Raw genomic sequence first — 72,089 nt, forward strand, 5'->3', positions numbered from 1 at the left:
TAGTAGGTAGATCAAACATTAAACTTTTTGTATTGTGAAGATATGGATGCTTCTACAAGTTCCTCTTTATTAGGAGACATTCCCTGATGTTGAATTGACTGCATTAGTGACTTCTAGACCAGCTCTTTCAGATTCAAGCCTACAGAATCATATTGATAATAATATAATAAATACACATGCATCAACCAGAACCATATTAAAAGTGCTCTCAGCAAGTGTACAGTATAATAAATTTGGCTTACAGAAAATGTGGTATTTGTTAAAATCATCTTACTTCTATGAGGCTATCTTACTCATCTGATCAACACAAAAATTTGCTCTGGGTCATATTTTGTTTGGAAGAAACAAGAAATAATCAGGTGTTAAACGATGAATAAGCAATCTAGCCATATAACTAATGCTGATACTATTTTTGTGTCTTAAAGCGTACTCATATGGCTTGAACTAAAATGAGTATTGGCTAAGAAAAAGACATAACCACGCTGATATACTGCCACAATTTTATCTTTGGCCATTAAGCAGGCATTGTTAGTGCAATGGGCAATACAACAGTCATTGAAATATTTAACTAAATAAATATGTTAATGTAAGTGGTTAGCTCAACTCAGTTAATAAAGTAAGGTTTATAAGAATCTGTGCTTTAATGAGAAAGATAGCACTGTGCTTTTCTAGAGTCACTGGTGAAACCAAATGCACCTTGCACCTTTAACTGTTACTATATCTATGTTGGTAAGGCTTTAATCATTTGATACCACCATAGTGATATGTATTTGAAGGGGTATAAATAAGAATTATATTGTCTAAACTAAAGATGACAAGCTAATCCTCCATATGTACACTTTTCTCCTAGGAACCAACTAATAGTCTGTATTGGTGCCTAAAAAGTAAAAAAGTTCCATAGAGAAACTTGGAAGAAATTATGAAATGAATTTTTGGAGAAAATTGCATAGACTATCATTAATTGAGATAACAGCAAATAATTCAAAATTCGCTGCAGGTAAATGTGCTGGGAATATCTGTTGGTTTGGTTTTTGCCCCCATCCAGAATGTTTTCTGTCCACTTCTAGTAAATATGCCTTCTTTGTCTCTGATTAAAGCCAAATAGTTTCCCTTTGAACTGACTATTGAGTCTCAGGTGTAGAGACCGAACTAAGGAAAGCCAGTCACTCATCCATCCTCTGACTTCAGTGATTAGCCCAGAAATCATCACATCATTCACATCAGGTTACCCATAAACAAGGAGGCTCAATTTTAGAATTTTCAGTTTGAACCTTCCCTTCCATTAAACTAAATGCTGTGATGATAGAAAGTTGAAAAGTCCAAGGGATATCATTCTGAGCCTACAAATGAAACCATCTCAGAGCCAAGGAACGTCTCACAGTAGCATCATTTGAACTCTGAATCAAGCCTTACCTAAGGTCAAATCTAAGCCTAGAGTATTCATCTTATATGGTTTGACTTACGATTTTTTAACTCTACAATGATACAAAACTGATATGATTCAGTAAAAATTATACTTACAGTGCCAATTCAACCATTCTGCTTTTTACATTCAGTATAGTATTTAATAAATTAGATGAGATATTCCACATTTTTTCATAAAATGGGCTTTGTTTTAAACGACTTTGCCCAATTGCAGGTTAATGTAAGTATTCAGAGCACGTTTAAGATTGGCTAGGCTAAGGTATGATGTTCATTAGGACAGTTGTATTAAGTACATTTTTGACTTACAATATTTTCAATTTACAATGGGTTTATCAGGACCTCATGGTAAGTCGAGGAGCCCCTGTATTGAGTTACATGAACCAGCAAGATCTTTTTTCTTCTTTTTTCATCTGACTATAAGTTACATTGTCTTATGCTTTCTAGTGAAACAATTCTGACCTATACTAAACAAAACAAAACAAAGATCCCTCTGTATGTGTCCTCAGCCTAACCCTAGAATTCCTCCAAGATCAGTGTAGTAGGTACCTGAAGGGAAGGGAAGCCAAGAGTCAGTAGGAGCGAAGTACTGAAACCTACAAATGCTAGCTAGGAAGGCAGAGTGTGCCTGCACACCACAGGAAACTATAACACTCACCATCAGGATGGTTTATAAAGCAGTATAGTGGAAATGAGGACCCAGCAGCATGATCATGCTAATTAGTGAAGATCTTTTGTGCTCCAGTGATTTCAACCTCTTCCAAGGGGAAAGCTGTATACCAGATATTTATAATATTTCTATTGGAACAACAGGAATATAGAAAAGGCCTCTGCTCCTCACTATGTATTCTCCTCTAGTACTAATTCTCTTTTACTTCCTACAGGCAATTAGATCCCCAATATGGCAAAAATCAAACTACAGAAAGCCAAACTTTCATTTTTTTTCCATCTTGGAGTAAAAGTTCAGAGCACCATGTCTGAGGAAATCAAGTCAATGAAGAAAGCTTGAGTAACTCTGACCCGAAAGATTGCAGAAAACAGAGTCAGTTCATCATAAGCAAAACTCTGAAAATTCTCCCTGAACCCAGAAGTAAAAGAAAGAGATCAGTAAGACAAAGTAATGGGAGTATAGATTTATCAGTCAATAAACATAGAATAAGTATTCAATCAGGAGAACAAAGTAAATGGAAGAGAGAAGTAGAACACAGAGAAACAATGGAAGGAATATTTATCTAGCTAAAGAAAGAGGGATGTTTTCAGATTGAAAATGTATAGGGAGAAAAAAAAAAATCAAGAGACCCAACTAGATATTTAAAAGGGGATAAAGACCTGCAATCATTTAAAGGGAAAAGTTTATCAAATAAAAAAATAAACAAGGTTGTACAGTAGACTTTTAAAGTATTAAATGCAAGAGGATAGTAAATGGTTTACAGAGTTTGAGTTGGGGAGAAGGTTTATCCTAAAATTCTATATAAATTTAATTTTCACTGATGAAAGAGGAAAACATTTTCACACACGCCAAGACTAACTGGTATTTAATGATCCTCCCAGGGAAAATAATTATTCAAAAATACAAACAAACCTATAAACCTTTTTAAAAGTTTGAGTAAGAGACAGCAAAGTGTAAAAGAAGTAATAATTATAAAACTGGTAAAACGGAACAAATTTCCAAAACTGATATTAACATATCTTGATATCCAGTGAAAATGAAATAAACCTAATCTTAAAAATGTGTAAAATCTTATAAAGTCATGAATAATATCAATCTAAATCTTAAGAAGTTATAAACAAAACAGAGAAGGGATACAACAGAAAGAGGAAGTAAAAATTTTGATGTTCGATCTCAAGTTAGTTTACTTAATGTATAAAGGATAAATAATCCTTTAGGTTATGAAAAGAAACAAGATTAAATTATCCATAGCTTTCATAGATACATATATATGTATATACACATACATATACATGTGTTTTAATGAAAATAACACAAAAATAATATACACAAAGATCAGTAAAGACAAGAGAAAGGGAGTTTTGAAATGTATAGCAAACAATGGGGAAAATATATGTAAAAGTACAGAGCCATATAGAACAGTGATAATAAGCAAACTAGAGAGAAGAAAATTCAAATAAAAGTGAGGTTATATACAATGTAAGATTTGTTTCAATCTAAAAATCACATCTAAAATACAAGTACCACACTAGGCATAAAATTTTATGGAAATTATCAGTTCTAGAAAAGCCAAAAGCAACCTATAAACTAGCAGCAATAGTAATATTAATAATGTTATATATTGCTGTGAATATTACATATAAGCATGTATACACCACAGTCATATAATACTTTCTTCACAAAGAATATGCAATATTTCCATTGCTAGTTGCTGTATATAAAATTTATTCATATATATGCCATTAATGAATACTTTTTCCAATTTTAGAAATGAAAACTGTACAGCAAAACTTTTATAAATATTCAAAATAACTTTCAAAGTAATAGCAAAAGGATAAACAAAATATGGTCACTTACAAACTGATCCCCAAACTACTCACCTATATAGCTGAGGGAACTCATTTATTGTATATCTGCTATGTGTCAAGAATACACAACAAAGTCAAAATCAAAACTATAGATACCAGACTATTCATAAAATAATGACCATTATACACACACACACATAAACATAGATAGATAGATAGATAGATAGATAGATAGATAGATAGATAGATAGATGATAGATAGATACAGATCTTTGCAAAGAAGCCAAGGAAGTACAGGAAGTTCATATCTTTTGATGCTTTTGCTATGAAATGAAGGTAATTAAAATAAGTGACTACAAGTTCAACTTGTTAAGCTAGATGTAAGAGTTATACTTCTTGGGAACACAGGGGAATGGGATTAATGGCAATTTATGGAGAAGTAGAGAGTTACATATCCAAGAGGATCCTCTTTTATTGAGTAAAAGTTGTGAAGCATATTTATTTACTCAAACTAGAGACAGTACCACTAAAATCAGAAAAAAAAAAAAAAACACAAACTTTTCCATTTTTACTACTAACACATAAAATTATTCTGAAACCTTCCAGTATACATCATAAAATAGTATTTGACATCTGAAATTGTATTTTAATTTTTGCATATGATCTTAGTAAATTGCTGTGAAATCAAAGATACATAATTTTAAAACTCTAAACATAAACATATAATTCAGTAAAGTGACAGTACAAATAACTATATATATTACAAACCTACTGCTTTATAACAGCTAAAACCTGTAAGCATACATATGTATACACACATATATATATATTCACAGAGAGAGAGATGAGAGAGCCCAGTCAAAACACCTAATAAAAAATCAAAACCTAGAAATGCAGTTTAAAAAATTATATTAAGAAAGTTATAAACCTCCACTTACAAACATAAAAAACACTTCAAAAATGAGAGTGATATCGAGCTGTTTAATAGAAAGATATAACATAAAGATGTCAATTTTCCAAGATTCCACCCTCTACTTGCAAACATCTAACTAAGACTCTAAGAAGTGGCAGTTTAGTCAGATTTTTCTTCTTGTTGGATAAAATGCCTAAGTGTTAAAAGACAGATTCAATATTTAATCAGTAATGTGCTAGAGATAAGGAAAGTGAACAGGATGAGCATTCCAGACAGAGGAGAAGATTTCAGCAAGGTTCAATGAAGACCCTGGTGTCTCCTGGAAATCAGTGCAACTCAGTATTGCTGAGCACAAAGAAAGAGACCAGGAAGTAAGAAATGGAGCTGGTTTACTGCCAAAGAGCACCGGATGGTGACAAAGGAATGGGTTTGGAGATCCCAATGACATGGTGGTACTTAGACATCAGTGCTTATTGACTAATGGTGCTGGCCACACAACCTAAAGAGCCTGTGTAACAAGGAAAAGAGGGATGGTAAGCATCACCAGTGTCTAAGAACTGTCTAAACCAATCTGTGAGTATCTACTTTGCAGGCCCAGCCTCTGTAGAGGTACCTGAATCTAGTCAGAATAGGCTTTCCTTCTACAAGCGCTGCACCTTGTGTTATTTTCTACCTATTATTCTTGCAGGATTAAAACTGCCTTTTAGATTTCAGCTAAGGTATTTAACAATTTTTTTAATTCCTATATTTTTTCATATTTTAATTCTTTTTATTTCTGATCACACAGCAAAGCTTTTGGTAAATAATCTCTGAAGAATGTGACCTAAACCTTCAGTGTATGCTAAGGTCAGTCCTCGCATTCTTTTTTCCATGTACTGTACAATTCCATTTTAGGACATAAATGAAGCAAAAGCCAGCAGTTAAATGGGAATGAAGGCTGTCTGAACGTCTCTTCTGATGTTCCAGGAACTTTAGGACTTACTTTCTTTTGAAGAAAAAATACATCCTTTTAGAAAAGACCATTCAATTGTTGCAATAAAAAAATGCATACCTTTAATAATCCCTTCTTATCTTGTTCAGACTTGAGTTTTGCTTCTACATTTCTCTATGACCCAGAGTACCTTCATTTTATTATATTTATATCTGAAGCACAATTAAATGAGCTGATTATAGCAATAAATAATACAAATTTAGATCACTAGTTAAAAGATGATATCTGAAATCCTTTGTCACTATAAAAATATAAAACTTTATCCAAATATAGCTCATTCTTTGAGAAAAGATAGCTGGTATGAATTGAAAAACACACTGAGTCAGGCACTATGCTAGGCACTTTAATCCTCAAAATAGAAGTGCAAAGCCTTGCTTTGAACCTCCCTTTTACAGATCAGAAAATAAAAGCTATGGGAAGTTAAATAGCTACTAAGTGATGGATCTGTAATTCAAAGCCAGAGTTGTCTGAGTACACAATCCTTGTGGCTTCTATTCTGATACTCTCATTCAAATCCTAACTTCTTGATGCCTTCTTTGACTATGCTGGCCTCTATCAGTCTCTTTTATCTGAAATCCTACAAGCTTAGAGTTTATGTAGTTCAATTCACTGGAGTATGTATTCTTCTCTCATGGCCTAATTGTCTCATTTCAATCACGCAGGCTGCATGCCTACAGACATTAGACTAGGTACAAGTGATTGTCATTCAGGAAGGGCACAGACTGGTGCAGTGTTGCTAATTCTGGTCTGCAGAGCACTTGCATGAGAATCAACCAACAATCTACATTTTGAACAGGATGATTTTGTTGCATCTAAATCTAAAAATCACTGGCCTAGTTAGTTAAGCCTATCTCCTCCATCTAGATAGAAATTCTTTATAAGGCAGATACTGTGTCACAATTTCTTGGGTTTGCATTATACCAAAAGCAATTCTAGACATGAAATAGATATTTAGTATTGATCATGAGCAAACTGCCAGACACTGTTCTCAATATCTCAGTCATAGGAAATATAGTTTCTCGATGCAGCTACTTTTTAACTTTATTCCTTCACATGACTAGCAAGGTAATTCGTACTCAGTTTAGTTCAAAAACTATTTATCCATCTAGTCTGGCCTTGGCAGCACTGCAGAAGACTTCTTGGAAGAGATGCCCAAGCTAACTCTTGCAGAATGAATTTAAAAAGCCGAGCATATAAAAGTAAAATAATTTTCCAGGTAGCGCAATTAATATGATAGGAATGGTGTGAGATAATACACAATGAAGAGCTGTAAGAAATTCATAAGTAGTAGAAGGGGAACTATAAGGCACTTTTGGAGGAGGCAGGGCTTGTGCGTAAGTCTGGAGAGAGTTTTAGAGGGTATAACTGTGACATGTAACTGTTTATGTGACTACAGTTTCCCTTTTCTGTGTCTTCTTTCTCCTCAGAGAAAATTCTTCTCTGCCTGCATTAGTCACTGCAGGCTGCCATAACAAACAATGACATTTAAGTCCTGCAACATGTGAAAAGTTTACTTCTTGCTCACATCATAGTTCTGAGTGGGTTGATGTGGAGGAGGGAAAGGTAGATGGATTATGTTCCACGGAACCATCAAGGTACTCTGGTTTCTTCCACTTGTGGCTACTTATCCCTCTAGATTCCCAGAGACTTTTCCATTAAGCTTGCAGATGAAGCAGTAGAGTCATAATTATTGCAGAAGAATGTTATGGGCCTGGCCAGTTCTGTTCACATTCCTTTGGGTCATAATTCAGTCACATGGCCAAACCTACTACCAGACAGGACAGAAAATATAATCTTAGTATCCAGTGAAAAGAGAAAAACATAGGTTTTGATGAGCTTGATAGCCACTTTACATATATTGAAGTCCTTCACAATCCTTGCTCAGCCACAAAGGTTGCCCTTAGAAGAGCATCTTATATATTCATGGATAGTGAAAGATAAATGACACCCAAAAAAGTCTTGTGGAATTCTGGTTTCTGGACTGACAGCTAGAGCATGGAAGTTATCATTCCCATTCTCCCTGCAAGAAAAAAGCTGAACAAACACAAAATTCATAATTCTTCTTAGATCCATCAAAGAATTTAAGTCACAGGGCAAGCCCCCTTCCTAAAAATTGGATAGCCAAGTGAATACAGAGACTCATAGCTTATTGGAGCAGAAGCCAAGAGCATTAGCCCACTGCTGGAGCCAATCCTGACAGGAAAACTAAAAGTGTGATTAAGAAATTGCTGGAGGCTCAGTATAGATGAGCTTGAGTGTTCAGAATTCTGGAGTCTCATTCTTAGGGAGGCCAACAGATTTTCATTTTCATGAGTTTTACCTTCATGAGTTCCCCATCAGTTTCTCAGGTGAAGATCAGAGAAAACCCTCCTCATATTTCCTATCAAAGGAGGGGAAAATTTACTATTTTGAAATACCACTAGAGCATTCTATTCTCCTTTAAAAAAAACCTGCCCTCAGAGATAAAGACCATCCTGGCCAACATGGTGAAACCCCATCTCTACTTAAAAAAATACAAAAATTAGCTAGGTGTGGTGGTGCATGCCTGTAGTCCCAGCTACTCAGGAAGCTGAAGCAGGAGAATCACTTGAACCCGGGAGGTGGAGGTTGCAGTGAGCCGAGATCAAGATCAGGCCACTGCATTCCAGCCTGGCGACAGAGTGAGAACTCTGTCTCAAAAAAAAAAAAAAAAAAAAAAAGACTGTCTTTAAGGGCACTATTTTACTAGAGCCTAAACAACTTGTACTGGGTGAAACTGAATGGGTGGAAGGCAGATACCCAACTCCAGGGCCATCTAGCCTTCCTATCACCTGTTTATCTCCATTCCTGATTTGGCATGTCTTGACTACCAACAAAAATTTAAGAAATATGCTAAAAGGCAAAAAAATATTCAGAAGAGACAGAACAAGCATCGGACCCAAACTCTGATATGGCATTATCAGACAGGAAATTTAAGACAATTATGATTAATATACTAAGGGTCATAATGGAAAAAAGGAAACAACATGCAAAAACAGAGAGGAGTATAAAGATGGAAATCCTAGTGAACTTGCATTATAAAGATATTTCAAACATCTGTAGCCTTAAAATCAAGAAATGGGTCATTAATTATGGCATCTTATGCACTGAGATTGTGTTTGAATATTTTTTTTGTATTTATTGATATCCAGAACCAACTACTTTGCCTACTCTTGGGGCACTTTCACACAGAAGAGCACCACATACTTCCCAGAGAAGGATGTTATCTATTTTTACCTGCTAATAGTAATGACAAAGCAGAAATTGTGTTATAGTATAAAATCGTCATTCCTAGATGCATTAGGGAAATGAAGCATTTGATCTTGGGAACTGAGGTACAAGTGATCATGGCTAACTAAGCTAATGGCTCAGATTTGAGTCTTATATGGGCAACAACCATATCTGTTTTGATCACAACTGAAAGTCCTAGAAAACTTTATACAGTACTTTTTGTTTTATCCACTGTTTCATATTTTGTGCCAATCATCTCTTTAGGTTATTCTACAAGCCACCCCAAAATGCTTTAGTTTTCCCATGACACAAACTGAATCTTTTGGTTATATATTAATTTTGACTCAAACAAGGAATTATCTATTTCTCATGTCCTGATCCAATGAGCATAGAGTCCCCATTGTGTCCAAAGCATCATAGAGGAATACCAGCAACAACAAGAAAAAAAGCCTTGGCCCTCTATTCAAGGAGATCATAGTCTAGAAAAGTCTTGTCAATCTCTGCTGAGAAATCATTCAAAAGGATCCTATCATACAAGCTTTAAACTGGTGATAATGAGAAACTAGAGTTAACATGAGAAAAAACAATCACCCTTGAGCCACTATCACATTTGTGGTAAGTTGTGTACTACACAGTGATCAAATTCCAAAGAAATTAGAGGATATAGGAAAAAAGTAGGGGACTCATAAATACACATCTTTAGAAGTCTAACTACCCAGAAATTATCTAACAACGTTTCTTTCTTTAAATGCAATCTTTAACCCTCAGTTGTTAAATGACACTTCTCAAAGAAAGCCCCCAATTGATAAAAATTCTTCTTGAATATAATTAGGGACTTCCAAGTGTTTGCCATATGTGAATGTCCAAGGCCATGTGTCACACTCAGAAGCAAGAATATTGCTATATTCATTTAAAATAGGTTTTCTTTTTTTTTTTTTTTTTTGCGCTATGCCAGCTATGTGTGATTAACCGTATAAAACAAATTGCTGTCAGTTTTGCTCAATGCAGATTTGTATTTATGGCATTTAGCTAAAATTCCTCATCTAATTGATAATGATAACACTTACTGAGTGAAAACATTATGCCTGGCACTCTTCTAAGCATTTTACATATATTTATCTCATGCAATCTTTATGATGAATCTATGAGGTAGGATTTATTAGGGATATTACTTTTCTGGTTCTTTGTCTTTGGGGTAGATTGTTTCAGTGGAAAGATCTGGAACTCAAGGGCTGCTGTTCAGATTCTTATGTCCCACAGGGTGATCCCTTGATGTAGTGCTCTCCCCCTTCCCCTAAGAATGCAGCTTCCTGAGAGCCAGACTGCAGTGATTGTTATTGCTCTTCTGGGTCTAGCCAGCCAGTGCCAGCCAGTATAGCTACCAGGCTCAGGGCTGGTGCTGGAGAATGTCTGCGAAGAGTCCTGTGATGTGATACATCTTCAGATCTCCCAGCTGTGGATACCAGCATGTTTCTAGTGGAGATGGCAGGGGAGTAAAGTGGACTCTGTGGGGTCCTTGGTTGTAGTTTTGTTCAGTGTGCTGGTTTTCTTGAATGCTAGTTACGTTAGCAGTGAAGGAGCCATGTGGACAGACTCAGAATCTCTAGTTAGTCAGGATGTTGCAGGAGATGGAATTAGCTATTTTTCTCCTTCTTTGGAACCAGGTTGTTCTGTTATAAGTTGCTGTAACCACTTGAGTTGGTTGGCCTTCAGCCAGAAGGTGTTTCTCTCAAGACAGCACCAGGTGTGGTTGTAGAATGGGGATATAATGTTGCCCTACATTGGCCTGGAAAAGCATTCAGGCTTCTCATGCTGTGGGCAGGGATCCTAGAGCTCCCAAGAGTTCATGTCTTTTGTCTTCAGCTAACAGGTTAGGTAGAGAGAAACTATCAGGTGGGGGCAGTGTTAGGAGGGTCTGAGCTCAGGCTTTCCTTGGGTGGGGCATGCTATGACCAGTGTGGGGGCTGTGGGGGTGGTTCTCAGGCCACTGAGGGGGATCATGGCTCCCTCTTCTGCATCATACAGGTTGCCAGAGAAGTGGGGGAAAGTCAGCAGTGACAGGACTCACCCAACTCCCACACAGCCTGCAAGGCCAATCTCACTCCCACTGTGCCCCACCAACAGTACTGAGTATATATCCAGGCAGCCAGAGTGCAGGGCTCACATCTTTCCCCAGACTACACACCTCCCCACTGGGAAAGCAAGCAGGGCTCTCAGGCCTTGCTCTTCCCTGCCTGTCCACACCATCAGCTCATCAGCTGTGGCTTCTGTGTTCATATCTGCACTTCCTGTTTGTTCCCCTTCCCCAGATTCTGCGCAGGAAAATTCTCGTTCAGTCAAAATCATTGCAAACTTCAGGTAGAAGCTTGCTTCACCCTGTGGCCCCTCCCCAGTTCTGCTGGCTGCCTTCCCCCAGGACCCCTGTGAGATAAAGCCAGGGATGACTTGCCTGGGCCTGAGCTGGGGACTGGAAGTGCCTACAGGGATCTTTCCACTGTTTCTCCTAGTTTTATATTTCACTCAGCTCCCTAAATCTGTTTCAGCTCTGGGTAAGGTTAAATCCTTCTCCCATGTTCTGGAATTTCAGGTTCCCAGTGGCGATACGTGTTTGGAGGCAGACTTTCCCCTTTCTCAGACTTGGAGAACTTAGTTTTTCAGCTGTCTCATGGAGTTTGCAGCGGCAAGCCACTTCTTTCAAAGGGTCTGTGAATCCTTTCAGTTTACTTGGTATGTTTCTACAGTTGTTATTGGAGCAAAGTTCATGATGTGAGTCTCCATACCTCATGTTGTTTGTCCAAGTGGGAGCTGCATGTTAATCGTGTCTCCTATCTGTCATTTTCCCATTTTCCTAATATCTCTAATAAATCCTACCTCACAGATTCATCATAAAGATTGCATGAGATAAATTTATGTAAAATGCTTAGAAGAGTGCCAGGCATAATGTTTTCACTCAATAAGTGTTATTATCAATTAGATTAAGAATTACAGGTAAATGCAAAAAAATACAAAATTGCATTGAGCAAAATTGAGTCCCTAATTATATTCAAGAAGAATTTTTATCAATTGGGGGCTTTCTTTGAGAAGTGTCATTTAACAGTTGAGGGTTAAAGATTGCATTTAAAGAAAGAAACGTTGTTAGATAATTTCTGGGCAGTTAGACTTCTAAAGATGTGTATTTATGAGTCCCCTACTTTTTTCCCATATCCTCTAATTTCTTTGGCGTTTGGTAACTGTGTAGTACACAACTTACCACAAATGTGATAGTGGCTCAAAAGTGATTGTTTTTTCTCATATTAAATCACAGAGAGTTTGAGGAGCAATCATGAGGCATCCAGTTTTCCATCCTGTTTGACTCCTGCTGACTTATTTTTTTTCATAATCTTAAAAGAGTCTTTAAATGGGACCCATTTATCTTCAGTTAGTAATGTAGAAAAGACTACCTTAACATGGTTAAATTTCCATGACCTTCTCTTCTTTAGGGATACACTAAAGGGCCAGTATCATTGCTTAAAAAAAGTATCTTGAACTTGATGGAGTTTATGTTGAGAAATAAAGTTTATATTTTTATTTTTGTCTTTTAATTCCATTTTTCTACAATTTTCTGAAATTCCCTTATCTTTTTCTGAATCTCTATCTCCTTTGGTTTTATTTCTGAAAAATTCATTAGACCAATAATCCCAAAAATGTTGACACCTATAGCTAAAACTATTGACAGAATTAACAAATATGTGGATTATCAATTTATCTGTCTTTTTATCAACTGGGAAACATCAGTTTTTTTTAATTCTCTGTAAATTAAAAAAAAAAAGTACTTACATAGGTAACATATGTATGGAAAAATACAAATAAAAGATATAGATAAAATATCCATTATCTTTACAGCCAGAAATAGTCTCATGGGTATAACAAAATGCATATTACTTTCTATCATAAGTTATCATTCAACATAATAAACATCTTTCCACGTAAAACACAAAACAAAACATCTTCCCAGGTTAAAAAAAAATATTTATGATTGTATAATAACTTTTTTCTTGGATGCCATAATTTGTTTAATATTTGTGGAACATTTAATTTCAAATGTATGCTACAATATACAGGTGTAAAATAGAAATTCTTGGGTATATGTTTTATATACACATTTAAACTAAATTCAAATAGCAGAATTAGTAAATGAAAAATTATGGAACTCTTGACGTCTTTTGATAAATACTGCTAAATTGTCTTTCAAAAATGGTGCAGCAATATACGATATCTTATTTTCCCCATAACTTGTCAATCTCATAAAATAAAGTAGTATTTCATAATTATGTAACTTATATTATTTTGATTAGTCATAATTTTCAATACATTCCTCTCATTTAATGAGGGCAATTTTTATTATATATAGAAGAGGGTCCCAAAGATCTGAACTTTTAATAATTCCCTCATTTATTTCCTATGCATACTGAAGTATAGAAATTCTTCTTCAGGGAGACTTATAGGGTTTAGCCCTAGTATAGATTTTTATTTTGCATTTTTACATCAAATGCTCCCTCTACCAACCTATCAGTGACTTTCAATGTAAACCTTTACATTAGTAATTACATATAAGTGTCTGATTTCACATTTGTATTTATAACATCCAAAACAATTACCTCCCAAATAACATTTGTTTTTGTTGCTATTGCTTATCATCCACTTCAGGTGTTTTTCCTGTTATATTCCCAGGAATAGATGACATCCTGCCAGCAACTAGATATAAAAGCTTGAAATTAAGCAAACCATGTAAAATTGGTATGGGTTAGTAAAAGAGAATTTGAAGTGTGCCCTATTTTAAATAGTATATTTAGTTAATGGCCTGAATTATACCAAAAAAGTACTGGGGAATGACATAGACTGATATCCTAAAAATTTATTACATATGAAATGAATCTAGGACTCTATACAAGTTAGCGTAATTGCTTTTCTGACAATTTCTTGTTCTCTAGAAGTACATTTTAAAAGTACAGTTTCTGAATAACTGAAGTCAGCATCAGAGGTCAGCACACAAAAAGAAATGAGAAGCAGCAAAAGTGTAAGTCTACATTGCTAAGTCAGGTGCAGGTGGCAGGACATAATCCACTATGGAACTTATAGCGACCAGAGGAAAATTTAATTATAACCTGTTTTGGTCTGTCTGCTGCTGCTATAACATGATACCACAGTTTGGATAATTTATTAAAGAAAAAAAAGAAATGTATTTGGTTCGTGATTCTGTAATCTGTGAAATACAGGAAAATGTTGCCAGCATTTGGTGAGGGTGATTCCATGGCAAGGGAGGAAGCAAGTATGCAAGACAGAGAAGTATCAGGATCTGGACTTGCTTTGTAACAACCCACTCTCATGGTATTTAACCCACTCCTGCAATAATTTAGCACTGTATAAATATCCCAAGAGCTGATTAAAGAGAGGGGTAAACTTCAGTGTTTAAGACAGAGCAAGGTATTTTGACACTGTAACCTGTGAGAAATGTAATGAGGGCTTTCATTTGACCCACGTCCATGGGGAGTAAACAGTATTAGAATCAAAGAGCTCTTGTTGCTCTTTGTGAAGTGAGTTAGTCATTTCAAGCCAATTCCTCATGGACAGATGTCCAGACAACTGTTCCTGTGGTTACTGTTAACAAACAGGTTTTTGGAAAGTGAGTGAAATCTATATGCAATTGATAGTTATTGTGTTAGTACATACATGCACAGAATTATGAGAATAAACTTAATAATGAAGATTAGCATCTTGAGACTATAGCAGGTGATTCTTGGTCTCAGTGTATTCAGAACAATGGAAAGAACTACAGAATTTTAAAGTTATTGGGAAGCCAAAGGAAGCTTTGAATCTATTCACATTTTCCCTTACCAATGTGTTTTAGATCTCCAAGAAAGGGCATACATTTTCAAGGAAAAAAAAATAAAAATAGATTTCCTTGACAATGTGTTCCATAATTTTTAAAACTGGGTTAAGAAAATATTGTTTATGTAAATATTGTTTATCTCTATAGTGTAGATTTTCCCTCTTTTTTTCTGCTTGTTATAAACAGTTATAAATATGTGTCCTATTATTAAATAACTTTTTGTCCCCAAAATTCTACTTCAGATATTTTTCCAGTTATAATTTATAATTACTCAGATTTATAAACAAAGTTCAGTTGATTGCAGTGCTATGCCAAAAAATAACCACTTGCTTTAGTGTTATTTTTGCTTTAGGCTACTGTGCTATTAAGACAATTAATATGTATATCCAAATAAGCGTATAGACATGATTTGTTTTATGGGAATTAGCGATTAGATTTATAGGCTTTAAATATTGATGACAAAATTATTTAGAACATTTATCTTAATTGGTGGTGCTGGTTGAAAGGTATATGGAAACCTTCCATATTATTTTTGCCAATTTTCTGTAAGCCTAAAATTATTTCAAATACAAAATTTAATTTTAAAGTAATGTGGGAATCTATCTTAATAATTACCTTTAGATTTGTTGAATATTTAATATGTAAATAATTTTGCAGCTAATAATCATTATTTTAAAGAGGCAGTGATGATTGATAAAAGTTATGATGGTGACGATGACTAATAATGAGTTGAGATGTGTGTCCAGCACTAAGCAATACTTTTTTTGATGACTAATAATGAGTTGAGATGTGTGTCCAGCACTAAGCAATACTTTTTTTGATGACAAATAATGAGTTGAGATGTGTGTCCAGCACTAAGCAATACTTTTTTTGATGACTAATAATGAGTTGAGATGTGTGTCCAGCACTAAGCAATACTTTTTTAATGCACAATCTCATTTATATACATTATACTCTTTCTTGTTTATAACAACTGTCTCATTGAAGGGTATCAGGAAGTTGATGGCAGACTTGGATCCTTTAGTAATCAATAAAATATTTCAATGCAAGTCTAAATAATTATAAAATTTTGAGAAATTTAATGCATTCTTCTATTAAGGTAAACTATTGTTGGATAAATGTGAATGCCTAATTTGGCTTAATTAATAAAGTACTAGTTAAAGAAATGTGTCTTCTGCATATTAAAATTATGTGAAGGGTAGCAAGCATTTATTATTATGCAATGGGTGAAAAAAATAACACACTGAATGATGAAAGTTTAAAAATGTCATAAACTGTAGAATTATTTCAGTTACCACTGAATAACGCCATTTTTATTAAGGGGGGATTATAAATATACAGACACATGAGTCTGTAGTGTTGGGTGGAATTAGGCTGTTTAAAACAGAGTAATATAAATAAGCTTTAGTACTGCTGCTGCCTGCTTGATTTCAAGCATAAAAACATTCTCTAAACCAGTGACTTTCAAACGTATCCTACCCTCAGAACTCTTCCTTCAAAAGGAAGATTTGGAATGTCTCTAGTTAATCCAGCATAATATTGAGATTTGGAGTGTCTCTGGTTGATCCAGCATGATTTTGAGATTTGGAGTGGTGATTTGGAGTGTCTGTGGTTGATCCACCATAATACTAAGATTTGGAGTGGAGGTCTGGAGTGTCTCTGGTTGATCCAGCATAATTCTAAGATTTGGAGTGAAGGTCTGGAGTGACCCTTTTTGATCTAGCGTACTATTCTAGAGCTGTGTCTCTACTGTCCTCTCTTCTCTCAGGAGTACTTGAGTGACAGCATAGCTTAGGTACAGTTTAGTTGCCACTACTTAAACAGTTGAGATGTAAAATTCCATTTTATACTTGGACAAGAAGAGACAACAAAGGTGAGTTCGTGTGTGTTTTCTAAGGTGTTGTGTTAGTGATTTTCTCTTGATATCAGTGAAGAATCTATCAGTTGCAAAAAACATAAAGCTCAACTAAAAGTAATTTAAGGAAATAGAGAGTGTATTTTCTCATGTAGCTAAGAGGTCTCAGTATACAGCTGGCTCTAAAAGCTGAGGCAGACATTGTAATTGCATCCCTAGCACTTGATTATCTCCATCTCTCTGCTCTGCCTTTGGTTGTGCATCTCCATCCTCAGGTGCCAAGGGATCTCCCACCCATCCACTTGGGTCACAAAGATTACTACACCTTTTCCAAAGCCAATGTTTTCTCAGCTTCAGGTCCATGCATGATAACAAAAGTATCATCTTAAAGATTTCTGTTAGAAGATTTGTTCAGTCTTATGGTACCTATTTAAGTCAGAAACTCAATTGATTGATTGATGTATTGATTGACTTACATGTGGGTCACAGGCTCTATTTCTGACCCAGAGAAAAGCCTTTCATTCAGCAAGGGAGCTGAGTGTGAGGGTAAGTGTGGTCCCCGGGGCTAACCTAAAGTTAACAGAAAAGTAGAGGAATATGAGAAGCCAAAAAATAACAAGTGCTCACTATGTTTCCTAAAAATGATACAGTTTACTGATTAGCTAATTTTATTATAAAGGTGTTCTGAGTCTCTACTATGCTAGTTCTTTGTCCATTGAAAAACTGCATAAGGGAGTTTCTACATGCTGCCTACATCTTCGCAGAGCAAACTGTATGATACAACCACGTAAAATATCTATAAATTACCCTGTATGTGTGTGTATAGTCAATTCACTATGTGTGTTTTTAATAGAATATATGCCTTCCCTAAATATTTGAAGCAAAAGAAAAAATCCTCAATATCAACCCCTATTTCCATATATTCCAGTGTTATAGACACAATGCAGCAAATGACTTTGGATTTTTCAAAACACCCCCTGTGGTCTGTTAATCAGGTTCAGTAAGAAATAAAGGAAGATAAAGTTGTACATTCCATGTATTGAGCATTAGATTAGGAGTAAATTCTAACCAAGTACCTGCTGCCAGTTGAGCTGAAAGAAACCTCTGGGAAATTACATCAACTTTTTTCTTGCTCAATATTCAAATGTAAAAAGTGCATGGTGATAAATAACTTTTGTGTAAATAAAAACATAAATCATAAGATGTAAAGGCACTGAACAATTATATTCTAAGGAAAATAAATTACATCTTCTTATAAATCAAGGTAATATGAAACATAGATTATATGATAGATTGATAGAAAATTAAATGTGAACTTCAATTATGCTATATTAAAAGTCAGTGCTATTTTAAAAACAAATGAATATGTAACAGTTCTCTTCAGAATGCCATCTAACATCATTATTAGACTCAATTTGACTGTGTACAAAAAATTAACAGGAAGGGAATGTATTAAAAAGTATAATAATAAAAGCAATGAAATAATTGTCATAAGATTTACACACTTTAGCATGCAAAAATTTTTAAAGTTTAAGTCACTGTATACCTAAGAAATCATAGAGGAAAAACATAGAATTATATGATTTTATAAGCAATAAACAAGCCTAAATGGGAATCCCTCTTAGGTTTGTTTCTGTATAAAATCATTTACAAATAGACATGCAAAATGATTAAATGATTAGACATGAAAAAATGTCTATTTGCAAAGGATTTTATAGACTCTTCTTAGTGGGAACAAAATACTTAAACAGGAATCCTTCAAACAGTCTATGAGAAATAAATTGGAATAGCAATAAAAGAAATCATAGAAAATAACAAAAAAGAACAAGGATGCACATATAAATAGGAGATCCTGTTGAGTTTTCACTTGCCAAATAGGCTGGAACAGGGTATAAAATGTGATGCATTACCATGGCATGCTGCCAACTCACAGGGTGCCTAGAGGAGAGAGGCATTGTTGCACTGATAGAGACATGCCATGCTCAGGTAATACATAAAATGAAAACAAACATTTGGCACAGAGCATTGGAGACAGAATAACCTTCTTAGGTTGGTGCAACAAAATACATATTTTTAAGATTTTGAAATATGATATCTGAACTTTGCATAGTTACAGTATTATTGACAGTTCTCTACAGATGGCACAGCACATCCATCCTGGTAGGGTGTGGATATAGATTCTTCCAAGCATTGGTTGCATAAAGGGATGATCTATATATGTCCTCACCTATCCTCTGCATACTTAATGGCATCCTCCAATCTGTTGACTACTAGGACAAAGGCCTTAGTATCTACACACACTTATCCTTGATCCCCACTTTGGTCTATTACACAATCCATGGTCTCACAGCTTCTGATCTCTCTCCTTCCAACCTCTCTTTCTTTTCCCACTTATGGCTCTACATAGTCATAGACATAACTCTGAGAATTTTACCCTTCCTATTCCCAGGAACCTCTGCCTTGGCAGACATCCCAGATGAGGCATGGACTTCTTGAGCCTCTGCTATAAGGAAACTGGCATCTCAACCTTCATCTGTTTGATCGAAAAACACTATGGCACAGAGTGGACAAAGATTAACAGACAGAATCAAAAAACCCAATTCTTCAAACAGGGATGCCAATTCTTCAGTACCATCTAAGAACTTCTCCAATTTCCCAGGAGGAGGTAGGGAAAGGGAATTAACTAAGTGCCCTATTACACTGACTAGGGATAGGAAAGGACGGTGGGAAGAAAGAACCCAGGGCTAAGGAGTAGTGTCTTGTGGAGTGGCAGTGCTTAGAAAGGATACAGAAATTTTTCACTCAAGGCAGATAGGACTGTCAAAACCAAAACAGTGGGTAGGACAAGGAGCTTCTAGGAAACTGAAATCCAAAAAGCTGAGCCACAAGTCCAGAAGGTTGGACAATGAAAGAAGCTGCTACAACCTAAACATAACTCAAGGTGCCTGGTGGCATTATTCTTAGATACGGTTACATTCATTCATAGAAACATAGACCAGTAGCTAAAAGTAATTAACAAGGCAACTGGGTTTTTACCTACTATCTCTAAAGAGACAGTTAAAGGATATCCAGTTCATACTTAATAGCGACACTTTTCAAAATTGCCTTTATTCTCTCCCTAGATTATTTTTTCTCTCTCTAGTAGTCCGAAAGACTTTATTCAAGCCTAATCCTAACTATATCATCTCCTGCCTCTTCATCCAGCAAGGGTTTTCTTTTTCCTCTTGCCTTTCTTTATGAATTTTTTTATTTTGCCACCTGACAGCCTTTTCTATTTCTATTCCTTTAGTTTCAGCTTTGTTTACTATACATACTCTTGACAAACAGTAGCTCTCCTAGAAAAGTAAGCAATATTATTGTTATTATTAGTGTTGTTAATCTCCTTCCCACTATATTTCCTCTGCCTCACTCAATTTATTCTATTCTATGTCATAAAAACACCCAAACTAGGCTTGAATAGGCAATACTCCTTTAGAGCACATTGGAGGGTCAGAAGCTAAGTATGCAGACCAAATTATTTTAGGCGCTAGTGGTAGGGAGAGAAGAGGTTCCTCCACTTAATCTGCCATTCTGCTATTATAAAAAGTTCATGGAGTCTAAAACTTAGTACCAGGGGAACAATCATAAGCTAAAGAAGAAAATAAACACATAAGGAAGTGCCCACCGAGAATGGCTGATAGTTCAGATAATTTGTTTTAAGAGCCAACTTGTGTTTGAGGAAGGGAGGCAATCCATTCCAAAGGATCAGAAAAAGAGACTAGATTTACCACCTGAACAACCTTGCAAAGCAACATATCCCAGAGCAAATTCCCGAAACCACCAACACAATGAAACATTATGGGGGAAAGGGGTTGCATGGTCAATTATGAGAAACATTATGTTCATTTCTCTAGGCATAATTGCATTTTGAATGCTCTTAGAATATACCGAAATAAGAAAATCTGCTTAATTTTGTTTATTTGAATGCTTCTCAAGCTCATTGGGTCAAGATCCTATTTTCTCATACTGTATTTTTCTGTCAAACACACTGAATTGGGTTGATTTTCTAATGGCAAATAAGTGAATATGCACAGAGATACCTGACTCACTTGAACAACGTATACTGACATCTTAGCTCACTGATAAGCTGTGTTGTAGCTTCCAAAAAATATTCATTCATTGCTACATTTCACCCTCACTTGCTATCAAGTGATTTAATTACTGCAAACTCAATTGCAGTTCTCTCCTTTTAATGTAGAGCTGTTTCTAGTCAGACCTTTAATGACTCTCCAAACAATAATATTTGGCAAAGAGAAATGTTGTCAGTCAAGCAGAACCATAAACATCTGTGTTTGTTTAGAATAAACTTCCCTTTTAATTAAATATATAGATGTACCAGGAAAACTCCATGTCACTGGAAATTCCACTGAAAGAACGTCAAATCTTCCAGAAGCAGTGCATGCTATCTGAGAAACTCAAAGTTTCTCTTTCATCATTAGGTTTTTTTTTTTTCTGTAGTTGTTATTTTCAAAATGCATGTGACTTAACACTGCACCTTCAGATTTCAGAACAGTTTAAGCTGTCTCTTACTGTCAAGGGCATCAGAAAATACATTTTAAATGTGTGGGAGTAGGGTTATGAAAGACTTACTAACAAGTAGAGTGTCAAAGTTTGTATGTTATGCCAAATTCTGTCACTTAAGTCTGTCTTGAAAAAAAAAAAAAAAACTTTGCCTCTTTTTATAACACGATTCTGATAAAACAATGGCAATGTACTCTCAATTGTTCACTAATCTAAAAATAAGTTATTAGCATGAATATTAGACATGATTAAACACTGCGGCATAATTATTTTGTCCTAGGCCACATAATATCCATGTGTCTTTTCTTTTGAAATAATTCCAACCCCCTTTTTAAAAAATTCACTGAAATTTATAGAGCTGAAATATTGAGACAGTTAAAACATGTAGAAATATATTTCTGCACATATATGCAAATATTTCTTTAAAATATTCTGACTTATCAAAATGATCTGATTTTTTGTCAGGGGAACAGTTATCCTTACATTGTATTAAACTTTACATATATTAAAATTTATGAAACAACAATTTATAATTAATTCTAAAGAAAGAAGAAATACTCTGGTTTAGAAATATTCACTACATCCTTCATAACTCTCTTCTCAATATTGTTGAATGGTTAAACTATCTTAAGGTTATAGTAATTTAAATAGCATCAAATGAGTAGAATCTCATAGATTCAAAAGTAACATATCATTGATAATTGTTTGGGTTAGATGTCTGGGCAATTCTACCCTATTTCATTGCAAGTAAATATCACAACTATAACCGCAAACAATATAAACGTGATTCTTATTGTACATGTATATTTATTGATTTGTATAATACACATGACCAATAGAAAAAATTTTCTGAATATCATATAGATTTCCACTACATTTCCATTTTTCTTCACTACATGACACTTTATTATAAAAGTAAAATAAATTGGAAAGAAAATCTTAGAGTCAGAGTATAATTTGTAATTTTTTTCCTGCTTTCGTTGAGAAAAATACAGATGTCAAATATTTGTTATATGAATTAACATTCATTTGATTTTATTGGGTATTCCCTGTAAAATGGGATAGGAATCTTGGCTCTATGGTTCAGGCAGATCACCATAATGACCAGTTTTAATGGGAATATTTCTTTTTCTTTCCTAGGGCACATCATTGTCATGGTCTTTTGAGTGAATTTCCTGAATTTTCACCTGTGAAAATTTAATGATTCCAAAATAATCATTAAACACATAGGTAGAGGAGGAAGAATGTAGCTTTAAAAAGAAACCCTTCCTGGCCTTAGAGCTTATGTTCACCTTTCTGAAATATTTCAGAGAAAAACAGGTCAGACAGACCCCTGTAGGAGCATCAGTGGCCACGTCTATGTAGCAATTGAGCACTACTCTCTGCCAAAAACTAGCAATAAGCTAGAACAGTAGCTGAACAAATTAGTCCTGTACTGTGCTTATCCTGCTGCACTCAAATGACTACACATTTCTGGTGTCTGGTAGCCCCAGCTGAGTCTGGAATCATCATCTTAGTCGTTACTCAGGCTCAGAGTTTCTCATCTGCACCTTATCTGGTAGCACTGTCACTGCAAATGAGTGCACCTGAGGTAACCTCATTTCTCTAGGCGGTTTTTATCAGACCCTGCAAAGTTCCAAAGCTTCCTCTCAGATGGGCTTTCTTGATATTTCACCTGTGGTTTAAGCCAGTTCCAATTCCCAGAGCCAACAATAAATTCAAGCTAAGAGAATTAAAAAGTTTAAGGGACTCTGCATAAACATCTTTTTTCTTCTTCTTCTTTTTTTTTTTTTTTTTTTTGAGACGGAGTCTTGCTGTGTGGCCCAGGCTGGAGTGCAGTGGCCGGATCTCAGCTCACTGCAAGCTCCGCCTCCCGGGTTTGCGCCATTCTCCTGCCTCAGCCTCCCGAGTAGTTGGGACTACAGACGCCCGCCACCTCGCCCGGCTAGTTTTTTTGTATTTTTTAGTAGAGACGGGGTTTCACTGTGTTAGCCAGAGTGGTCTCGATCTCCTGACCTCGTGATCCGCCCGTCTCGGCCTCCCAAAGTGCTGGGATTACAGGCTTGTGCCACCGCGTCCGGCCACATCTTTTTTCTTGCCCTAACAGTCCCCCACTGGAAAATCGGCTTTTATTTAGATCTGTGTCATTAAACAAATTAGAGTCTCCTTTTGGAAAGTGAATTTCAAATGTGTTGCCTGTGTCATTCTCATTCATGGTGCCTCATCTACTACTTTAATCCTAAATCTAAATCCCTGTCTTGCTATTTTCATTCCTCCAAGCCCAAGTGCTGAAGGTTCATTTTCACAGTTAAGCCACTACTATTTTCCAACAGACTAACCTAATGCCTGTCTGGACTTCATGTTGTTCGCTTCTCGAATAGTCTTTGTTCTTGTGTTTGTTTAGAGTGCCCCCAGATAAATGGGCATTCCAGTACCGGAGCATCTAGCAACCCTGGTCTAATGGGAACTGAAGGGGAGATGGACGTGGTTGTTTACTGTGTGACTTTCATGGGATGCTTCTTTTGCCTGGAAGACAGTCTAATGCCTAACGGACCCGTGACAGGGGCATCCTTCACATGGGAAACTTGTTTATACTGGCAGACACTCTTGTGGAAAACCAGGCCTGGGAATCATCTGCTTCTTCAGATGGAAGGCACAAACCCAGTACACCACTACAGCAGGAACCAAGCCCAAAAATTTTACTTACAGATCCTGGGCAGGGAGGGTACCGTGAGTTGGAAGGGTAGTCCTTTGCCCCCAGGTCACAGAAGGCAGGACTGAGAAAGCAAAAGAGAGTGGCACTAGCAGTATATATAATGAAATAGGGTGTGGGTCACTTTAAGTTCATCAGCAAATGTCAAAAGGCTACATTTAAAGGGCACAGCAGGAAAGCGGGAAGCGCAGTCCACTAGGAGGGAGAGATCCTTCTAATCCCCGGCTACTGGCTAGAGCCAATTGGGTGTCATGCTCTACGGCTAATGCCCAAGCAGCAACCTTTACTGCGTTGTTCCTGTTACAATGTTTTACCTCTGTGTTGGAATAGACTCTTCCCCTTCATCTTGGAGACCTCCTCCAAGATGTATTAATGACTATATCTGCTAGATGCCATCTGTTACGTACTAGATTTCACTTCTGCCCTAACATTAATCTGTATCTGTGTACTCGGGCCCTTTGCTACCCCATCATGTTCAGAGAATTCCAGAGTTTGTTGATGTTGTGTTGAATGACTGGGATTAGAAGAGCTCTATAATCCAATTCAAAGTGAAGTGTATAAGATTTAGGATAACTGGTTCAATGAGCATAACCAGACCAAAATGCTTTCCTTCATATTTTACTACAATTAGCACAATTGGTGGTTGAAATTTCATTATACAACCCCTAACACCATCTGCTTTCCTGTCAAAAACCAACCAAATATGCCAAGACAAGATTGGAATTTGAGCTTTCCCATGACCATAGAATTATGTAATTGGAACGGACTAAGGTTCATTTGGTGTATTCACCTGCATACTTGGATATCAATTTTGAAATCACTACGTACCATCTGTTTTTAAAGGTTCCAAGAACAGAGATTCTGAGAAGTTTATAACATGTTTGAGAGAGTAATTACTCTTAAGGTTAATAATTCACCCTAAGAAATGGAGTAACAATTTATAATATTTGCTGACTTAGTGTTTGTTCATCTTCTGTAAGCATTGTCAGTCTTAAAGACTTAGTGTCATTACTCTGATTTCTTCTCGTATAGAGGTTACAACTTTTAGTTTTTCTTTGATCTTTCCCCTTGATTTTTTAAAATATAAGTATCTTTTTTTTTCCCCCCCTCTGGAAGCTAACATTGATGTGAAAGAGTAAATACACCTGAGGGAATCAGGAACTCTGCCTCCTCATCCCACTCTGCCCAATAGCATGGATCATGTCAAACTAGAACAGGTTTTGTTTGCTCCAATTAATATCCAAGAAAAATAAGGCAGTAGGAAAGTAACAGTAAATATATGCATTTTATAGAGCTGATACTATAATTTTACACTTGGATCAATACAAAAATAATTGTTTAGGGGTTTAATCCACAATAAAGTAAGAATAAAAAGTACATTGGTGATATAGCAGTGATGCTTACCAAAGTCATCTCATAAACAAGTGGCATTAGGCAGAAATTGCAATGTGTACCCCGAAAGCTGTTGAAAAATTAGTGCCAATAGGAAACAGCCTATGCAGGTATTTGACTTTTAACATGTAATACTAAATACATCATTTTGCTGTTGCAATTGTAGGGAACAAACCTGGAGACATTTCAGACGGTCTTATTTATTGAGTTGCTACTAGGAGACAGCACTTGGAAGCTAAAATAAATCATTACCACAATAAACTAATTTTCTTGATTGAATATCCACCCAGACTGCTGAGGCAAAAGTCAGTCACTTGTACTATTGCTGTTGCCATCTGTTTCACTACTTCTCAAAGCAAGAATGATTGTTGATTAATGTGCACTATGCAAATTCATCCACTTTACAAGTAGTAACTTACAATTACTCATGCAAAACTATCTGATGAAGCAATGAGACAGTCGATCAATGCCAATAAAGCACCATTAACGATTTGGCCAGCTTGGTGTTATAGAATAGGTAATACTTTTTATCTACGGGGGCTATATTAGTCAAGTAGACCTACCCTATTATAAATAGTTGAATTATGCTTCTTTAAAGACATTTTTTCTGACTTTCTTTACAGAATTCCTGATGCAAGAAGGACATTTAATCTCTTTAGAATAATTAACCAAATGATTTGCAATTGCTAGATAAAGGGTTTTTTTGTTTGTTTGTTTTCTGCTTCCTTAACTCTCTGCATTTTCCCTTAAAGAGTTTATAATTTTCTGCATATTTACTGGTTACAATACAAACACTGGAATCAAAATTGGAATTGTGGTTTCACAACTTCCTAACTTTGTAAACTTAAGCAAGTTTTTTTAATCATATGTCTTCTTGATTATCTCATTTGAAAAAATGGAATAATGTACTCTGTATCATGGTATTGCTGTGAAAGTTTTTAAAACTTTACTTATATAAAGTACTTATAATAGGGCTTGGCACATGGTATATACTACATAACTGATACCATTATTTTTATATATCAGTGTTATTATTTGCTTAATATCTGTTTTCCTAACTGGATTTTAAGATCTATAAGGATTAGGACTGTGTTTATGTTGTTTGTCCTTGTATCTTCAATAAAATAGTTCCTGACACAAGTGCCCAATCAATACTTTTTGAATGTATGAGTAATGAATTTGGCCAAATGTATTAAAAGCTTTTAAATATGCATACATTTTTACTCATATTTGCTATACTCATTTTTAGATTTTTACCATATCTAGGATATTTTTGTAAGAACAAAACATGGATGATTTCCCAAATATAAAAGTGTGTATGTGTTAATTATAACATTGATTATAAAAGAACAAACTAGATACAACTTAAATATCCAACAATTATAGTAGAATTATTGAGTATTATGTCATCATTAAAAGTGATATAGCTATATACTGAATGGTATGAAAAAGTGTTTGTAATTTACAGTTTCATGTTACAGCAAGTTATGAAAGTATTTATAGTACGAATCCCAATTCATAAAAATACTTATGTGTATATCTGAATATATCTATATGTAAATATATGTACCTATATATGGCTCAAAATAGTGGTTAAGCTCCTGGATGTACATTTTTTCTGCTTGCTTCTCTGAATTTTATAGTTTTTCTACATGTACAGATCATGTTGCATGTATAATGATTTTAAGTTTAAAAATAATTATCAAAATACATTTTTCAAAATTGAATAAGCCAAATATTGTGAATATTGGCTTGTACCAGAGATTCTCAGAAATGGAAATCAAACTTCCTATCTAATGAAAAATTCCTTTTCATCAATTTCCTGATTCTTCAGACAAGTTGTTTGGTATTTTCTTAAGTGTATCTAGTGATGGCAGCACATCTTATCACTGAACAACACCCATAAATCATTAAATTCAGATTAACTGATTTGTTACAATTTTCATCAATTATTTCTAGTTTCTTTTTGATAAATCAACTGAAAATTTTATCTGATGAGTTTATCAAGTACTTGAAAATAGCTATCATGATTTAATAAAATAAATTTCAGTTGGATTACAGACCTAAATATAAAATACATGTATAGATGCATGTATAGATACAGATATGTACATGCATACATAACCTTGACAGTTAAGAAAATTTAGGAAAAAATTGGTTATGGCAGTGAAGCCACGAAAGTCTTTTAAAAGTAGACATCAAAAGTGAAGGACATACAGTAATTAAGATTTTTGGTTACATAAATGATTTTAAAAGGACAAAAATAAAATCAATTAATATTCTGGAAGAAAATATTTCAAAATAGGTAATAGACATAATATACAAAAATAAAAGTTAAAATGAAGCCTATAAAAATGGTCAAGACCTATAAGCAGGCTATTTATAGAAGAGGCATAAAAATGCTGAATAAATGTATTAAAGATTGTTTTTCCTTTAAAAATGAGATATAGTTTTCTAGCAGATTTCAATCGTATCTGAAATAAAAAAATAAAATTTTGATCACATCAAATGTTGCCAACATTGTGGGAAAAGTATTTTCTCATACAGTGCTGAAGTAATTTTTAAATAGACACAGCTATTTCGGAAGGCAATTTGGCTGTATCACTTTAATGTAAAGTGTACATTCTTGATAATCCAGCAATTTGACTTTTGGATATATGCCCTCAAGGTGGAATCACACATATGCCAAAATCGGGTGTATTTATAAGGATATTCAATGCAGAATTGAACAGACGCATTGGAAAATAGAAGTTTATTAAAAACAAATATTGCTATTAGATTGTTATATTCATATTGTAGAACACTATGATGTAATCATAAAAGATGTACTACAATGAAGAGGGATGTTCTACAAATATTGTGAGGAAAAAACAAAAGTTGTAAAAAATACATATAGTAGGAACTATGCTCTCACTAGACCAGGGCAACAATAAATTAGGCAGCACAAAATATTAGTACTTGGGTTGAGAAACTCTGGTCTAGATGTAGCATTTGTGATGAAAGATAACTGTTGCGGGAAGTCAGGGACCCCGAACGGAGGGACCGGCTGAAGACTGCTTCCTAGTTCTAACAGGGGACACAAAAAAGACGACATTGTGTTGTGCTGGACTGAATGTTTGTCATTCCCAAATTCATATGTTGAAGTCCTAATGCAATGGCATTTGGACGTGGGGCCTTTGGTAGGTAATTAAGTTTGGATGAGATTATGAGTGGTGCCCCCAAAGGGGATTAGTTCCCTTATCAAAAGAAAAAGACTAGAGCACTCCCTCTTTCCACAATGTGGGAATAGAAGAAGGTAGCTATTTGCAAACTGGAAGAGGGTCTTCGCCAAACACACACTTTGCTGGGACCTGAATCAGAGACTTCCTAGCCTGTAGAACTTTGAAAATAATTTTTGTTACTTAAGCCACCCACTGTATGGTATTTTGTTATAGCAGTCCCAGTGGACTAAGATGCACACCTGTAGATGTGATATCCTGAAAAGGACACGACATCATCACCTAGGCAGTATTTTGGATGAGAATGGGTAAGTCGAAACTACACCCAATAAAATGTCAGAAAACAAAAATGAGAAATGTTCTATTAAGAAAAACAAAACAAAATGAAACAAAACACAATGAGAGGGACTGACTGTATTCTTCCAAAATATCCATGTCATAAAAGTCAAAGAAAGCATTGGAACTGTTCTGGACTAAAGGAGTATAAAGAGACATGAAAACCAAATGCAATTCCTAACCCTATCCTGTATCCCTTATTAGGGGAAGAAAATGTTATAGTTTTGAGTCAATCTTTGAAGTACAGTGGTAGACCTGATAAATGTATGATACATCAAGTTAAATGTACTGAAGTTGTGACTAAACTGTGGTAATATAAAATAATATACCTATTCTTGGATAATCGACAATAAATCATTTACAGGTATAGGGCTATTATATACCTAACTTACTCATAACCCGGAAAAAAATTATGTGTGTGTGTATGCATACATATTCATATAGAAAACAAAGAGCAAATGATAAACCAAATGTGATAAAATGTCAACGACAGACCAATCTGTGTACAAGTATATGAGTGTTCTTTATGCTTCTTTTCATTTTGTAAATTATCTATAAATTTAAAATTACTTCTGTATAAAATGTGAAAAAATATTTTATACGATCTAATTAGATTTTAAAAAATCAGCTTTATTGAAATATTATTTTTAAATGTAATTATATTTGTTTTTTACTTTTTACTTAATTGTGAATATTTCATAAGATTTTTTATACTTTTATACTAATGTATACATTTTATGAAAAAATTATATACTAAAAAGCAATCATAATACTTTAATAATTTGTATCATATGGTCAGAACAAAAAGTAAATGAAAATCACAATTATTAATCAATAGTGATTTTGCTAAAATGAAGTCAAGAAAACAATTTATGAGATAACTATGTGACAATTTGTGAATCATGCATCTTCATTTTATTACTTACCCAAAAGGTACTAGCCTCAGCAGCAATGTAGACACATAGAATCATAAATAAATTTAATAATGTTTGATATTTCCCAATTTTCAGTCATGTGAGAATGATTGTTTATCCATACTTTTATTTCATCATAATAAAGATATGATTTTTAAAGTTGTAAGATCAAATAATTTTGTATGTAACTGTTTCTTAGCTTGATTTGAAACTTTTATATATTTAGGAATATTTACTAAACACTTACTAATAATGTCAGTAAATACCTCACAAATGTTCAGCTATAATCAATCAGCTTCATAGTTTGTCAGGTAACCTATGAAATAGATATAGAAGGTCAATTTAAAATGTATATGTTCTATAAATATTCAATTGCTCTTGGTCATAACCATTTTTGTTAGTAAATGCTCACAGAGCGCGTATTTAATCCACTGCAGAATTTTGCTCTTGAGAGATATCAAGCTCATGGATCAATAATTATTGGAATCCATTGTCTTCTCTTTGGGACAAAAAAACAGTAAAATTATTTTTTCCTGTTTTTCATTTTCTAAGTTATTTTCTATTTTCAAGTGTCTCAGGACACTTTTTCAGATTTAAAACTTTTTTTGCAGATTTAGTTAATATTCACTGTGTTTCCCATGCCCCAGCAACACTGTAGACATTTCTATATTTAATTACTTAACAAATATTTAAGATGAGTGTCCTTTGCCCTATTTAACAAATGAGGAACCTGAGACTACAAAATTTAAATATATGTTCAAAGGCACTCATGCAATAAGTGCCATAGTTATGATTTCAATTGATACTCAAGTAGTAAAATGCATACTTTTAACAAGCATAAAATAATTTTGTTTTAACATTACCTTGTCACAATTTGAACACAAACCTCATAATTTCAAGTATTATATATTTTTCATTAAACCACCCATATCCTCCAAATTGGCATAGGACTTGAATATTTAAAAGCAATAACACTTATGTAAGCACACTTTCAAAGAGCTAGGAGAGAGGTAAAAACATGGGCATGCATAAATGAGAAGAGATGAACAGTACAAAGAATATGTTTTTTGTTTTCTGGATTTGTGTCCTTTTCTTTTGAACTCTACTGTCTATTATACAAAGGGCACATGCAAATTAGTTATTTGCCCACCATATTTTTGATAACATTCAAGTAAATTTTTCATTCATCCAACTAATTGGGTCCTTGCCTCTCTGCTATGGGTTGGCTTTGAAATAAAGAGGAAAAACTGTCTATCTTGTGTGAGTAATAGCTCTATTTTAATCTATTTTTCATCACATTTTCTGTTTGAGTGTCATTTATTTTAAATGGTAATTAAAGAATGATCAGACATTTCTTATTAACTCCCCTCCCCACTCACCCCATTCTTGGAGTATTGTCTTGGAAAGCAGTATTAGACAGAAATCTGAGATTTCCACATGAAAGCATCGATTAAACTGACATTAATAGCAAACGTGTGACTAATGTTTTGACAGAGGAGTCTAAATTAATTATTAATAATAGACCACTTCTGAACACTTCTTGGTATGAGACAAGACTTTTTTTTTCTTTTTTTAAACTACTTGTAGATATTTAGAATAATTTTCTTTGGAAGATTTAATCAATTTAGATTCCTTAATAGTTGTTTGAGGCCTTTAAATATAAGACTTTTTCTGTTAAATAAAAACAAACACAACTAAAAGATCCCTTTAGCATAAATATATGATTTGAGTTTTCATTGTTTCTGCAGTTTTTTCTTTTGAATACATGTTTTTCTCCTATCTCATGTATGTTAATTTCCCCAAAGAATTGGTTCATCTGGAAAACATCTATGAGATTCTAGTATTAACCAATAAAATGCCATAAGAAATTACAGCGCTATTAAAGATTATTTTATTAGTCAATCCCTTGTCAAATAAGTTATCTAAGACCACATCACAATATCTTAAACTTCTTGGCATTTATTAAATACAGTTAAAATGTGAAAATGAAAAAAGTGATATACGTATGGCCATTGCTAGTTGTCTGAAGATTTAAGGATATAATTTATCTTTGGGGTAAGCAGCTTCCTAAGATCACAAACATGGATGCTTTTATGAAAGAGTCGCAAATCTCAAATTACATTCTATATTTATCATGGGAATATGCTTGTGTAAAATATTTATATGTACCTTATGTTATTCAATCAAATAATCTTCCTATCTTTTCTTTCCCTTGGGTTATTCTTCAACACATCTTGTAATGGTTTCTATGAAATCATTTTCATTCATGGTGACATCATTCAGATTTTGCTTTATTGAGCTGTAGATAAAGAGATGACTTTTTTTGTGTGCCTTCTGAGGAAAGGGAATACAATCACAATTGAGTGATGATACTTTTTTAATCTCTCATCTATCTTATTGGGTTATCTCACTCTCTGCGCTCTTATGTGCTGTGACAATTGTGAATGAAATCAAACTACAGGCTTGTGTGATTTATGTGGTTTTTGTTCTCACTATGCTTTTCAAAGCATTGCTTTTCATGGGGCAGATAATTCAAGTTTGTAAATCAATTTATAAAACATGTGTGTCCATCCTGTGGATTTACATATCTTATATAGAAAAACATTATAAGCATTTTCTTGATCCAACTCAAAAGGATTTATTGAGAGCTAACGACCCCACTAAAATATTATTAATGATCTCAAAACAATTAAAAAGTTAAAATATTTATCAATATTATGAACCTTAAGTATTACTTTATAAATTATCACAGGGAAATTATTAATATTTAAAGGTATAGGTTTATTTCATAACTAAGAAAACAACCTGTTCCAGTTCTTGCTGCTTCTTTTGAAATTGCTTTCACTAATCACTTTCCATTTACTGTCTAGGGAAATGGTGTAGATAATAGTGAATAAATCAGCTCATCTTCTGGATATTTTTTCACAAATCAGTTTAATGCTTCATGGTTAGATAATTTTAGAACTACAGGAAAACAAGTCTTGAATAGTGTATACTCTGTCATAAGTTTTATTTAGTCTCCACTGGAACCACAATCACCACCACCACTTCAACAAACTACTTTTCAGTGTTGTGATGATTTACACACACTGGAATTTACCAATCATTTATTCATTCATGAATAAATATTTGTTTTCCATCTTCCCCATGGGCGAGGGACTTAACTCAGCACAGGGCCATTGCAGTATATCAAACATTATGTCCTTTCCCTCATAGAGTTTAATTTATATTCTACTGAGATGATAAATATTAAACAAACAAATAAATATTAAATATGTCATTAATAATAAATGTTATGAAGATAACTAAAATAAGGTAAGGGAATTGAAAAATGACAAAGGAGCAATATTGTAGTTAGGAAAGATTCTTTCAGGGGTTGACATTTAAGCTGAGGTTTGAAGGAAAAAATTGAGACAGGGGTTAAGATAACTAGGAGAAAAGTGACCCAGACAGAGGTAAGAGCAAATACAAGGATTAAGCTATGTATGAGGTAGGAACATAACTGGGCATGTTCTCAGAACATCAAGGTGTGACTAGAACCTAGAAAGGGAGAGGGAGAGTCAAAGGCAATGAAGTGAGAAGAACCTTGGGTTTATGTCAGTTAAGCACTCACAGGTTTAGATTTTATTTTAACTGCAATGGGAAATCATTGGAGGGATCTGAGCAGTGAAGTGACATTCTCTTTTTTTTTTTTTTTTGAGACGGAGTCTCGCTCTGTCACCCAGGCTGGAGTTCAGTGGCACGATCTCAACTCACTGCAAGCTCCGCCTCCCGGATTCATGCCATTCTCCTGCCTCAGCCTCCCTAGTAGTTGGGATTATAGGCGCCTGCCACCACGCCCAGCTAATTTTTTGTGTTTTTAGTAGAGACGGGGTTTCACCGTGTTAGCCAGGATGGTCTCAATCTGCTGACCTTGTGAACCGCCCATCTCAGCCTCCCAAAGTGCTGGGGTTACAGGCATGAGCCACTGCGCCCGGCCTTCTCTCTCTGTCCCTCTCTCTCTCTCTCTCTCTCTTATTTTATTTTTAAGATACTGTAGCTGTTTGTGGAGAGGAATCTGCAGGGTGAAGTGGAGACACAGTGACTATGCTCCCGTGGTTCCAGGTGTAAGGTGAAAGTGTTAGTGGCCTTGTACCCAAGTGGTAGCAAAAATGGATGAAATGCATGAAATGTCTATGTATAGTATATGGATGTAGAGCTAATTGGATCTCACCAATGGATTGACTGGATTTAGGATGCAAAAGAAAAGAGTCAATGATGAATACAGTTTGGAACCTTACCAACTTGATGGGTGGTCATGCCAATTAAAAAAGCAGAGAATACTAAAGAACAGGCTGTGGGGTACAGATAATCAATAGTTTTATTTAGGCATATTCATTTTGAGATGCCTATTAGACATTCAAGTGTAGATTTCAAATACACAGGTATCTAAATTTGCTGGGTAAATTGGCCCTGGTAATTTAAATTTTGCCATGATTAGTCAATATTTAAAATAATTAGCCTTAAAAGCAGGCTATGTTATTTCAACCTGCTAAAAACAACCAAATGGAAAGGGTAGGAGCAACTCTAATTATATTTAACAGAATTACATTGTATTTTCATAAATTGTTTTTTAAAAATCTAAAATTTCCAGATATATATGTATTATTCTCATCACACTGCTATTATTAAATAATAGTAGAAAGTAATTACTATGTGTCAGATAATGTGTTAAAATGTAAATGTATATATAATATTTTGTGCCTATATATGAATGTATATATTTTATACCTATCTATATACAGATATGAAATATCACATATAAGTGCATATATACATGTTAGATATATATATTACATACACAGTTCATAATGTTACATACATACATATATTTTTAAATAGCAAGTAATAATAGTAGCAAACACATGCCAGGCAATGATCTAAGATATATATAATGTTTATGTATATAATATTTTGTGTCTATATCTATATAGCAAGCGTTACTATTCAATTATTTACTATGTGCCAGAAAATGAAGATTTTATGTACATAATGTAAATACATATATATCTACATATAAATGTATACATGTATGCATATATACATATATACATATACGTGTGTACACATGTATATATTTATATGTAGATATATATGTCTATGGATATATAGACAAAATATTACATACATGCACACATACATAAACTTGTAAATCCTCATGCCAATATTACACCTTCCATTGTAGATGAGAAATTTAAGCCAGAAAGAAGTAAATTAATTCACTAAAATTAACACAGCTATTAACTCTCCACATGTAATTTGAAGTCAGAGAGTTGAGCTGCAGAGAAGACATTCTTATTCACTATGCTGTACTGACTTACTAATACTAAATAAGAATGGAAGCCATTGTATTGATGTCTATTTTTGTGTTTAGTGAAATATTTAAAATCCTTAAAATATTAATCTAAAATTATTTTTATTAACCTAAATTCATATTTATTCACAAATAAATAACATATAGATATTGATGAGATTATTAATAGGCCATTTCATAAAAACAGTCTAGTAGATTTTTAATTTATAAAGCTGAAAAATAATATGCACTTAACCTCATTAAAGTCATATATTTATGGAATGAGCTGTCACTATTATTTGGTACTGAGCAGTGACTACGTAGGTAAGAAAATAAAACCATTTTACCAAAACCATATTTCCTGTTACCTGTCTACTAAAAATTCCCATATTTTCTTTCCCCTCACTTCTTTCTTTGATCATGAATTCGTGCAGACTCATAGTGCCACCTCTCAGAGACTGTGGGTACAACTTCTAGTCCATTTCAGGGCTACTCTCTAGGACAGATGTGGTTTTTCCAAAAACCACACTTCAGAGACAGAGTTGTGAGGAAATAAGAATTTTCCTTTTATCTACTTTGAAAATAGCTTCTGAAAACCACCTTAAACCTCCAATGAATGAAAAGTTGGTCTTTTCTATGAAAGTTATAGGTGAGTGAATTGGAAAGGTCCTGACTGCAGTAACATGACATATTTTCTTATTCCATGGGGTTACTGTTTTCTCCTCTTGCACTGAAATATGCCCGTCAAGGACAGAGTCCATGTTCCATGCTTTTTTGTATCCTAGACATGATACTCAACAGGATGAATATATAGATACTTGACATATGTTTGAACTTAATTCTACACAGAACTGTTATATTCTTTCACTTATATTTTCTTTCTTTTGCTTAGATTTGAAATCATAGGTTATTACCAGCTCCTTTCTATTGTCATAATCATGGTTACCTAAATAATTGTATCTATTATCATTTACAAATTACTTCCTGAACCAACTAGTGCTGAAGCTAGAAGTCACCTCAATGATGACTGCAAGCAAATTCATCAACAACTGAGATGATGCTTCAGTGGTTGCTTCTGCAATGAGGTCCTCAGAATCATATAAAAACCAAGCTGGTATTTTTTTAATTGAAACATTGTAATTGTGCGTATTTATGGAATATACTTTGATGTTTTAATACATATATTGTATAATGATCAGAGTATTTATCATACTCATCACTTCATGCATTTATCACTTTTTTCAATGAGAACATTCAAAAACCTCCCTTCTAGCTATTTTGTAATATATAAAACACCTTACCTTTAATTAGCATCATGCTTCTGTGCAACAGAACACCAGATTTATTCCTCCTATCTAATTGTAACTTTGTACCCATTGGCCAAAGTCACCCTATCCTCCTCTTTCCCCCTCCTCCCCACATTCCTGGACTCTTAATTTCTGGTAATCACTGTTCTTTCTATTCTCTGGATGTCAACTCCATTTTTTCAATTCCATACGAGTGAGATCACGAAGTATTTGTATTTCTGTGTCTGGCTTATTTCACTTAACATTATGTCCTTCAGGTCCATGCATGTTTTTGCAAATGAAAGGACTTCATTCATTTTATGTCTTAACAACATTCCATTGTGTATACTTACTACGTTTTATTTATCCATTCATCTGTTGTTGGACACAAATTGATTCCATATCTTGGCTACTGTAAATAACACTGCAATAAACATGGGAGTGGAGACATTTTTGACATAATGACTTCATATTTTTAATATCTACTCAGCATTGGTATTGCTTAATCACATGGTATTTTATTTTTAATTTTTTGAGGAAGTGCAGTATTGTTTAAAACCAGTGTTTAGTAGAGAAACTATTACAAATAATCTTTCTAAGAAATCTGAGAAATATTTTGGAAGGTAGTCAGAAAGTCCTTCTACCTGTAGGTAAGAATTGTTGGAAAGGCATTAACACAACACATATGAGCAACGATTATTTCTCACATGGAACAGCACAATATGCAATCCAAACAATGATCAGGAGTTCTAGCCATAAAATCAAAACTGCTCTTTTAATTAAAAACTTCAGTTCTATTTTTCTAGAAATTCAGAAAAGATCATAGAGATTGGTAAGGCTGAATAGAAGGACACATTTGTTAAGAAAAAGTGACATATAGGCAAGTAAAAAAGTGAACAATGATGATCATAATGTAATTCTGCTTAACAAATAATTTGAGGGTACTAACTGTATATAAAACAGTGTGTTAAATGTTGCAAACAGAAAAATACATACAAATAACCCCTGGTCTCAAAATACTGTGGCCTACTAGCAGCATAAATATTAATATAACTAACTGTAGTCCAGAGCAGAGTGCTAAATAGCCATAGCAGTGATCGACTTATAAATAATTCACAATACAACAACATTGATTCATCATTTAGGTAACATATTTAAGCAATAAATATATAATGGAAAAAAGATTCAAGTAATTCTTGCCTAGCATCCTAATTCCCTATGCCTCATAGACATAGAGAAGAATATGGGACTAATTCTGTTTGAGAAAGTCAGGAGGGCTTCATTTTACAGAATTTATGCAAGAATTCCAATATTAGAGGACTTAAGCAAATTCTTATTTTTTCTAACGTTTTATTATGAAAATATTGAAACATATGGAAAAGTTGAAATACTTGTACAGTGAGCACATGTCTATCCATACATCCATCTCCCTATCATCCATCTTATTCCTTGATACAGTCCAAAGTAAGTTGCAAATATAAGTATACTTTGTCCCTATATATGTGGTTTGTATAATATTAAGTAGAGTTAAATATTTGCTTTTTTTTCTTTAGGTAATGTTTACCTACTGTATTAGTCTGTTCTTATGCTGCTAATAAAGACATACCTGAGACTGGGTAATTTACAAAAGAAAGAAAGTTAATGGACTCACAGTTCCACATGGCTGGGGAGGCCTCACAATCATGGTGAAAGGCAAAGGAGAAGCAAAGACATGCCAAGAGAGGCAGGCAAGAGAGACTGAGCAGAACTCTCATTTATAAAATTATAAATGAGACTTATTCACTACCAGAAGAACACTATGGGGGAAATAGCCCCCATGATTCAATTATCTCCACCTGGCCCTGCCCTTGACACATGGGGATTATTACAATTCAAGGTGAGATTTGGGTGGGGACGCAGCCAAACCATATCATTCCACTCCTGGCCCCTCCCAAATCTTGTGTCCTCACATTTCAAAATGAATCATGACTTTCCCACAGTCCCCCAAAGTCTTAATTCATTTTAGCATTAACTCAAAAGTCCACATTCCAAAGTCTCATTTGAGTCAAGGCAAGTCCCTTTTGCCTATGAGCCTGTAAAATAAAAAGCAAGTTAGTTACTTCCTACTTACAATGGAGGTACGGGCATTGGGTAAATACACCCATTCTAAATGGGACAAATTGGTCAAAACAAAGGTTCTATAGGCCCCCTGCTAGTCGGAAATTCAACAAGGCTGTCAAATCTTAAAACTGCAAAATGATTTTCTTTGACTCCATGTCTCACATCCAGGTCTTGCTGATGCAAGAGGTGAGCCCTCATGGCCTTGGGCAGCTCTACCCCTGTGGCTCTATCCCAGCTGCTTTCATTGGCTCATGTTGAGTGTCTGCAACTTTTCAAGATGCCTGGTAAAAGCTGTCTGTGGATCTACCATTCTGGAATCTGGAGGATGGTAGCCCTCTTCTCACAGCTCCACTAGGCAGTGCCCCAGTGGGAACTCTGTGGGGGGGCTGCAACCCCACATTTTCGTTCTGCACTGCCCTAGTAGATGTTCTCCATGAGGGCTCCACCCCTGTAACACACCTCTGCCTGGATATCCAGGTATTTCCTTTCATCCTCTGAAATCTAGGTGGAGGTTCCCAAACCTGAATTCTTGTATTCTGTACACCTGCAGGACCAACACCACGTGGAAGCTGCCAAGACTGGGGGCTCTGGGTCCTGCCAAGAAAACCTTTTTTTTTTTTTTTTCTTCTAGGCTCAGGACCTGTAATGGGAAGGGCTGCAGTGAAGGTCTCTGACATGTCCTGGAGATATTTTCCCCATTGCCTTGGTGATTAGCATTTGGCTCCCCATTACTCAGGCAAATTTTTGCTGTGGGCCTGAATTTCTCCCCAGAAATGGGTTTTTCTTTTCTATTGCATCGTTAGGCTGCAAATTTTTCAAACTTTTATGCCCCGCTTCGTCTTGCACACTTTGCCACTTAGAAATTTCTTCTGCCAGATAACCTAAATCATCTTTCTCAAGTTCAATGTTCCACATATCTCTAGGGCAGAGGCAAATGCTGCCAGTCTCTTTGCATAACAAATCTTTCCTTCAGTTCTCAACAAGTTCCTCATCACCATCTAGACCACCTCAGCCTATACTTTACTGTCCATATCTCTATCAGCATTTTGCTCAAAGCCATTCAGCAAATCTCTAGGAGGTTCCAAACTTTCTCATACTTTCTTATCTTCTTCTGAGCCCTCCAAGTCTCTGGGAAGTTCCAAACTTTCCCATATTTTCCTATCTTCTTCTGAGCCCTCCAAACTGCTCCAACTTCTGCCTGTTGTTACCCAGGTCCAAAGTCACTTCCACATTTTCTGACATCTTTACAGCAGCACCTCATTACCAAATACCAACTGTATCAGTCTGTTCTCATGCTGCTAATAAAGTATACCTGAGACTGAGTAATTTATAAAGGAAAGAGGTTTAATGTATTCACAGTTGCACATGGCTGGGGAGGCCTCACAATCATGGTGGAAGGAAAAGGAGAAGCAAAGGCATGTCTTACATGGTGGCAGGTAAGAGAAATTGTGCAAGGGAATTCTCATCTATAAAACTATCACATGTCCTGAGAATTATTCACTACCAGGAGAACAGTATGGGGGAAATGGCCCGCATGATTCAATTATCTCCACCTGGCCCCACTCTTGACACATCAGAATTATAACAATTCAAGGTGAGATGTGGGTGGGGACACAGCAAAAACATGTCACCTACACCGAAATCCACAAATTTTAAGTATACCATTTGAGGAATTTTGACAAGTATACACAACAATGTAACAAAAACAACTGTAGAGATAGAGAATATTATCCTTACTCTAGAGTCCGAGACAGACCTTAAGCTCTTTCTCCATCAATCCTCCCACTCAACCTTCCATAGAAATCACTGTTCTGACCATTTTTATGACAGATTAATATAGCCTGTTCTAGAACTTAATGGACATGTAATCAATCATATTGTTTGCAATATTTTGTGTCAGGCTGCTTTCTTTTAACATTAACATAATGTTTTTAAGATTCATCTTTTTATACTGGTGGTTCATTCCTTTTTATATTGTGTAGTATTCCATTGTATAAATATTCCAGTATGTTTGTCCATTCTCCTGGGCTCTTTCCAGGTTTCAGCTCCGATAAATAAAGCTTCTATGAACATTATTTCATATATCTTTTTGTAATCACATGACTGCATATATATTGAGTAAGCACCTACAAGTGGATTGCCGAATCATAGGATATGGTAGATTTGATTTTATAAGAAACTGTCAGAATGTTTTCCTAAATGTACCATTTTACATTGCTACTAACAATGTATGAGGGTTATTGTCATACCATAGCCTACCAATATTTTGGTGTTGTCTGTGTTATTGTCTTTTTAATTCACCATTATGGTGGTGTGCAGTGGTATCTCATTGTGACTTTAATTTACATTTCCTTGGAGACTAATGGTGTTGAGCACATTTTGATTGCATATTAATCACTTACATGTCTCCCTTCATAGAATATGCTTAATTCATACTATATTAACATAATATCTGATTAAACTTATTACCTGAAGAAATACATAAACCATCTGAAAGCAGTCATTATTTCAGAGTACTTGTCACTACTAAGCATTTCATGAAAACTTGTGGTATAAAAATTAAAAGGACTTTTTTTTTCACATTGAAAGTTCAAGTGGATAGTCATATTTTTACTTCATTACTTTTCTCAAAAACTAGAGTTTCCCAAGTTATCTCTTTTCATAGGTTTAAATTCCTTCTCTAGATTGAAGGTGGCTGGAAAATTCATGGGTTGAGAGTTAGTTCTGGGTTCCAGCATCTCAATTGTTTTGGAGACTTACTATGTGAGGATAAGCAAGTCACTTACATTATACGAAGCTCCATTATTTTCTCCTTTGAAAAAATTGAGATAATAATGCCTGTGTCTCAGAGTATATTTTAGGATTAATATGCAAAATTTAAAAATGTTCCTTTATTGAAGTCTTAACACAATGGCTAGCACATTGCATTGACCCAATACATCTTGATCTTTGTCATATAATCAAATGTTACCTAAAAGTGTTGATATATTAGCCACTAGAATTTCCATCAAAATCTGAATAAAATTGCACAGATACAGTTTACAAAATATACTATGTGTTCTATTGAAGTTCTCAAAACAAGGATTATATCCATTACGTCTGCCACCTTAAATACAATGCTAAACACAGTGCCTGTGAAGAATAAGGAATGAAAAAGAATTTATAGGCTGAAAAACAAAGAAGAAAGTGCAGGCTTTTCTTCCAAATTCCTAAGCAATATCTCAGAATGCAGACCTACATTAATTTATGGTCAATCACTTCTTTTGGGGATATGTCTTTATCAAACAAGCATTTATTGAGCACCAACGGTGTTCCATGCACTATTTCAGCAACTTCAAAAAGATAGAATAGATCCTTACACTCATAAAGTTTACATTAATGGAGCCAGAAATACAATAAACCCTTTTAACAAATAAATCTGAAAAACAGTAACTGCAAGTGATATAAAAGAAATAAAATAATAGAGCTCTGTTAGGGAAGAGTAATGTGTATTAACATTTCTTCTTTATGATTTGAAGAAAGTAAAAGTAAAAATCCCAATGCCTTGACACTTAAATATTAGAAAACGTATTTTTAACCAAAAGAAATAAAGCAGGCATTCTGCAAGAGGCATTGCAAAGGCCTAGCTGATGGTTTGATAGACCATCGGGGTCTACAAGATCACAGTCTCTTTTGTTTTGGTGGGGAAATTAGCATAGACCTGGCAGCTGGCACTCAGAATACAGTTTAAAAAGGGAAACCAAGAAAAAGTGTTCTGCTAATGAGATGAAATGTCGAAGTTTACTCCCTGAGCTAGAGTCTTTCTTTCTTTGTGATTATTCAGAACTTTTGCAGAATGAGAAGTTTGCCACTCAAAATGGCTTCTGGTCACAGAATCTATATTCAAAATATAGATTACCATTGTTCCTTTAACCATTAGTGACCAAAGCTTTTGGCAGGATATCAGGCCAAAGGGAAAATCTAGCTTGCTTGCATCACTGAAATGCTGGTCATCATTTTTTTTTCTATAAGAATCAGAGATATTAAGAAATTGTATTTATATAATGAGAGAGTAGTTAATGCAGTTACAAGTGTACTGCAGTCTTGGCAGCATTTGATTTCTGGTGCTGAAATTCTCTGCTGTGTGATCATGAAGTAGTTACTTGTCTTATGTCAAATTTCCTAGGAAACAGATTCTCAGACAGTTTAACATGCATGAGGATTTTTGGATTGTGCTCTCAGGAACAACTTCTGTAAGACAGTGAGCAAACTGCATAGAATAGAAGGAGAGGTTGAACTGGGAAGCCTCTGAAACAGAGGCTTTGGTCACCGATCCATAGGGAGCTCTGGAAGTGGGAGGCCACTTTAGCAAATCTAAGAGGGGCACGGTTGACTGCATGGGTGGGACAATTGGAGATGTAGGTGCAGGCAATAGAACTTGGTCCAACACAACAGGCTTTGGATAATGAGTATAATATCACTGACACTGATTAGAATTGCTGGTACATGAAGATAAAAAGAAGAGCAAACTGACTTTTAGTAAATTTTAATGTACCCCTTTACTGCCTGTACCTGGGGTGAACTATTTCCACCATGCTGGTACACCACAGCATAGTTCTTAGATTCACTGGAGGTAGCTCAGTTACATATACCTAATCATCATTGCAGTGATGATAAAACTGAGGTACAAAGGAGTTAAATAAGTTGCTTAGAATTCACACCTATTAAGTGGTAGTGCCCGGGTCTGAACACAGTTAACGTGTATTTTTGGTGGCTCAAGCTATAATGTCTCATCTCTTACAGAGTTGTCATGAAGGTTAAAAGCAATGGCTACATATAAAGCATCTGATAGTTTATAATAATGTTTCTTATATATTTTAGTATCAGGACCTCTTTTACTAGTAAAAATTCAGAGCACCATTGAATTTTTTTTTTTTTTAGACAGAGCCTTGCACTGTCACCCAGGCTGGAGTGCAGTGGCACTATCTCGGCTCATCGCAACCTCCACTATCTGGGTTCAAGCAATTCTCTTGCCTCAGCCTCCCAAGTAGCTGGAATTACAGGCATGCACCACCATGTCCAGCCAATTTGTGTATTTTCAGTAGAGATGGGGTTTCACCACGTTAGCCAGCTTGGTTTCGAACTTCTGACATCTAGTGATCCACCCGCCTCGACCGCCCAAAGTGCTGGGATTACAGGCGTGAGCTACCACACCCAGCCATCACTGAGCTTTTGTTTTCAAAGTTTACTGTATTTGCAATCGAAATTGAAAGTTTGTCAATTAATTACAAATAACATTAATAAACTAATTACATGTTTTCATAAAATAAGTATATTTTCAAAACATAGCATTTGGTGGAAACAGTGGCATTGCTTTAAATTATTTCAAGTCTCTTAATATCTATATTGATAGACAAATTCTTTTTTTCTGCCTCTGCACTCAATCTGCTATAATGTATTGTTTTGGTTGAAGTAAATGAAGAAATACACATATATCTGTATGTGTATGTGTACATATACTCACACATGCACATATAGACATATTATAGACACTGTTCTGTTACTTTATATTTACATACATACAAGAACCTTTCCAAAAAATTACTTTGTGTATTCTATGATACACTATTGCTATTACCAAAAAGAGTGTGAAAATTTCCTGTTTGTCTTTTTGTTCACAAGGTCACATAGTAAAGTGAAAAGACACGTAAATTAGAATTCAAAAGACTTAATGTTTTGGTGCAGCTTCACCATATACTTAGCTGTCTGTCCTTTTATAAATAATGCTATTTCTCTCACTCTTTGTTGACTGTTCTAAAATACTGGGATAATAACGTTTGGCTCAAAGCTCTTACAGAATTATTGTGAGAATTAAACAGAAATATGTAAAAAGCTATTTAAAATGTTATAAATTATGTAAATGCAAGGTATTTTGACAATGCTATTATAATTATAGTTAGTATTAGAAATTAAGTCTTCTAAAAATACTGGCATTATTAATAGTATCATCCCGTTTGGAATTCCTAAAAACAAGCAATGTAGAGCAAGTTTTCTACCAAGCATTTATATACACTGTCCTGCTGGCACCTGGCTAAAACTGAAGTCAGCATTTTTCCTTCCGCATTTTTGCTTCCTCTGTATTTTTTAGGTTTATTATGTCTCATTTTCTCATCTTTCTAGTAACCAAGGCTAAATCACTTATTTTCATGTTTAAATGAATCCTTCCATTCTTACCATCCATTCAATGGTTTGCCATTGTCTTAGAATCTCCAGTCTTTTTGTCTGATATAGTCACCTTTTCTTCATATTCTTAACTATAGGCCCTTAAATGAAGCCCTCAGCATCTCTTTTCTAAACCATTGGTAGTCTCCTAGATGATCAGTTCCCCTGCATACCGCCCAAGGTTATGTTTCTAAACAGAAGAAGGATTAGGTCACTCTTCTATTTGAAAAAAAATAATAATAATGTTTTCCCACTGCCTAGAGAATATCTGAAGTCTTGCAGAAGAAACAATCCAATATCAAATAACGTCTACCTATCATTAAGTCCGCATTTCCCAATATATGCTGATCCATACCTAGTTCCAGTAGGCTATTTGGCATTCTTGAAATATACAATTGATTTTTAACACTTTTATCATTTACATTTTTATGCTTTAAATGCCTTTTAAAAAGTTTCCAAACCCATCTCCCAATGATAAGATATTCAATTGTCAAGGTCATACTCATCTAAACTCAGTTCAAGCACCCATAATCTTTGATCCTTCAGGCAAAATTAATTGTCCCCTACTGTTCTTCCTAGAACAATTTATTTCCACCTTATTTTTCTATTTATAAATACTTTAGACAATCTACTAAATGCAAGCCACATGTTATACTTCTTAAATGATCATATATTAAATCTAAGTTCAAATGCCTCACCAACTAATACTATTTTGCTCTATCTTGTATATTGAATTTAGATTGTGGTAGCAAAGCTATGTGGTAGCAAAGGCTGAAGCTCAGCTATAGAATTTTTTTACTACTATACCTAGCATTATACTTTGCATAGATATCAGTGATTCCAAACAAATATTGATTTTATTTGAATTTAGAAAGAGGCAGGGGTTGAGGAACTTCACAAAGCCACTGGGCCTTTGGTGTTTCCTTTTAGCAAGAAGAAAATTGTCGTATAAATCTATATACCTCCTGACAAGGTTTTCTAACATTCTATTACAATTTCTTTTCTTTTCATTGAAAGAAGATCCAGTATACAATATTCTCTTCTATATTTTATTCTATGACAAAGTAAAAAAATCACTGAAATGTGGTTATTCAAACAAGACGATTTTACTTGAGTCATATTCTTCCTGTTTTCACTTCATTTACAACTAAAATTTCTAACCTAAGAAACATGCATACAGCTACATATTCAACAACTCATGAATGACAAGATTATGTGTGTATATATAGCATCTATTATAATACTAAAATTATATATATATTACACATATATATATGTCTGAAATGTATGAGGTCATGGTTTTCACCATTGGGTATGCTATTTTAAGAATCCATTTCGTATGACTCTATCTGAAGAAAGTGGTAAGTCAGTGACAGATTATGTTATGTCTGAGATGTCTTATTTTTCTCACATAATTAAAAAACCCAGAGATAGATAGGAACAGGTATGGTGATTTCATGATGCTATCAGGCATCAGGCAGTTTCTGCTCAGCCACTTGGTGTATGCTTATCACTTTCCAGTAAAAAGAGGACCATTCTACCTGCAGGTATCATGTCTATATGTGAATCACAAAAGTGAGGAAGAGAATAGATTAAAAGGCACATGCTGAGTCAGTCCCTTTTGGAGATCACTCAACAATGCCTTGTCTAAAAGGGACACATGGAAATACAATTTTTTGGTGGCAACACTGGTGATTTTTACCTTAAAAATCTTTCAGGTAGACAAGGCAAGCTAGAAAGTGATTAGCATGGATACTGTCAAACAAACCAAATCATTCCCAAAGGTAGTCAGAATAACAATCTCTCAAAAAATCTATTTGTTCTAAAAAAATCACTCTATGTTTTCATTTTTATGTAGTCTTTACAATAGTCAAATTCATAGAGTCGAAAAGTAGAATAGTAGCTGCTGAGGGTTAGGGGGATAGGAAAATAGAAAGTTGTTTAATGAGATTAGAATTTCAGTTTTGCTAGTTGAAAATAATTCCCAAGATTGATTGCACAATATTGTGAATGTACTTAATACTACTGAACTGTACACTTAAAAATAGCTAAGATACTAAATTTTATGTTTGTATGTATTTTACCACAGTTAAAAAAACTGAATTTGTTCTATTTCTCAATGAAAATGACATTACCAAAAAAATCGGTTAATTGATACATTCACTTCTTTTATTAGACATAAAAATCCCTTTGGTTTCTGGAAAGAAAGATGCATATTTTTTAAAAATTAGTAGCTAAATTTTATGTTATATAATTAAGCCAAATTGATCACATGCCTTCAAATCTTTGCTATAATCTCAAACATGGTAATTACATTTTGGATTTATAGCTGTATTTATTTTTTTCTAAACACTTTTGGCTGAAAGAAATTTTATACTTGATTTGGAAGATACGCAACGTAAAGCCACATGTTTTCAACATAAGTGATTATGACTAGCTGTGGTTTATATTTTGATCCCAATGCTATTAGCAATCTACTAAAAGCAGTTTAATGTTATTAAAGTTATTAATCATTCAGCATTTTATGGGCATAATCTTAATTGCAGATTTTGTCATTACAAACTTCATGAAAATAAGAAAAATTTACTCCAAGACTCGAAGCACAGGAAGAGTTTCCTTAGAAGATACAAATGTGTTTTCTTCCAGCAAATATTGAAAATTACAAGTGAAAATCAGTATAGTGCAATGAAGACATACTACTTCTCTATGACAAAGAAAGATCAGTTGGTTGATAGCTTAGCAAGCATTTATTGACTACCTGTTATTTACTCAGTGGTTTATTATGTGGATTAAAAAAACGAATGAAATGCAATACTTACCCATGAAGTATATACAGTCTTGTTTCAGAGACTCAACAAAATATAAACTAAGAAAGAACTTGACCATATTTATATTCAAATGCTAAATTTGAATCATAGCATTTTCCAAATGGAAAAGGGTAGAGGATAAACTAATCTATTCCTATAAATTAACCTAAGTAGTTAATGCTGGCTCCTGTAGCAACCAACCACAAAATGCAGTGCCTGATAAAATACAAATGTATCTGACTTATTACAAAGACTGATGTAGTTGGAGGGTGGGTAGTGGGATTTGTTCTATGAAGTTATACAGGAATCTAGATGCTCATTTATCCCTTAGGGCCACAGAGTATCTTATCAATGACTTTGCTTCTAGATGGTCAAACAATAAGTGCAGAGGATTAGGTCTGCCTGGAAAGGGTGTATATCACTGTACACTCAATGCATTGACCATTTGTCCAGTCCCATCTATTTCCTCTGCCTAAAAATCTTTTGCATCCCCTTGTGGCCTGGTTAACTTCATCTCATTTTCAAGATCTCAGGTCAACCTTTCCTTACTCAAGAAACCCTTCCCTCACAGCTCTAACTAGGACAAATATCTCTGTTTTAGACACTCGTAATAAAGAATACACTTTTTTTGTAGCACTGTCCCATATATAATTTTAGAATTTATAGTTTGATTATCTGATTAATGCCTGTATCCCTTACCTTATTCTAAAATAATTTGAATAAGGATATGAATGTTTTAACATATTTTCTCCAGAGCCTAACACCTCACCTGGTTCAGGTAAGGTGTTTGATAAGTATTTGCTGAGTGAATATGGACATGCATGCATGACTACACATATGAAGTCAATTGCATTTGTGTACATGTTTATCAAAGAGTAAAACTAGAGTCCTGTAATACTCAGTTTCAGTTTAATTCTCTTTCCCTTTTTCCATATGCTTTTGTTGAGTTCTGTTTATAGACTGAAATCTACCTTCATGGCCTTGTGAACTTTAAGCGTGATGAGCCATTGAACCCATATAGATATTAATTTACATATTACATAGTTAAACTGTGTGACCGCATTGAGTGGACTGTTGGTTACATGTCTTGCAACTACCACTATTATAGAAGATAATTATATATATGTATGAATGATAGAAATGATTTAGTACCTTAAGTAATGATATTATGTTAAATCTATCTTTGGTCAGGGATGAGCTATAGATGTTGAGTTAGGTAAAAAACAGTAAGTAATTTCAGGCATCAATTTATAAGAGCATGGATTTCTTGGAAGAACTGGGGAAAGAGATGGTAGCAAATGTTGAACAAAATCATTCTTGGGATCCAAACTTTTATCAGTATGTCTGGTGAATGAGAAACAGTCGGAATGAGAAAAAACAGGTATCGATGAGGGCCTCAATTATCCTATGGAGTGCATTAATCACAAGAAAAGAGTCTAACCCAAAACAAGTCTCAATCAGCACAAGGCAAGAGAGAGTAGCAATGCTGGATATAGGTCACAACCACTACTTTTATTTTTAACAGTTTTATTGAGGTATAACTGACACAGAATAAAACTTTAATTTTACAGTACAAAATTTGGTTAATTTTGAATTATATATATACCCATGAAATCATTACCAAATCAAAATAATAAACACACATATCATACTGCAAAGCTTCCTTATGCCCCTTTGTTGTTTTTCCATCTCATAAACCCAAGCGACCATAAGCAACAGGTAACCACGGTCTTCTTTCTATCACTATACATTGGTTTGCATTCCCTAGACTTTTATATAAGGAGAATCATATAGTCCACACTCTTTCCCTTTTTTTTTTTTTTGGTGGGGAGGGAGGATATGGCTTAACTGACAATAATTGTTTTAAGATCCATCCATGATGTTGCATTAATCCATAACTTGTTCCTTTTTAGTTTTTGAATAGTATTTCATGGTATGAATATATCAAAATATGGGTATATATTTACTTATTGTGGGACACTGGAGTTCATTGCTATTTTTTTGCTATTAGAATAAAGCTGCTGTGGACATTGGTTTACAGATCTTTGTATCTTCGAGTAAAATGTCTGGATCATATAGTAAGTGGATATTTAACTTTTAAGAAAAGCCCAAATTGATTTCCAACGCACTCACACCATTTTGCATGTATGTGAGAGTTACATTCTTCTTAACACTGGGTATAGTCAGGCTTTAATTTTAGTCATTTTAGTAGATATGTAGATATGACTAATGATGTTAGCATCTTTGTCCATCAGTGGGCCTACTATACTCAGCAGTGCAACTTGTTTGATGAAGTGTTTAAATCTTTTGCCCAATTTTAAAATATTTCTGTTTGCATTATTGAGTCTTGAGAGCATTTAAAATATGTTCTAGATACACAGTCTTTTATGAGATACATGATTTGCAAATATTTTCTCTCAGTTTTTCTTAAAAACTTTATTCTTTTTAAGATCAGAAGTTTTCAATTTTGATGAAGTCCAGTCTATGAATTTTCTCTTTTGTGAACTGCACTTTTGGAATTTTATCTAATAAATCTTTGCCTAACATGAGGTCACAAAGGTTACCTCCATAAGTCTGACAGTTTTAGATTTTATAGTTTTAGATTTTAGATAGTTATATATAGTTTTAGATTTTACATGAAGGTTTATGATCGATTTTGAGTTGATTTTTGTATATGATGAAAGTATGGATTGTAATTCTAATGTTCATATGGATATACTGAAGAGTTAGAATACCTAAACAACTTTGAGAAATTTTGAAATCAGGTACTGTTGGTCCTCTAACTCTGTCCTTTTCCAAAGCTGTTTTACATAGTTTAGATCTTTTGCCTATCAATATGTATTTTAGAATCAGTATTCCATTTTCTACAAAAAAGAATGTTGGGATTTTAATTGGCTATTTTATCCTCTTTGGTACTCTCTGCATTTTAAACAGTGTGTTTAGACCATTTATGTCTAATCTGATTATTCATATGGTTAGGTTGAAATGTACCATTTATTTGTTTTATATTAGCCCTATCTGTTTTTTGTTCTCTTGTTCATCTCTCTGCCTTATTTTCCTCAACTGAGTGTGTTTTACTTTTTAAATCTCCTTTGTTGGCTTATTTCTGTATCTGTGTGTTTTGTTATTTTATGGTGGCTTTAGGATTTATAATATAAATACTTACAATAGTCTACCTTCGAGTATTATTATACCATTCCATGTATTCTGTAAGACCCTTGCAACAGTATACATTCATTTCACACTACACTGTTAATCTTTTGCATATAAATTCAATTATATTTAAACTATCTTTAAATAATAAGAAAAAGGGCTTAATTTCCATTTTCAGTGTTCTTCATATCTTGGTATAGATTCACATTTCCATCTTGTGTCATTCTCTTCTTCCTGAAGAGTTTCTTTTGACATTTCTGCAAGTGTGAGTCTGCTGGTGATAAATTTTTTTCAGACTTAAATGTCTTTAAAAGTCTTAATTTTATCTTCATTTTTGAAAGATCTTTTACTGGATATGTGTCTAGGTAGACACTTGCATTTTCTTTACTTTAAAAGTGTTGATCTATCTCTACCAGTTGCATCTTTTTTTTTTTAACAAGAAATCTGTTATGATCCTGATCTTTGGTCCTCTCTACATAACCTGACTCGTTTCTTGACTGCCTTTAAGATTTTCTCTTTATTGCTAGCTTTCAGAAATGTGATTATGATGCATCTTGATACAGTTTTCTTTAAATATCTTGAGGCATCTCAGATTTATTATTTAATCTTGTTCATCACATTTGGAAACATTTAGCCATTATATCTTCAAATATTTTCTCTCTCCCCTTACTTTCTAGAACACCAACTACATTTATATTAAGCTACCTGAATTTATTCTGCAGCTCACTTCTAAGTAAGGGACAAATAATGAATTCTATATCCATTCTGGTAGAATAAAAAAGTAATCTCTGTATTTTTGGAGCTACGTGGAGTTTAAGTAGTAGCCAAAAGATACACAGTAATGGGCATCTTAATCATCACAGGTGAGATACTATGGGCTCCCAAAGATATTAAAGAAAAAAGAAATTTGGGACTGGGACTGAGAGCTCATTTTTTATCTGTTGGAAAGAGCTATTGAACTACTGAAATTCACATTTACGAATTAAACTGAGATAGTTGGTACGAACAGAATGGCAATGCCTGGGACATAATGTGTTTTTACAATACAGCAGATAATTACAGCTATAAAGAATATCAAGTATTCTTCTCTAATTAAATATAATATTTAACAGTGTTAAATTCAAACAGTAGCATAGTCTCCCCTCAACTTTCCAGTATTTGTTGCATCGTTTAATATTGTATAATACTATAAATGTCCTACTAGTAGGGACCAGGTCTTCAATTTCTATTGTGTGTGGTGGGGGAGGGGAGGTGGGTGTCTGTATATGTTTGTGTGTGTGTAAGAATCTACACACAGTGAGTAGATACCTAATTATAGTGCCTTTGGCTGTCTGACTAAACATAAATGTGCAAAAGTGAATTTATACAAAGAATTACAGTATTAAAACATAACTCAAAAATAAGGCAGAATTCAAAATTATATAAACAGTTTGAATTTAATTGTGAAAGAAAAGTATCCAAAATCCAATGCACAGAATAAAATAATAAAACAGTTTTACTTCTATGGAAGAGTTTATAGAGAAGGCAACATTCTTTTCCACTTTACCAAAGGGTCTCTCAGCCCACTGGTTGTAACTGCAATTAGCCAATTGTAGCTGCAGTTTCAAATCATGTATTTAACAATAATTAAATTTTAAAAACCTTTAAAATTTTGAGCTTTTAAAATTCAAAATATTGTATGGCTAATAGCTCTTCTGCAGAAAGACTAGAGTATGATTTTTTAAATCAAACTTTTAATATGAAAGCATACAATTAGGACTGATAATGTTCATGATAAAACTGTTGCTTTTTACCAAATTGGAATTCCAAGAATGTCATAATGGTATACATTTTTGGATTAGAACATCTGGGAAGGCTTTCCCCCAACTTTGTTACGATTTGTAGTCAGATGCCTTCTTTTCACTAGCCTTAGGAAAGGGGATTGCTTCCATCAACACGCTATGTAAGTAACATAGCACTCACATTACTGAGAACTAAACAACTCTATTTTTTGAGTCAGGAAAAAAGTAATAAGATAAATTAAATGCTCTGATTTGTAGTAGGAAGGTAGAAAAAAACCCAAATATTCCCTAAATCTCAAAGTAAAATGTAGGTTCACAAAATGTATTTTGAAAATGAAATATCTAAGGGGAATGAAATTATACAGCAAATATTTTTCCAACCAATTTTCCAACCTAACCTAATAACTCAGGGAGTCAGACATTAAACAAAAATGTTCTGTGAACAACAAGTTATATTGAACTGATATGATTTTTTTTTATGTCAGAATGTTAATCTTTGTATTAAGGCAAAATCAAGCAATGCCATCTATCCTAATTTACATTAGATTTCCATGTTTTTTTCACATGACATGATTGTTTATGACTAGCTTGGAATATGTACTATCTTGAGATGAGTGAACACCTGACTAATGAAATATCAACATTAATCACCAGGGGCTATGTACAAGCTTAACTAGACAGAGGTTGAGCTGGGTTCTGTATGAATAGAATTGATGCAGTGCAACTTCTCATCCTCTCAGCCTTGCTCTAACATTCATACAGCAACCAGTTCCATAAAGACTTGGAAAGCTTTGTGCAGCTGGAACCTGGAAGTTCATCAACCATATCCCTTCTCTACGTGCATCTCGCATTGCCTTTTCATGTCAATGATCACCTTGTTAGAACTTTCTCATGAGCAACCTGGAAGTGCAGAGTTAATGCCTGCAGAGCCAACCTTGGTCTATGGGGGTCAATAGTAAATGATTAAATGCTGCGCCTTTTGTTCCTAGGCTGGACAAGTTTGAGCTACACCTCTTAATACTTTATTTGAAAAGTAGAATGTGAAACCAGTCATTATTGCAGTGAAAAAAACTGATAATTTTACACCATTTCTGCTTGTATTAGTCAGGGTTCTCCAGAGGGACAGTACCAATAGGATATGTATATATATAAAAGGTAGTTTATTAGGGAGAATTGGCTCACGTGATTACACAGCAAAGTCCCACAATAGGCTGTCTGTAAGCTGGGGAAGACAGAAGTCAATAGTGACTCAGTCCAAGTCTGAAAGCCTCAAAACCTGGGAAGCCAGCAGTGCAGCTCTCAGTCTGTGGTCAAAGGCCTGAGAGCCCATGGGAGGCCACTGGTACTAGTCCCAGAGTTCGAAGACTGATGAACCTAGAGTCTGAGGCCCAAGGGCAGGAAAGGAGGAAGTAAGCATTGGTCATGGAAAGAAAGAGACAGCCAGAAGCCTCAGCAAGCAAACTTACCTCCTTCTTCTGCCTACTTTGTTCCAGCCACACTGGCAGCTGATTTGATTGCACCCACTCATATTGTGGGTGACTCTTCCTCTCCTAGTCCACTGAATGAAATGTCAATCTCTTCTGGCAACACCCTCACAGACAAACACAGAAACAATACTTCACCAGTCGTCTAGACATCCCTCAGTCAAGTTGATCTCTAATATTAACCATCGCAAGTCCATCCCTCGTCACCTCAGCACCCATACATATCTCCTTAAACCATACTTAATCTCCAAATAAAAACAATAATAAAGTCACAGTTTCACCTCACACAATACAAGTATCCTTCATGCAACCAAAAATACACTAATCCCTAACTTAATAAATTCTGTTACATAAAATTAATGCTCAGATGCTGACATGAAGTCAGTAAATGTTATGTTACATGATAAAGGAATAATAAAGGAAATAAAACAGAGATATTTTCTTAGTACAGGTGTATATATGCACAAACATATACTTTAAAAAATGAGGAAATATTCATAACAATTGCAGTCCTTGTTTCTGTAACTGGTCCTGTGGTCATAGCTGATACTGATAACTACCTTTTTCTACTACTGATTCTGTATCTCCTTTGCTTTCAACAAGCACTTCAGTTGGTCATGGATTTTTATTTGATACAATTCCTGAAGGGTCTGGGTCATTTGTAGTCAGGGCAAGATAACACAAAGTAAGAGATCACCCATATCCAGATATATTCTTCCTTACTTCCCTTGTGGAGTAGTAGTCTGATTTCATCTTGATAGTTCAGATAAATCATTCCAGCCAACACTGTGACTCCCTTCTTAGCCTGTTGACATAGAGGCAGGAAAAGCCCAAAGTGGCCAAGTGGCAATCATAACTTCCAGTTCAATAGAATCATTGTTGTGTCTCCTGGTGGCAGCATTCTTCCCTTTGGTACAAAGATCTCTAGGCCAGCAGAACAGAATGTCATGGGAACAGGAACCAAAGTTTTGCTAGTAGGTCACTAGGGGTGATGATGAGTGGTGCCACTTCTACTTCCATCCCTTGATTCTTGGACTCATGAATATTGGCCATGGGAGAAACAGCACCATATATTGGCTGCTGATTCATAGCATATGGAGCCTTCTGGAGAACTTTGCCCCAGCCTGCAAAGTATTGTCACCTCGTTGGAATTGCAGCTGTAACTTCAAAAGGCCATTTCACCCTTCTATAAAGCCAGCTGCTTCACAATGATGGGGAACATAATTAGACCAGTGAATGCCATGAGCATGAGCCCATTGCTGTAATTTTTTGGCTGTGAGGTGAGTTTCTTGATCAGAAGTAATGCTGTGTGGAATACTATGGGGGAAGACAAGGCATTTTTTGAGTCCATAGATGGTACTCTTCGTAGAAGCATAGCATGCAGGAAAGGCAAATCCAAATCTGGAGAAAGTAAGTATCTATTCCAGTAAGCCAAACCACTACCCCTTCCGTGAAGGAAGTGGTCCAATGAAATCAACCTGACACTAGGTAGCTGACTGATTAATCCAGAAATGGTGTCATATTGAGAACTCAGTGTTGGTCTCTGCTGCTGGCAGATTGGATACACTCAACGATAGCCATAATCAGGTCAGCCTTGGTGAATGGAAGTCCATGTTACTGAGCCCATGCATAACCTTCATCCCTGCCACCATGTTTACTTTGTTCATAAGCTCATTGGGTGATGATGGCGTGGCTGAGAAAGGAGGAGGAATAGTATCCACAGGTCATCCTATACACTTGATTATTAAAATCCTCCTCTGCTGAGGTCACTCTTTGGTGAGCATTCACGTGGGACACAAATATCTTCACATTTTTTGACAACTCAGAGACGTCACCATACTCTCTCATATATAATAATGAAGTTAGCTAGGTGGGAACAAATTTATTAGAGAAAGGTCTAGGCAGCTAATGAAAAAGTAGTGAACTTAATTAGGAAAAGTGATTTATAAACTATTCTGTTCCATCCTAAAAGTACCTTTCTAAAATATCCATTTTTGAAACAATATGTCATTATAATGATTTTTATTATTTATAATCATCAATTTGTAGAATACTTAGTATAAATCTTTACTCTTAATTTTTATGGTCACTCTTATTATTCCAATTTTTCAGATGTAGAAGATGAGGCTTAGAGAGGTTGCATAAATACTTTAAATAAATTGCTTAAGTTCACAATTTATCTGACTGACATTAAATATTTTCCTCATACGTAAATCAGGGTCTAATAAGGAAATCCACTGGTCAACAGGTGACCATAATACAGAAGGATATATAGCATGAGTGTGAGGCACGTGCAAAGCAGTAGCCCTAAGTAGTGGTGGCAAGGTGAGGGACTCCCAAGAGAGCACCTGAACCAGTTGTGGTGGTTTATGACACCATCCTTGGATGCTCAACATTCTCTTGAGACAAGATATGAAACCAAGTACTTTCTCATTTTGGCTTTTTGGCTGAGTTCTTCAGAATCTTCCAAATATGCTCATCCAGCTCTGGCTCAGTGATGCCCACAGATTCCCTGGCTTGCCTTTTTGTCTGTTTTAGCACTTGGCCACTCCAAGCCCTCAGACAGACAGTCTACCACCTTCATCCCTGCCACCATGTTTACTTTATGAAACTCAGGCAGATGAGTAATGGACACTGACGCTCTCCATTCACTGACAAGAGCTTATTTCCCTGTTTTCTGTGGTCAGGTAAATGGAAAAGTGGTGCTTTGTGTTCTACTCCTGTGAGTGATTGGTCAATGGCCAAGATTTGCTTTGCTGAGCTGTTGGTCAGGCCCCATTGAACAGCTAGCTGGATTGAGAGGGAAGGCAGCATCTGTGGGAAAGAAACCCTGGGATCTTCTTTATGTCTCATATCTTTCTATCCAATTCCCCCAGACCATGAAATGGCCACTGTAAATGAATCAGACACGAACGACTGTATTCTTTGCAATTCCAGCAGATAAACTTCTTGTTCCACTCTGCACCCTGAGGCAGGTTAAGCATCCTGAAGTCTTAGCCCTGAGGCTCTGGCCATAGTGTCCTCTGCGTCCTTATTATTTCACCTCTTCTTCACTGTTTTGCCTTTATCAAGGACTTTGACCCATGCTTCCATGTCTTCCCCAAGCCCCACCTTCAGCATGGTGAGATCAGCCAAATAGCCATCCAGGATCCTAGGGATCAGAGACCAAGCAGGTCTAGGAAGTTCAGAATTCTTACCATCACATGGGAATGAGTGAGTGTGGCATCACAGGTGAAGAGTCTATAATTTGTATAAGATGATCAAAGTGTTACAAGATGTCTACCTTTCCTAAAAATGAATCACTCGCTGCTCTAGGCCCAATGACCTTCCCTTTCTTCAGTGACATTCACCTCTACTTGACCTTCATTATGAACTTTTGTGTCATCATCCCCATCTACCCCTGAAATGATCGTATCTGAATTCCCCAAAGACAAACTTTAGTGCAAATTTCTTTCTTTTTTTTCTAAATGTTTTATTGTAGCATAACATTTAACATGAGGTCTATCCTCTAAACACATTTTTAAATGTACTATATTGTTAGCTGTAGGTACAGTGTTGTACAACAGATCTCTAGAACTTAGTTTTCTTCCATATTTGAAACTTTATGCCCACTGATTAGCAATTTTCCACTTTCTCTTCCCCCACTGCCAGTCTCTGACAATCACCAGTCTACTCGCTGATTCTATGAGTTTGGCTATTTTAGAAATATCATATAAGTAAGTGGAATCCGGTAGTATTTATCCTTTTGTGAGTGGTTTATTTTGTTTAGTATAATGTTCTCCAGGTTCATTCATGTTGTTGCATATTGCAGGATTTCCTTATTTTCTAAGGCAGAATAATGTACCATTGTATGTATATATCACATTTTCCTTAACCATTCATACATTGATGGACATTTATGTTGTTTTTACATCTGGGCTATTCTGAATAGTGCTTCATTGAATATAACAGTGCTAAACTCTTCAAGATCCTCATTTCAGTTCTTTTGGATAAATACCCAGAAGAAAGAATCCTGGGTCTTATGCTAAAGGTCTGACTGACTTTAAATCCATGCTCCTTTCTCTGTAGAAAACAGAAATACTGAAAAGGAATCAGAGGAAATTGTATAAGAAATTTTCAGTCTTTTATTAAGAAGTAATGGCTTCTGTATCCCCAAGCTTGTGTGGATAAGGCTAAGTTGGGAAGAGTGGTTAATTTACAGAATTACAATATATGGATTAATATATGGAATTATTATATGGAATATATCTTATTAATATATGGAATCTTATTAAATGTTGGACACTGTTCAGGGTAAGGCACATGGTTCAGTCATTCTACAAATACTTATTGAGCAGATAATATGACATGTACATATTAATACTATGCCTGGCAGTTTCAGCAGTGAAACAAATGAAAAAGATCTTTGCTGTCACAGAGTTTTCACGGATGTATATATGGTAACAATAAGTAAATCAATAGGAAACATCAGGTAATGATAAGTCCCATTAAGACTCTAAAATATGTTGATATGTAGAAAGTAACAAGGGGCACTTTAAATTGGGTGTTAAGGGAAAGTTTGTATTTAAAAGTGACATTTAAGGCTGGGCGCAGTAGCTCACGCCTGTAATCCCAGCACTTTGGGAGGCCGAGGCGGGCGGATTGCAAGGTCAGGAGATCAAGACCATCCTGGCTAACACGATGAAACCCCATCTCTACTAAAAATACAAAAATTAGGCGGCCATGGTGGTGGGTGCCTGTAGTCCCAGCTACTTGGGAGGCTGAGGCAGGAGAATGGCATGAACCTGGGAGGCGGAGCTTGCAGTGAGCCAAGATGGCACAACTGCACTCCGGCCTGGGCGACAGAGCGAGACTCTCATCTCAAAAAAAAAAAAAAGTGACATTTAAACTGAGACACAAATGACAGGAAGGAACTAGACTTCATGTAAATGCCAATAATAATAATAGTAGTAGTAAGAACAATCATAAAAATAGTGACAGCTATCATTTATCAAATTGTTAATATGTGTTGGTTACTGTTCCAAGTATATTATACATAGTCATCAAATTAGCCTCCCCATAGCCCAGTAATCCTATGAAGTAGGAATTACTTACAGAAAAATTTAAAGCTTAAATAGATTCAATAAACCACCAAATTATGGTAAAAAGTGAGCAGCTGAGGCAGGATACGAACCCAGATTCCCTGCCTCAATAACACATGCTCTTGTCTACCACACTCTTTTGCCTCTTAAGGCCAAAGGGAAGAGAACCCCAGTGCAGAAGCCCTAAAGCAAGAATGTGAGTAGTGCGATTGAGGAAAAAAAAGGCAATTATGTGAATTACCATGAACAATTTGGCAGAGTGGTAATGGGATGAGGTGAAAGAAGTAGGCATGGATCTACCAATCATACAGGGCCTTATCAGCTAGGGTAAGGCATATGACTTTTATATTGAATGAGACCAAAGACATGGGGTGAGATGGGATTGAACAGAATGGGGAAATGTTTTAGAACTTATGTTTATGTATATTTTAGTGGAAAGTGAAAATGGGTTGAAAAACCTGAGGAATTACAATGCCTTTTAATGTTCTGAAGAGACTGGCCACCTAATATCAACCAATCTTGGAAATAAAAGAGAAAAACAGACTCTCAATGGAATATGGAAAATGGAGATTCCTCTTTCTTCGGATAGACAAGTATAAATCCTATGATTTACTTGATTTAATTGGAAATCATGGCAGAGTATATGCCATTTTAGTCCCTAAAACTATTTTAGAATCACTACCCTATTTCCATGAGTGCATTCATGATTGATTCTAGAGAAAGCTCACTCTGGAGAAAGCTTCACCTATCTCTTGACCTTTTATCTCTTAACCCTTAACAACTCTCAAAATACTTAGGAGTCCCTAAAATGACGAGGCTTTTTCTAACATTTACATAGTTACAGATTTTTTTTTTTTTTTTTTTTTTTTTTTTTTTTTTTACTACAACACATCTTTTCCAAATACCAACCCCTGAGGTCACTTTACCCAACATTTCCTATAGCTAATATTGATCTGTATTAATCCCTATGTATGAGCAAACTAGTTAATAATATATATATTTTTTTTGTTGTTATTTTGAGACAGGATTGCTCTTTGTTGAACAGGGTGCACTTGAACTTCTAGGCTCAAGCAATCCTTATTTGTCAGCCTCCCAAGCAGCTGGGATTACAGGTGTGCACCACCATGTGCAGATCAATAGTAACCTCAGATTTTAAACTTTGTATTATGAGATGTGTTTTCTGATTACAATGTCTTATCCTAAAAAGGAAGTATAATAATAAGAATTCTCAGACTTTGGCAGAAATATGTTGAGGTTAACAACTGGCCCTCAAACTGTCATACATTTTTCTTCCACAGCAAAATATTTTTGAAGTCCTATTTGGAACTTATATTTTATCACTCTCACCTTTAGCTTTCATATTCTCCTATGATTTTTTGACAGTATGATAATATAAAATGTACATATAAAATTCCTAAATCTCATGACAACAAGAGTTAATGTTGAACCCAGAAAATCTCCAGAAGAAATCACAGGTGTTGTACAGCCCTGGGGTGCTACCAGGGAATCCCATTCATAGTATTTCCTGACAGATCATTGAAATCCAACAATAAATCTGTGCAAAGACTAAAACTAATTGAAGAAAACCTCAAAAAGTTCTTCTGATATTCTATAATGTACAGGCACATTAGAAACATTCCTCTGTGTCTTTCATAAGTTTTGTAAAGGTAAATGCATGATTTAGAAGGATATTAGCTAAGAATCCAGACTGTGGGATTTTTATTATGAGACTTTGGACAAACAATTCTTCCCAGATTTCAACTTTTACTCATGTGTAAAATCAAAAGTATAACACATAAATGTTCAGCAAAGGTCAGTTTAATTGAAGTGTTTGAAATAACCTTAAAAATTGCTTTTAGATCAAAACATTTCTGTTTAAAAATCAGTAGTGATATTCTGGCGTGACCAAAAGCTGGGATGCTTAACTTCTTGAATCATTCTGCTTGGCTGGAAATAGGTTGAGATGAATCTGATCTGTGTTTGGCTTAATAAAACTCCATTTCACTTAGAATGTCTTTAAAATTAATACTCTAGATCCCTTTGCATACTTTAGAACTGAAGTTAATTGGAGAGAAAGGGATGGTGTTAGAAACTTCCTGAACTCCCTACTGACCTTTAAGGCTTGATGAGTATTAGGAGAGAAACAGCCAGATTTCTTTGTATTAACATATGATCTGTGCACTGCAGTTTTCAGACAATAGGCTAATTTACATTCAGTTGAGCACTTCTAGATGCAATTGCCTCTAAGGGCTCAGTCAGTTGAAGCTGAAGTTAGCTGATGCAAACAATCACAGGTGTGAAAATTAATAATTATAATAATAGTAAAACCAGCATGGGAGGAGCCTTTTATTAAATTCGGTGATAGCAGACCTCTTCTTGTCTATTAAAATCAAATATGACTCCAAAAGGAATGATTAATCAATGCTTACAATTTCATTAATGTTAACTGTTTATTTTTCCACTGCCCGTGCAGATGTGCTAACGGATAATTGCTTTGTAGATTTCATTATGGAAGGGTTTATAAAATGTTGGATAATTCTGTGTAATTCTCACAATTGAGTTCCTCCCACCCAATGAGGTGACAAAGACTTTCACTGCCATAAGATAGATAGATATTAACTACTCCAGATGACACTTCTGTTATATTGATGCCCCTGGGTCTCACAAAAGAGCTGTCTAAAATATTTAGCAGACATTATTTGAAGAGTTTGTACTTTACAGTACCTGGACCAGTTGTACAGGGTATATAGGCTAAAAGTACACCTTGGAAACACAAATTACAAGCCAAAAACCTCTAACAAAGTTTTCTTTTTCTTGAAGTTTAACTCAGGTATATTATAGGCTACTATATTAAATCACCTTATAATAAATTTTTAAAATTATTTATCATTATATATAGGTGCACACAGTGCAATTTATTAGCACAGAAAAGGTTAGTCTACAGTACGTTTTCCTGAACACATAAATGACTATATTAATTAGAATATTGTGAGGCTATATAAAATGGTAGGCATAATCTCACAAAAGTAAGGAGAAAGTTCAGATACTATGTGGTATGCTTGTGACCAAATATATTCTATTTATCTTATCAAAACTGAGTTGCATTTTTCAGTTGTAGTATCTAAGGCTCAGATATAACATAAATAAAAATCATTCAAGATCTTTCCTAATAATTCAAAGTCCTAGGTCTAACTTCCTAAAACTGACTTGGGATCTTTGTGTTGTGACTCACGAATATTTTTTTAAAGATCACTAAGCTATTGTATTGCAGGTAGCCTAGTAATACACACTTAATAAATACTGCTTAAAGATTTCAATAAAAATAATAGCTGCTATATAAGAAGCCTATATTCCAGGCACTGAATAAGGGCTTCATATATTATAATTTATGCTAACATCCAATTGCACAGTATTATTTTCTCCTTTTTATCCAAGAAAACCAATGTTCAAACCTAACAAAGGACTAAACTTCCATGACTTGAATGTTGATTTTCTATTACCTAAAGAAAAGTTGCCTTTTTTTGTTCAATATCTGATATACTATCCCAATCCATTATTACTGTACTACTTGAGTAATCTCTATCAAAGTCATATAGCATCATTTTACATTACATTTCACAAGTCATGACCCCTATAAATGACAAAATCCCTGCATCTTTTTTATGTGAAAAAGTAACCCTTAAATTGAGTCTCGATGATTCACATGAAAATTAGAATCAGACAGTAGTGCTTACTTACTTGTGATTTTTTATACTTATAATTATTCTTATAATTATTTTTAAATAATCATTTTCTCAAACTTGTGCAGAAACTCAGAATAGTGCTTAGTTTTACTGAACTGAAACCGTTTAGTCTTACCAACTTCTCCTTTGATTCAATTAATAAGTAGCAATTAGAAAACTAGAAAAGACGAATCAACCACAAGGGTAAAAAGAGAAAAAAAATGGTTGAGAAACTACAATAAAAGTCTAATTTAGTAAATGTTAACTGTTGCCAAGATGCAGAAATTTACTATTTTTCTATCAAATATAGTAGTTCAGTTATTGAATGTTGAAGAGGACTGGGAAGTAGAATCAGCACTAGCTTTTCTTGGGCAATTTAAATAAAGTCAGCCTGGAGGGAGGAGGATAGAGTGAACACACATTTGATGTCTTGCATGCGCATGCAGTTTTCCATGTTTGTTCTACCCTCTTGCCGCTGAGCTAAGCTATGCTGTGAGATTTTGAGTCTGAAAATGATCTTGTGTGTTAAAGTGGATGACTAAATGGACTTGAACTGCAAGTTCTGCCCAAACTAGATGCCCCCTAGTTGTTCTCCAAATCAAAATTTTAGGATTCTAGGTAGAATCTATTGTGAATAATATATAACATAGACAGTTAATTGAGAAGTTATGGGGTGGCCTGACATTTTTCAGAAATGAATTGTTCAATTGGTCTAAATTAGCATCATCAAGACAGTATTATTAGTTGTGGGTACGGTGCCATTTTAGAATTGCATATTTTAGAGAAAATGTTAAATATAGATTTTTCAGGTAATATTAAAGATAAATATGTATAGTTTAGTGTCAAGTGAATTATGTTGAAAGGATTTATGAAACAAAGAGTTTTTAAAAGATACCAACATTTAAAAAAAACCAGAAATACAAATATCTTTTTGGTTCATAGCTTTTCACTTAGGTCTCATTTATTTTATTTTCTCTGTTTACTCCATGAATATTTAGTGGGTATTTATTATATGCATTATACTAGGCACCAGAGGATTTAAACATAAAATGTTCAATTATACTAAAAAAGGCTATGTTAGAGGTACGCACAAATTGCCAGTAGATTATATAGAGAAGTGATGTACAACATAACCTAGTGAGATCACATAAGGCTTCCTGAAAAAGATAATGTGAGTTTGTGAGGGAGAGCAGGAGTTAAGCAAAAGAAGACCAGAGAGAAGAAGGTGTTATATGCTAGAAACAATGTTTTTGAAGCCCTGAAGGAAAAAGAGGCTTGGAGTATTTGAGAATCTGAAAGTAATTAGCCATGGCCTGAGAATAATTGGCAAACAGATTGGTAAGGATGAGACTGGAGAATTAGGCAGGGGCTAGAAGATTAATAGCCTTGTAGACCACTCAGAAGGCTAGCCATCTTCAACTACAAGTAATTCAGAGGGCATAACCTACAAAATGTGAAATTGATGCAGTACCCAGCACAAGGCACTAAACATTTAATTAAAGCTTTTTCATGCTAATGATTGTTCTGAATTAGCAATTCTAAGCAATATTCATGAAGACTTCAAAGGAAGCCACCTTCCCTAGCAGCATGTTTTGCCCTGTCTTTTTGTTCCATTTCTTTTTGCCCTAACCAAATCTAAGCTTCCTTGATTCTTCCATCCCTTTAAGTGACTTTAAAAATTCACTTTATAAATAATTGAGGAAAATGGACTGGAACAATTCTATCAACTATTGTTTAGTGAAATGCTCATTTACTTTACTAAAGGTAATGTTTAATAAGGGAGATTTCAGTACTAAATATAGACATGACACCTAGAAATATGCAGTTAATAAGCTGTGTTAGGAACATGCATAACAGTAATAATTGAAAGGGTTCCTTAATTCAACATGCAGCTGGTCTTGAGGCTGAGCTAGTCAGTCATTTCTCACTGATGGAAATAGTCTGAGCCAGAATGAACAAGATTTCCTGTACCTTAAAATGATGACATCACTATAACTTCTAATGAAATATTATTGTCATAAATTTTTTAAAATCTTCTTTTCTGCAAGTTATTGGTAAATGATTCTTTAAATGACTGTGGCCTTTATATGAAGCTGTATTTTTATAAGCAATGATGAGTTTTGTGAGGCAATAAAATGTAGTAAGTGGGCTTGGGTTTATGATTTTGTCTTAAAATTTTATATAATACTGTTGGTTAATGTTTATTTTTCTTTCTAGATATATCTATGCCCATTAAATTACTAGTAATGTCTGTTCCCTCTGGTGTACTACTACTCCCATATGACCCTAGAATTTAAAGAGAAAAATCTTCATGTATTGAAAAGATACTTACGTTTATTAAGCTGGAAGGTCCTATACTTTATTTTCCCCTTTTGCCTTCTCACCTTTCTTTCAAATTTGAAAAAGCATACTTTTCTCCTAAAACAACCTCTTCAGGAATGCCACAAATACTAGTCAAAGATTTGTATTTGCAAACTAAATTTAGCAAAGGTAATCCCCTGTTTTCCAAAGGGATGGAATCTCCTATCCTAATGAAATGTTGTGGCGCATAAAGATCCTCCCTTCTGCTCTGATGGCTACATATACAGAACAAAAGTCCACTCTATACTATTGTTTTTTACTTATCTTTTAGTTTATTTATATTTATTTTATAGTTATAGAGTCATGTCGCTTCCCTGTACGTTTGGTAAAAATTGCCCTCCAATGAAGTTTGTAACACAGATATAAGGAAGTGTTTAATGTGAATATCCCTTGTCAGAAAAAGAGCCTCCCAAGACTCTACGTGCTTTGATCTTTGCTCATCAGGGTCTGTAGATGAGTGTTTCAGCCACCCTGACCTTTGCTTGGGAACTCAAACACTCTGCCCATCTTATTCCTGCCATCAGACCCTTTGACTTGCTTTTTCCTTCTCCCCACTTCTTCCCTGTTCAACATAGGCTCATCCTTCAGATTTTAGCTTAAATGCACTTGCTCAGTTTACTCTGCTCCCTTGGATGAAATGTCCCCCTGTTTTACATTCTTCTGGATTATCATACATTTCCTTTAAAGCATGTATCACAATTTATAATCATGAAATTATATTCATTTTTCACTAATAGGAATAGTTTTAATTACAAGTGGCAGAAATCTAATTAAAATGAAATTATACAGCATGAGTATTGCACAATATCTATGCATATTCCAACATCTAAACAGATAATATAGAAACCAGGTCACCTCCTGGGGCTTTGAGTTCTGGAAACAAGGATAAACCGAGTAGGATTTCATTTCTCTCTTTACCATTTGTAGTTCATTTATGCCTGCCTCTGCTTGGCTTTATTTTCTCTTAATCAAATTAAATGAACTTTGTTTATCTGGTGAGCATCATGAGGGCTACAAGATTCTATGCTCTTTCCCAGTCCACATAGAAAAGTTCAGAGGAAGGATTCTTTTTGGGCCAGTTAGAATCACATGCCAGACCTTGGACCAATCACTGAAGCTAGAGAAATGGAGTACTGTGCTGTAACTGACCCAGTGAGAGAGACAAGGCCACTCACCTAGGGGGCAGAGCCTATCACCAGAAAAAGGTACATGTGTGTGACAAGGACACAACCTAGAGGTATGCTGTATAGACAAAATAATGGTTACCTTTGTGTAATTATTTGTCTAATAACCATATCTGCTACTAGATAGTAAGTTTTACAACAAGCTTGAAACTACCCAGAATATGTCTATTTTCCTCTTTAGCTTTATTACCTGTCATACCACCTGAAGCATCAAAAAATTCAATAATTGTTTACTGATTGAATGAATGGCTGCATACAAAGAAAACTGTTTTCGTGAGTAAGAGGAAAGGTTAAACGGGGAGGCAGTAAATCCTGTCAGACAGTGAAAATTTTCCTGTATAATGTCAAAAGGTAGCAAAAGGTAGGGATATAATACCAGCATTCCGTGTGTTTGTCCGTGTGTGTGTGTGACTGTGTGTGTGTGTGCACACGTGCATGTAGGGGCTCATTTTTGTGTTCACTTGCTTGAAAATGTGAAGTCTTACTTCAAGCAAACCGGGCAATGAGACTGACACAGGGAGAAGAGCATTAGGTGAACAGATGTTATACTTCCAATGAGCTTGTCCTGCTGAGATCGAATGAGTTATATATCCCTGCATTAAACCCTATAAGCCTAGTTGAGGAGATGTTAAGATAATTCTAACCCTAAATATTCTCCATCTCTTTGGGGATGGCAACTTCACATTTCCCATTTAGAATAGCCACAGGCACTTCCCTCTTGCAGAAAATGACCTTCACTCTATGATTGCACCAAGTGTGGGTAACACTGACCTAGCCAGTATAAGCATGGGAATCAAGATCCTCCTGAGGATTCTCGACTGCCTGCCAGCAAGTCATTATCTCTGGATTGGTTTTAAGGCATTCCTGGTAGTCTAATTTTTGTGAAAGTTTTAATTCCCATACTACCATATGAGGTTGTTCATGAGTCTTAAACACTTTTTAAGTTTAACCCTCAGGTCACTGTTGAATTTAACAATAGTAATTAAGATGCAACCTGGTAAAAAGAAAGGGCAAAGAGACAGCCAGGAAAGAAGAGATAGAGTCTGCCAAAAATAAGAGGAATAACTTGACACTTTTCATCTATAAAGAAGAAGGGAAAGCAATAGAGGTGGAGGGCAGAGAAGAGGTGGGATTGAGAAATTAACGGTTATTGAGCACCTACCATCTTCCAGGGTCTGCTAGATATTTTATATATGGTGACTTCTCTAATTATCCTTTCAAACCAGTGAAGCACCTCTTATCTCGGAATGGCAGATAAGAAAATGGAATTTCAGAGATGCTAAATAAGTTGCCCTAGATCACACTGAGTCCCCATTTTTTTGTTTTGGTTGCTTCTTACAAAATAAGATGAAGAAAAAGTAGACATAAAGGGATAAAAGAAACTGAAGGATAATTAAGAAGGCACCAAAGAGCTGTATAGATATAAATGTTTCCAAGTTAAACACATTTAATTTGGATTCTCTAGTTCCATCATGAAGCACCCAAAAGTGCACAATTTTGTGAAAGTAATTTCACTCAAAAGAGGCAATATATTAGAAAGGATTTGGTTACTTGAAATGGTTATTATATAAGAAACCGCTTAACTTACCATTTATACTTGAGACTTTTTTTCTCCCTGGAAAAAAAATCTGAAAGATTGAGTCATTCAAACAAAATAGAAGACTCTAAATTCATTCCCTTTGGGTGTCTCAGCAGCTCTTAGATCTCTAATAAAAGAGAATGTGCATACACCTCTTAAGGTACTGCTAATCTCAAATATGGAACAAAAACTCATGAATGGAACAGGCCCGCTCTGAAAAATAGAGTGATATTCCTGTTGATATAATAAGATGTTGTTATTCAGTGAATCCAGTCTCTATAGGGTCTGTTGTAATAAAATAGTCTAATATTACACAGAATAATTACTGGGCCAACATTTAATGCATACTCCTTATCCACCCACAACTAGAGAGTGCTTCCACTGTTTTAAAATTAAGTGTTCTCCAGCTCCCAGCATGAGTGACACAGAAGATGGGTGATTTCTGCATTTCCAACTGAGGTACTAGGTTCATCTCACTGGGGTGTGTCAGACAGTGGGTGCAGCCCACCGAGCGAGAGCAGAAGCAGGGCAAGGCATCGCCTCACCCAGGAAGCGCAAGGGGGAAGGGAATTCCCTTTCTTAGCCAAGGGAAACCTTGACACACAGCATCTGGAAAATCGGGTCATTCCCACCCTAATACTGCGCTTTACCAAGAGTCTTAGCAAATGGCACACCAGGAGATTATATTCCACGCCTGGCTCGGAGGGTCCCATGCCCACAGAGCCTCCCCCACTGCTAGCAAAGCAGTCTGAGATCTAACTGCAGGCTGCAGTGAGGCTGGGGGAGGGGCGCCCACCATTGCTGAGGCTTGAGTAGGTAAACAAAGCAGCCAGGAAGCTCCAACTGGGTGGAGCCAACCGCAGCTCAAGGAGGCCTGCCTGCCTCTGTAGACTCCACCTCTGGGGACAGGGCATAGCCAAACAAAAGGAAGCACAAACCTCTGCAGATTTAAATGTCCCTGTCTGACAGCTTGGAAGAGAGTAGTTTTTTTGGTACCAACCAAAAAAAGTCCAGGACCAGATAGATTCACAGCTGAATTCTACCAGAGGTACAAGGAGGAGCTGGTACCATTCCTTCTGAAACTATTCCAATCAATAGAAAAAGAGGGAATCCTCCCTAACTCATTTTACGAGGCCAACATCATCCTGATACCAAAGCCTGGCAGAGACAAAACAAAAAAACAGAATTTTAGACCAATATCCCTGATGAACATTGATGCAAAAATCCTCAATAAAATACTGGCAAACCAAATCCAGCAGCACATCAAAAAGCTTATCCACCATGATCAAGTTGCTTCATCCCTGGGATGCAAGGCTGGTTCAATATACGCAAATCAATAAATGTAATTCAGCATATAAACAGAACCAAACACAAAAACCACATGATTATCTCAATAGATGCAGAAAAGGCCTTTGACAAAATTCAACAGCCCTTCATGCTAAAAACTCTCAATAAATTTGGTATTGATGGGACGTATCTCAAAATAATAAGACCTATTTATGACAAACCCACAGCCAATATCATACTGAATGGGCAAAAACTGGAAGCATTCCCCTTAATAACTGACCCAAGACAGGGATGCTCTCTCTCACCACTCCTAGTCAACATAGTGTTGGAAGTTCTGGCCAGGGCAATAAGGCAAGAAAAAGAAATAAAGGGTAATCAATTAGGAAAAGAGGAAGTCAAATTGTCCCTGATTGCAGATGACATGATTGTATATTTAGAAAACCCCATTGTCTCACGCCAAAATCTCCTTAAGCTGATAAGCAACTTCAGCAAAGTCTCAGGATACAAAATCAATGTGCAAAAATCACAAGCATTCCTATACACCAATAACAGACAGAGAACCAAATCATGAATGAACTTCCATTCACAATTGCTTCAAAGAGAATAAAATACCTAGGAATCCAACTTACAAGGGATGTGAAGGACCTCTTTAAGGAGAACTACAAACCACTGCTCAATGAAATAAAAGAGGACACAAACAAATGGAAGAACATTCCATGCTCATAGATAGGAAGAATCAATATCATGAAAATGGCCATACTGCCCAGGGTAATTTGTAGATTCAATGCCATCCCCATTAAGCTACCAATGACTTTCTTCACAGAATTGGAAAAAAACTACTTTAAAGTTCATATGGAACCAAAAAAGAGTCTGCATTGCCAAGACAATCCTAAGCCAAAAGAACAAAGCTGGAGGCATCACCTACCTGACTTCAAACTATACTAAAAGGCTACAGTAACCTAAACGGCATAGTACTGGTACCAAAACAGAGATACAGACCAATGGAACAGAACAGAGCCCTCAGAAATAATGCCACACGTCTACAACCATCTGATCTTTGACAAATCTGACAAAAACAAGGAATGGGGAAGGATTCCCTATTTAATAAATGGTACTGGGAAAACTGGCTAGCCATAAGTAGAAAGCTGAAACTGGATCCCTTCCTTACACCTTATACAAAAATTAATTCAAGATGGATTAGAGACTTAAATGTTAGACCTAATACCATAAAAACCCTAGAAGAGGCTGGGCGCGGTGGCTCACGCCTGTAATCCCAGCACTTTGGGAGGCCAAGGCGGGCGGAGACCATGGTGAAACCCCGTCTCTACTAAAAATACAGAAAATTAGCCGGGCGCGGTGGTGGGCGCCTGTAGTCCCAGCTACTCAGGAGCCTGAGGCAGGAGAATGGCGTGAACCTGGGAGGCGGAGCTTGCAGTGAGCCCAGATCGCGCCACTGCACTCCAGCCTGGGCGACAGAGCGAGACTCCATCTCAAAAAACAAACAAACAAACAAAAAACCTAGAAGAAAACCTAAGCAATACCATTCAGGACATAGGCATGGACAAGGACTTCATGACTAAAACACCAAAAGCAATGGCAACAAAAGCCAAAATGGACAAAAGGGATCTAATTAAACTAAAGAGCTTCTGCACAGCAAAAGAAACTACCATCAGAGTGAACAGGCAACCTACAGAATGGGAGAAAATTTTGCAGTCTACTCATCTGACAAAGGGCTAACATCCAGAACCTACAAAGAATTCAAACAAATTTACAAGAATAAAACAAACAACCCCATCAAAAAGTGGGCAAAGGATATGAACAGACACTTCTCAAAAGACATTTATGCAGCCAATAGACACTTGAAAAACTGCTCATCATCACTAGCCATCAGAGAAATGCAAATCAAAACCACAATGAGATACCATCTCACACCAGTTAGAATGGCAATCATTAAAAAGTCAGGAAACAACAGGTGCTGGAGAGGATGTGGAGAAATAGGAACACTTTTACACTGTGGGTGAGACTGTAAACTAGTTCAACCATTGTGGAAGTCAGTGTGGCAATTCCTCAAGGATCTACAACTAGCAATACCATTTAATCCAGCCATCCCATTACTGGGTATATACCCAAAGGATTATAAATCATGCTGCTATAAAGACACATGCACACGTATGTTTACTGCGGCACTATTCACAATAGCAAAGACTTGGAATCAACCCAAATGTCCATCAGTGACAGACTGGATTAAGAAAATGTGGCACATATATACCATGGAATACTATGCAGCCATAAAAAAGGATGAGTTCATGTCCTTTGTAGGGACATGGATGCAGCTGGAAACCATCATTCTCAGTAAACTATCGCAAGAACAGAAAACCAGACACCACGTGTTCTCACTCATAGGTGGGAATTGAACAATGAGAACACTTGGCACAGGAAGGGGAACATCACACACCAGGTCCTGTTTTGGGTGGGGGGAGGGGGGAAGGATAGCATTAGGAGATATACCTAATGTAAATGACGAGTTAATGGGTGCAGCACACCAACATGGTACATATATACATATGTAACAAATCTGCATGTTGTGCACATGTACCCTAGAACATAAAGTATAATTTTAAAAAAAGAAAATTAAATGTTATCATTCTTTTATTCTAACCAGTGGTTCTTCGAGCCTTTTTATTTTATGATCCCTTTCAACCATCTCATTTAAATAGAGAATCATCCTTTTGTTTGCTTTCCTTTCGCCTCCGCACGTTCTTTATTACTTTAAAAATAAAGGTTTTAAAGTTGCATGCTGGTTAAATGACAGATCCATACC

Source organism: Macaca fascicularis, chromosome 13 (assembly GCF_037993035.2).
Source record: "Macaca fascicularis isolate 582-1 chromosome 13, T2T-MFA8v1.1".
NCBI classification, from domain to species: domain Eukaryota; kingdom Metazoa; phylum Chordata; class Mammalia; order Primates; family Cercopithecidae; genus Macaca; species Macaca fascicularis.